Genomic DNA, 60,948 nt, shown 5'->3' with positions numbered 1-60,948 from the left:
TGGCTTTGGCCAATGGTGAGTCAGCAAGTGTGATGTGAGCAGAAGCTTGATAAGCACTTGCATACTGGGACTTGTTCCCTGGGAATGCTCACCATTGTGACACTCCCTCTCAGAACCCAGAAGCCACCAATTGTGAGGCACCCCACCTAGGAGAACTGAGGCCCCTGCTGAGAGCTTCCGGACAGTAGCCAACATCAGCCTGCCCGCCATGTGATGGACAAGCCATCTTCTTAGAGCGGACCCTCCGGTCTCACGGAGGCCAACCCAGCCGATGCCGTGAGGAGCAAACTTTCCTCGCCGAGCCCTGTCCGAGCTGACAAACCGTGAGCTGTCCTTCTGAGCCACTAGATTTGGCTCACCATGCAGCCACAGATAACGGAAACACTGTGTTCACTGCAAATTCTGTGTCTTGCTTTTGTTCACTGAATGATATATTTGATATCAATCTATTTCAGTATATACAGAGTGGCCTCATTCCTTTTTTAAGAGCTGGATAGTATTCCTTTGTATAGCTGTGCAACAATATAGTTAATTAGCCTCTTATTGATGGGCATTTATGTTTCCAGTTCTTTGCAGTATTTATAATATCTTTGTTGCAGGCTGCCTTTTTATGCATGAGCAAATTATTGAGTAAATTTATAGAGGTAGAGTCGCCGGCTCAAAGATATTTGGGCTTGTCATTGTCCTATGTATCGCCAAGTCGCTCTCATGAGAAGCTATGTCCCTACCAGCCCCAGGGACCGAGTGGACGGTGCCAGCCTGCGTGGTGAGAAGGGCGTGGGGCTACTGGAGTGTTGCATTCCTTCCTTACTATCGTTTCTGCATATATGAAAAGGCGTTTTTATTTCCTGTTTGATGGACTGCCTTTTGTTTCTGTTGGATGGTTGGCCTTTTTCTTAGACGGAGCTCTTTACATTTTAACAATTAATAATTAGTTCTTGCTTAATATGAAGCAACTCTTGCTCCTTCCATCCCTGCCCTGTTTCTCATTATCCTTTTCCTTGGATAGAGCCATATCTTCCCTTATTGTGGTTAGATTTATCAGTCTTCGATAACTTGGATTTTCTTGTTTTTCTGTTTCTTTTCTCATATTTAGACTTCCCCCTGCCTGAGACTGTAAAGGGTATTTTCCTGTGTTTTCTTGTATTATTACTATTTTGCTTTTTACATCTTCATCTCTGAGGTTTCAGAAATATCTCTTGGTATTATAGGCCCCAAATTCTATTTTTCCCAGTTATTCATTTAATACTGTTGTATGTCATTCTTATCATATGCTGCCTTTCTTGATTTGTACCACAGGTAATTTCAGTATGTTTATTGAATGCAGTAAACTCTTTTTTGAGTTGCTATCCTGTAAATTACTTAATTATTTCCTTTTTTCCCCCTCTATTATTTTAGGAAATATTACATTGTTTTCTAAAACAATTCTTTATAATTATTAATCCTAGACTAGCTTAGGATTTCCTTTGTGGTTATACAAATGCACATTTAAAGTCTGCTTTGAAAGGTATTTAAACTTTCAGGGCACCTGGGTGGCTCAGGTAGTTAAGCATCTGACTCTAGATTTGGGCTCAGGTGGTGATCTCTCTGTTCATGGGTTCCAGCCCCATGTCAGGCTCTGCATTGACAGTGTGGAGCCTGCTTGGGATCCTCTCTTTCCTTCTCCTTATGCCTCTCCCCAACTTGTGCTTTCTCTCTGTCTCAACATAAATAAACTTTTTTAAAAAAGGTATTTAAACTTTTATTTTGTTAAGGCTCTCAAAAAGCTAACATTGGAAATATAGGTGTTTCACACACAGGTTATGGAGAAGGTCAATCCATGTAATTGAGATTCATCTGAAGATCTAAGTAGGATTGCATAGACATGCTTTTTTTTTTTTAATCATGTACCGTATATAAAGGCCTATCCCCAAAGTCCTGTAGCATGTAATAGTACTGGTATAAAAACTGTATCTAATTAGGAGAGCGGTGAGACTGGGGCCTGTGAAAGGAGGATTTGATTTTGTTAATAGAAAAGCTGAAGTCACATCATTGTGAGAAGTCAGAAATTTTGTTCATACTCTGGTACATTAAGAAGATGGGTCCACGCAATTTGGTGGAACACTTGTAATTTAGGTAGTGACCACAGCTGTTCTGCACACCCAGGAGGGCAGTGACACTCAGCAGAGGCAGAGCCGAGAAGCCCCCCAGCCCTCCCGCTCCTGCCCTCCAGCTCCCGCCACTCGTGCCCCTTCCCCTGGCTTGAGGAGCACACCCGGACCTTTCTTCACAGGCATGCGGTCTGACCCCACAGGGCCTCAGAGGTCGGCATTGGGAACAGGTGCCCTACGGTTGTTAAATGTAACCCCTGCTAAGAGAATGACAGGGACACCCCTAGAAGGAGATAGAATTAAGGTCTTGTCTATTCTGTGTATGTGCACTGCAGCAGCACCCCCAGTGTTTGAGCTCAAAGGACCAAGCTCTGCAGGGAGATTTCAGGTACCAGCCAGAGGTGGGGGGGCTCTGCCGGGAGCCTGTGCCCTCCTGCTGCGGGCCGCTGTGCTGTGGGCCTCTGCTGTGGGCCGGCCACGCTCATTCAGCACACGCGAGCTGGGTCACACTCCCCTCCTTCCCTGTAGAAACCTCCACATCTTCAGTGTAAGGAAAACATTTCACTAAGGTGGGCAGTTGACTTCTAGGTTCACAGTCACAGAGTGTTCGAGCTAAAAGAAACCCATTGGAATCATTTCATTTGATAAATGTTTTTATATTTTTCTTTCCCTGCATTTCATGTTCTTATACTTTCAGGGTGTTTTGACACCAGTGGCCTTGTTTTCCATTTTCTCAGTGCTAGACAAGCTGGGATATTTTTAGCAAATATTAAGTTTAAAAAAAAATTTTTTTTTGAGAGAGTGTGCGCATGCTGCACACACACACACACACACACACACACACACACACACACGATTAAGAAGGGGAGGGGCAGAGAGAGAGGGAGAGAGGGAATCCCAACCAGGCTTCACACTGTCAGAGCAGAGCCCGACGCACAGCTAGATCTCAAGAACTGTGAGATCATGACCTAAGCCAAAATTAAGAGTCCGATGCTTAACTGACTCACCCACCCAGGCGCCCCACAAGTATTTAGTTTTAAGGCTAAAAAACGTTATTTCTTTCCTTTTAGATCCTGTCTAAACGTTCTTTGCCCTCCTGTGTCTGGGAACCAGCAATGAAGCAGAAGCAGAGTTTCGCCTTCGACAATGTTGGCTACGAGGGTGGTCTGGACAGCATGTGCCCTCCTCAGACGGCCACTGGCACCATCGGCATCTCGGGCATGACTTGCCAGTCGTGTGTAAAGTCTATCGAGGGCAGGATTTCGAATTTGAAAGGCGTCGTGAGCATTAAGGTTTCTTTGGAACAAGGCAGTGCGACCGTGAACTACGAGCCGTCAGTCCTGAGCCTGCCGCAGGTGTGCCGTCACATCGAGGACATGGGCTTTGAGGCCAGTGTCATGGAAGGAAAGGCCGCCTCCTGGCCCTCGAGATCCTCGTCTGCCCTGGAGGCCGTGGTCAAGCTTCGGGTGGAGGGCATGACCTGCCAGTCCTGTGTCAGCTCCATCGAGGGCAGGTTGGGGAAGCTGCAGGGGGTGGTGAGAGTCCGAGTGTCCCTAGGCACCCAGGAGGCAGTCATTACTTACCAGCCTTATCTCATTCAGCCTCAGGACCTCAGGGACCACGTAAACGACATGGGCTTTGAAGCTGTCATCAAGAACAGAGTGGTGCCCGTAAGCCTGGGACCAATTGATATTGGGCGGTTACAGAGGACCAACCCAAAGACACCTTTGACTTCTGGTAACCAGAATCTCAATAACTCTGAGACCTTGGGGCACCAAGGGGGCCATGTGGCCACTCTGCAGCTGAGAGTAGATGGAATGCACTGTAAATCCTGTGTCCTGAACATTGAGGAAAATATAGGCCAACTCCCAGGGGTTCAGAGTATTCACGTGTCCTTGGAGAGCAGAATTGCCCACGTACAGTTTGACCCTGCTCGTGTCACCCCAGGGGCCCTGCAGAGGGCCATCGAGGCGCTTCCTCCTGGGAACTTTAAAGTGTCTCTTCCCGACGGAGCAGCAGGCAGTGGGATGGATGACAGGCTTTCCCAGAGTCCCGCCCCTGCCCCCACCCCGGGAGCCCAGGTGCAGGGCGCAGGCAGCACCGCGGTGCTTGCCATCACCGGCATGACCTGTGCGTCCTGCGTCCAGTCCATCGAAGGCCTGCTCTCCCGCAGGGAGGGGGTGCGGCAAGTGTCAGTGTCTCTGGCTGAAGGGACTGGAGTGGTGCTCTATGATCCCTCGGTAACCAACCCAGAAGAACTCCAAGCTGCTGTTGAGGAAATGGGATTCGAGGCTTCAGTCATTTCCGGTATGTAGCTGGCCCACGTGACGCACACCGTGGGGTCTTCTTTCTCACTGCATCTTAAGACATTGTGACTGCAGCCACACTCACTGCTCACCTGCAAACAATGGTGACAACGTTCTGCAACTTCTTCTTGTGTGTTATGCGTGTCAGGCAAGAAGAAGTAGAATTTCTGGGTGTGTAGATTTTGCCTCTTGTGCAGCTTGGAATAAAATGCTAAGTTCTTTGGATTTTTCCGAAGAGAACTCTGATTCTGTGCTCTTTTTTAAAAAGAGCCCTGTGGGAACATGGGGAACATCAGGACCTTCTGTCTCCCAAAGAACCATCATCACAGTCTCTCTGACTTCTCTGCCAAACAAAAAAAATAAAGCCAGAACTTCAGTCTGACCTGGGTCCCATTCTGTTGAAAGTGGGACTTGAGGAAGGGATTCAGTGGTGGTTTCCATTGTCCTCCTTGATGGCTGTGGAGAGAGGGGTCTGTTTCTGTTTTGCATGCCGGGGTCTGACAGCGGTGGGCTGGTGAGCGACGATTGGACTGTTCTGAGGGCTTATGTTGTAGCCCAGTGTGAGGACAGGATGGGGACAGGACAGGGATGCTGGAGGCCGGGAGGCAGTGCACTGTGCTGGGGTCGCTGACAGGAGCCAGAGAGCATGAGGACTCAGGAAGGTGGAGAGACAGGCGGGACGGGGGGGGGGTGGCCTCTCTGAACAGTCCTGTGTGTCAGAAGAGCATGGACTTTACTGTAAAGGCCAGGGGTGTCAGCAGTGAATTCTTTTTTATTTAACTTTATTTACTTCTTTTGAGAGAGAGAGGGAGAGAGAGAGCAAGGGAGGGGAAGAGAGAAAGGGAGAGAGAATCCCAAGCAGGCCCTGGACTGACACTCAGGGCTCAATCTCACCTTGAGCTCATGACCTGCCAAAATCAAAAGTGGACATTTACCCAACTGAGCACTCGGGCGCCTGTCAGCAGTGGCTTGTGACTGGGGGAAGTGCAGGTGAGTTTGCACTGGAGCAGGCCAGTCGATGTGAGTGCAGTGTGGATGGAGGCCCGGAGGCCTTCCTTTATGAGGGCTGCAGAGCAAGAGATGGATCAGGACGACACTCGGCAGGTTGGGTCCAGCAGGCTTGGTCCTGAGGAGGGGTGTGACGGGGGCAGGGCGTGAAGGAAAGGGGTAGCCTGCGGGAAGCCCTAGGTGTGCGGTTGCTGGAGGACAGCTTGAACTCTGGGAGAGCAGGGCTGGAAATGCAGATTGCAGTGGCAGGAGCCAGGGGAGGTGACAAAAGACCAGGGAAAGTGAGCGTGGCCTGGGAAGGGCAGAGGGAGGATCGCGATGGCACAGGTATGGAAGGAAGGGGTATCCAGAGGAGGAAATTCTCAGACAGGGACGGCACCCTGGGAAGAAAGGAAGCCGTCTGAGGGGGCCTCAGGCTCCTTGTAACTAGGAGGTGAGGAGGGTCCGGTGGGTGGGGAGCCCAGCCACATGGTGGTGGGAGGCACAGGCCTCCAGGAGCTGAGCTAGGCCGTTTTGGAGAAGGTGATGGATGGGTGGGGGGTTCAGAGAGAGGCTGGAGATGAGGGAGAGCAGGACAGGCCACAGTCAGCTGTGCGGCAGCAAGGTTTTAATTGTTTAGATCCCAAGGTACCGGCCCTGCAGGGCAGTGCGAGTTGCAGGGTAGATGGGGAGAGCACAGCCCATCTGTCTGCACTGCAGACTGCGCTGTGGGGTGGGGCCAGCCTGGCACCGGGAGGGGTTCGTGGGCAAAGCCCCCCCTGGCCACATTCAGGGCCAGCTGGACGAGGGTTTCCCACGTGACTTTGCAGCGGCCACCAAGATAGAGTGTGTTTCCTTGGAACGTTCCCCTGTCAGTGGGGCTGGCCTCCCCCACACCCCTGAAGGCAGTGGGAAGCCATGTGGAAGGATTCAGCCCCGTTCTGCACTTTGTCTTTTGTACCACGTTTCAGGGAGGAGTTTGTTTTTAGACAAAAATCAATAAGGAAAACACAATGGAACAGTAAATCCTATAGTTAAATGGTGGGAAACATAGTACAGGGTCATCATCTGCTCTATTTGTATGAGGTTTCAAGTCTTTAAACAGTAGAGTCAGGTTGTTGGCAGTAGAAAGAAATTTGCATTGAGCTGCGTAATCCAGAAGAATTGGATCTGACTAAGTAAGCCTAGAAAGAAAAGAACAGTGATTTTTATTGGACAGAATTATGAGAATTATGTGTTTAGCCCAAGAGGTATTTAGTGTACCAGATTTAGCAAATAAAATATAGGATGCGTAGTTAAATTTGAATTTTGAATAAACAGTGAGTAATGTTTCAGTGTAAGTGTATCCCAGGCGATATTTGGAGCACACTTATACTAAGAAATTGTTTGTTTATCTGAAATTCAAATTTAGCCAGGCTTCTTGGATTTCACCTGACAGTCTTAATATAGGATAAACCATGAGTATGCTGGTAACTATAACCACTTAGATGCTAAAAAGACATTACGTGTGTTTGATCATTCTGGACTGACCAGGAAGAGGGGCTTCTTGAGCACAGTCTTCTAACCATACGATTTGTTTCTCTTTGGACTCAGCAGCACCCAGCACATAGTAGGTGTTTGTCAAGGAAGTGAAAGAGAAAGAGAGTAATGGGCTGTGATAAGCCGGGTTGTGGGATAGCTCAGTAATGGGATTTACTCAGACATGTTAGAGAGCTGAATAAACCAACAGGGAATGGGAAGGAGACCCAAGAGATGGCCGATAGCAGAAGCTGGCACCCCGGGTGGGAGGGTGGGAGGGAAGAGGACTCTCCAAGAGCCTGGGGGCCGAGGCTGCCTGGTGGGAGCCGGCACACCACTGGGGCTACTGAGGGAGACGCTGTGGCCAGGAGCTGGGCTCCCAGTAGATAGACAGGAAACACATTGGGTCCCCCATTTCTGTCCTCCTGTTTCCCACTTGTTACCTCCCATGCACCAGATTTAAGCAGAAACCAGTGGATGAGGGAGCCTGGGAAAAGTGGTGTGGCAGCGGTCAGCCCCCTTGGTCGTGGAGCAGGGAGAGGAAGGGGAATGATCAAGAGCACGTAGGCAAATGGCAGGCACTGAATTTCAGTCAGCTTATTTGACAGCTAAAAATACAAGTCACATCTGGTTTTTATCTGGAAATCAGCTCTGCATTTGTGCACTGGTTTGCATGGTAGATATTTCTTGAATGAATGAATGAATGAATGTACGGACAGATGATTGGAGATATGAATACAGTGTGAGGAAAAGTCATCTGTCACGTATGACACGTTCCCCTCAGCCTTGTAAGTGGATAATGTCACTTCTGGGGCACCCCAGCACATGTTGAGGGTCTTCTGGGAATTGTGCTGGCTGCCATGAGTGCTCAGAGGCCGTCTGGCACCTGCCCACATGCAGCTCACACTCTAACAAGGAAGCAGATCAGAGCCCCACCATCTGAGGCAGGTTGGAATATGCGCGACAAGGAAAGTGTAGGTAAAGCACTCTTGAGAGTCAAAAGCTTGAGGAGAAAATCCAGCACCTGGTTGTGGGGCTCCCAAAGACTGGATAGTAGAGGTGATATTGGAGCTGGGCCCGGGTAAGACTTCAGAATGGATGGGACCTCAGCAGGCCGAGGGGCAGGACCGCACAGCAGGTAAGACGGAGGAGACGTGAGCTCCAGCTTCTCTCCGGAGAAGTCTGCCTTGGGTGGAACTTGAACAGAAGTAATGGGAGATGAGGTCAGACAGGCCAGCACCCTGGGACAAGCCACCATCAGCTGTGCCCTGGGACCTAGAAGAGGCTCCGAACTAGTCTCTGCTTCCTGCCTTTCAGCCAGGCAGTCTGTTTCCTGCCCAGCATTCACAGTAATCCTGTATTCTGTTAATACTTCAAAGCCTTCCCATCTTAAGACTCAATCCTTAGGGTGACCTAGGAGCCTCCTCCTTTGACTCTCTACCTTTCTAACCCCTTTACAACCTGCATACCAGGCTTGTTCTCATCTCAGGGTCTTGTATTTGCTGTCCTTCTGTCTAGAATATTCTTACCCCAAAAGCCACATGGTGCACTTCATTTCCTATATAATCTTTTGGACTTTTCCTACACAGTGGTTTTGTAATCTCTTTCCGCCCGCGGTTTATCACGAGCATACTTATAGGTCTGTCCATATGTCTGCAGCACCATGCTCAGTGGCTGCAGAGCATTCCATCCGTATGGACACACCATGACTTAGCCAGGGTCCTACTGGCCTGTACCCATCTACTTCGTGCACATGTGATTGTAAATAAGACCCGATGGGCGTCTCTGAGGCTAAATTTTGTGCACTCACTTAGTCATTTCTTTATGGCAAATATCTGAAAGCACAATTGCTCGATCACAGAGTATAAACATTATTTCATTCCGTTACAAATATTTATTGTGCTTCTACTAAGTGCCAGGCAGTTAGAGGTACTATTTTTGATAATATTGTCAGGTAGACTTCCAGAAAGCTGAATCCATTTTCATGCTTACCCATAGTATTAGCATAGATAGATAAAGAACAATGACCCAATAGCATAATCTTGTTTGGGTTTTGTTAGTTTATTTCAGTTTTCTTTTTTTAAAAAATTTTTTTAACATTTATTTATTTTTGAGAGACAGATCATGAGCAGGAGAGGAGCAGAGAGAGAGACAAACAGAATTGGAAGCAGGCTCCAGGCTCTGAGCTAGCTGTCAGCACAGAGCCCAACGTGGAGCTCGAACTCACAAGCTGTGAGATCATGACCTGGGCCGAAGTCGGACGCTCAACTGACTGAGCCACCCAGGTGCCCCTATTTCAGTTTTCTTTAGCAATCTCCAAAAGCCCCAAGTTTAGTTGAATTAGATCTCCATGTTGAAGAATGGCAATTTGTAAATTATAAGTTAGTAAGGGGGGTATGAAATCCTCTAATAGTATAAGTATTAAAATTGTTGACCATAATATTTGAATAGACAGGCAGGTGAATCCAGAAAACAGGTGATGGACTGGGAAAATGAGGAGAGGTTGGACAGGTGTAGGAGGGTTCATGGGAATGAGAGGAGTTGATGGGTACGGGAGGGGTTGATGGGTACAGGCGGTGATGGGTGCAGTGGGGGGTGATGGGTATGGGGAGGACAGATAGATACAGGAGGGGTTGAATGGGTGTGGGAGGATTGATGGGTATAGGGGTGATGGGTGCAGGGGAGTATATGGGAAGGATTGATGGTTACAGGAGGGGTTGATGAGTGTGGGAGGGTTTGATGGGTGCAGGGGGTGATGGGTGTGGGGGGGTGTTGGTATGAGAAGATTGATGGATACGGTGCAGGAGGGGTTGATGGATAAAGGAGATAGAATGTTAAGAGGCTAAGGCTACAAACCAGCTTTTGTGAACTTGAGATCCGAAGGCCAAAGTCATTTTGAACAATGACCGAGTCCAGGAAAGTACACCTGTGCTAACGGATGAGGTGTGGTCTCTGCACTGGGGGGGGGGGGGGGGGGGGGGGGGGGGGGGGGGGGGGGGGGGGGGGGGGGGGGGGGGGGGGGGGGGGGGGGGGGGGGGGGGGGGGTAGAGAGGTCCTGTAAGGTCAGAGTAATGGAGGGTTTTCACTGAAGGTGCTGAAAGTATTGATCAACTGGACTCTTAGGATGAGTGGAAGTAGGTTGTAACACCTTGAAAAAAATGAGCAAAACATCCCAGGATGTGAGATTTATTTAGAAGGAAAACTGAAAAGTCATGGCCTATTGTCAGTACAGGTTAATGCCAACTTCTATCTTCTGCTGCTGTGGACTTTCAAATAGAGTTTACTTTTTAAATGAGGAACTTGTTTTTTGTATATACTCTTAAAGGTACTTTCTGTCATTGAAATTGTGACTTTCTGGAGTGATGACCATGTTCTGTATCTTGATCTGGGTGATTAGTTACATATGTGTGTACACATGTGGGGGGCAGAAAGGTGGCCCCCAACGATGTCTGCACCCTCATCCCCAGAACCCAGTGGGGCTGAGGATGGTCTTTTCGGTTTATGGAGCTGAATCAACTGGATATCCAGATGGAAAGAAATTAACCTTAACTCTTACCTCCTACCTACACAAAGTTAATTTGCAGGTATCATAAGCCAGATGTGGAAGTTCATTAAAATAATAGCTTCTAGAAAACAGCATGGACGTTTTCACTGTGTAGGTAGCACAAAACATACTGACCATGAAAGTTGGTTTAGTTGGTTGATAAGTTGGGCCTCATTAATATTCAGGACTTCTTTTTATCAAAAGAGACACCGTTAGATGAGAGCGCAGGTGCGGAACCCAGACCGGAAGCAGGAAGTTGTGGGTGTGGACCCATGACAAGGATTCATGTCCAGACAACATACAGGACTTAGGCAAACAACTCAGTAAAGGTGTTTGGGGTTGTTTGATTGTTGTAGGGAGGGAGTGAATCACTGCCAATCAGAATGTGACAGAGGTTAAAGGGACAGATTCTGGAAGTAAAGAAAGAAACCTGGTTTAGAGCTAGCTTCATTACTTACCACCTAAGGGATTTGGGGCACATTTTTAAGTTTCTTCTATCTAACTCAGGGGCACTTGGGTGTCTCTGTTGATTAAGCGTCCGACCTTGGCTCAGGTAATGATCTCACGGGTCATGGGTTTGAGCCCCATGTGGGGCTCTGTGCTGACAGCTTAGAGCCTGGAACCTGCTTCAGATTCTGTGTCTCCCCTTTCTCTGCTCACTCCCCACTCATGCTCTCTTTCTCTCTCTAAGATAAAGTTTAAAAAAAAATAAAATTTCTTCTAACTCAGTTCTTTGTAAAATGGAGTGACAGTCCTGTGTACCACAGCTGTTTTAAAGGACATGTGCTTTGCAGAGGGCCTGGAGAGTTATTGTTGTCACCATCTAATTAGAGCACTCATCCAACTGGAGCATTCCATTCTTGAGTATTGGCATCTTTTCATGTGTCCATGGCTGCGTGACTTTGTCTCTGGTGGTGGGGAAGCAGGGGACAGTGATGGAAATACCAACCTCCCTGTAGCTGTTTCAAGAACTTTCGATTGAATACTGTCAGACTCAAACCTCCTGTTCTACAAAAGGTTATTTGTTCTTTTAATCTGAATGATTTTTTTTCCCCATTTTATCCTAGAAAACTGGTACAGCAACCACGTCGGAAGCCACAGCGCAGGGAATTCCGCAGTGTGCAACACAGCCGGTGGGCCTGTGTCTGTGCAGGGAATGGCTCCCCGTGCCGGGGCGCTCCCTAAAAACCACAGCCCGGGCTGCTCGTCCAAGTCCCCGCAGGCCTCTGCGGCAGTGGCGTCACAGAAGTGCTTTTTACAGATCACAGGCATGACCTGTGCATCCTGCGTGTCCACCATAGAGAGAAACCTGCAGAAGGAGGCAGGTGAGCCACCTACACCCACACTGAACTGGGGAGGCTGCGTGCAGAATGCTCCCCGGTCACAACCCCGCTGACTCCGTTTGTCAGCAGCCCTGAGAATCTGGCAGCCAGTTCATTATGTGACAGTAGAGATGTTTGTCTAATGGTCTTGGGCAATTGGCAGTCTTCGCTTTAGGAAGTGTTCCGTTTGTTTAAGATACAATATCTCTGAGTAAGTTAGTGAGGGGCAGTCCAGTCTAAAGGTCGGGGACATACCATGGGTTGCTTCCTCAGTTAGCTTGTCCTAGTGGTGGGCTTTATCGCCACCCCGCCACCACCCCCCCCCACCCCCAGTCCCATCCATCAGCCTCCAGCTATCACATGAATATGTTGCCTGCCGTTTGTGGACAAGTTGCAGTTTTGAATATTCTGTCCTTCGTCCTTGTAAATCATAGAGTGTTGCTGAAGTGTCCAAGTTTTGTCTTCTGAGCTACATTTCCAACACTGTCTCTGAAACCTGGAAGTGCAACAAAATTCCTGTCCCGCTTTTGTTTGGAAAATAACCACGACGACCTAGCCACCAGAATCCCTTTCCGTCTTTCCATGTACCTCTCTTTCTCAGGCTCCTCGGCCGTCCGAGTCAGTCCCAAATTAGGATGATTTCCAGCCTCTTGTTCCCCATGTTTATCGTGGCTGGAGCTCTAGAAAGACTCTTGGCAAATGTAGGCATTCTAAGAGTTTCTTTGTCATCTGTGGGCTGGCTGTTCATAAAATATCCTATATCTCATGGTTTCCTCTGTTTCTTTTCCTGACTTGGATCCCTCATTTTTATTCCTCATGGCATCCTTTCTAAAGCACATTTCTTTCTTTTATGTGAATGATTCTTCTTCCCCCCACCTCAAACTCACAAATAATCTCACTGGATAAACAATGGCATTATGTCCCAGTAAATCCATCATATGTTGAAAATATTGTAAGTCAAAAATGCATTTAGGCCGGGGTGGCTCAGTCAGTCAAGTATCTGACTCTTGGTTTCAGCCCAGGTTCAAAGCCCCGTGTTGGGCTTTGTGTTGATAACATGGAGCCTACTTGGGATTCTCTCTCTGCCCCTCTCTCTTTGCCCCCCCACCCCAAATACATGAACATTAAAAATGCATTTAATACACCTAACCTACCAAGCGTCACCACCTGGCCGACTGCCCTGAAACGTGTCAGAATGTGTAAGCGTATCTGTCGCTCACTGTCAGGACGGCATAACTGACTCCCAGGCGCTCGGCCACGGCCCAGCACCGCCAGAGAGCATCGTTCAGCTCAGCGCCGGCCCCAGAAAAGATCCAAATCCCAAATTGGAAGTCTGGTTTCTATTGCATGGGTATCACTCTCGCACCATCATGAAGCTGGAAATTTTTAAGCCAAACAGGTATACGTTGGGGTGGTCTGCGGTCTGTGGAATTTCTCTTCCACTTCTGAATGGGATCAGAGCCTGAAAAAGAGTAAGGAAAACTGCTTTTGGAAGAATTTTTTCTTCCTGTGTATGAAAAGTGTCTGAGGGAAAAAGTACACCTTTTGTGTGACAGTAGTTGTGAGCTGCAGACTGTATCCCTTGCTGTGAGGTGTGGACACTGTCTGTGTCTCCTCCAGCCTGACTCAAAGCCACCCCCCGCCCCCACACCCGGGGCCAGCCACACACACATTACCTGGGAGCCAGCTGGACCTACGGAGCCTCAGAACACTCCAGACTGACTGAACCGGAATCTGGAGGACCTTTAATAAGGGCCTCGGGTGATTTGTCTGCCTATCAAAGTGTGAGGAGCATTGTTCTAGAACAGTGGTTCTCACACTTGGCGGGTACGTTAAAGTCACCTGCGGAGCTTTAAAAAAAGATGCCTGGTACCCACCCCATGGGGTCCTGAGTTTGGGGCCAGGCGAGGTGCTTGTTAAAAGCCCAAGTGAGCCTAATGTGCAGTCAACTTTCAGAACTAACCTTCTAGAGGCTTCTGGGAGCAGACAAGTTTCTTTGTTAGGTTGTGTTGAATGTATCATCCCAGAGGCCCTGCCTGAAGTGTCGTAACTGTGGCCCGACGGTTCCAGGTATCCTCTCGGTGCTGGTCGCCTTGATGGCCGGAAAGGCAGAGGTGAAGTACAATCCGGAAGTGATCCAGCCACTGGAGATAGCTCAGCTCATCCAGGACTTGGGCTTTGAGGCTGCGGTGATGGAAGACTACACAGGTTCAGACGGTGACCTCGAGCTGATCGTAAGTGTAGCGGCCAGGTGGGAGCTGGGGCAGGAGGGCTGCAGGCCTCTGATGGGGGCCAGGAAACTTCTTCCATTCTGCACATATCCTGTGTGTTGTTGGAGTTTCATTCTCCTTTGAATCCAACAACAATGACCCATTCATTTTGTGAAGGAATGTCAATTATGTCACAGGGTCACAGGGGTGCATCCCCCTGGGTGCATTCAAGGTGTGAAGAGGAGGAGGAGGTGCGTGGGTGGCGGGAGTGTAGGAGGAAGAGGAATTAAATGGCACCGCCTGGAGCTCGGTTTTGAGGGAGTTGACTATGACCACATTCCATGAGACCCAAAGGGAAGCTAGAGTGCAGAGGTGCGGCGAGGCCAGAGGAGGTGAGTTGGTGTGGTAGCCGGTGCCACCCGGACCGCTAAGCGGGGGAGGGCTGGATCGTAGGCACAGGGGTGTCTAGAGGGTGATTGGTGACCAGCGTCCTAAAGCACACAGCCCAAGATGAATGCCAAGGACGGTTGCTGTTCCGTGGTGGGCGGCGAGCGGGTGGCACGGGGCCTCATTTTTTCTGCCTGTCCACTGTCACCTGCACGTGACAGCAAACCATTGAAATATTAGGTACAAATTATCTAGTATTTCCAGTCTGCTGTGTTCGCGAGCACTTCTGGACCAAGCTCTGTAAATAAGAGGAGACTGGGAAGAATGTGTTTTACAGAAGTGACAGGATCTTGCTTCCTTACTGTGTTCAGTCACTGCCGTGAGTGGGAAGTAAATGTTTAAAGAAAGAGTACTAAGGACACAAGTGGCACTTTGAGCTCTTGATAAGTGACATTCTGTGTAGAGCAAACCCTTTGCTCTGGACAGGCCTCCCAGTGTGAGGTCTGGTGGCACCACCTGCTCTCCGGGAGACAGCTCTCCGTCACACCCGCAGCAGGAGCAGGAGCCTCACTGCAGACCCTCTGCCCCCAGGGATGCCTCCGCTGTGCTCAGACTACTGTGGAAAATCCAGATCACAAATATTATTGGGAAATATAAAAAAATAAAAAAAATTTTAATGTTTATTTTTGAGACAGAGACAGAACATGAGCACGGGAGGGGCAGAGAGAGAGGGAGACACAGAATCCGAAGCAGGCTCCAGGCTCTGAGCTGTCAGCACAGAGCCCGACGAGGGGCTGGAACCCCCAGACCAGGAGATCATGACCTGAGCCGAAGTCAGACACCTACCCTGACCAAGCTACCCAGGTGCCCCAGAAAAAACATTTTTTGAACAATGGTTTTTATTTTAAACTCAGCAGTTATCAGTTATCTTGTTATTACATGTTCAGACACTATATGTGGACATTTTATGTCTGTATTTAATTAGTATTCTGGGAAACGCTGATCACTCAGAAGAGTGACCGGTCTGGCTTACCTGACACAGGTAATGGCAGGGATACAGGGATGGCATGAATCGCTTCATGCCGTGAAGACACGCCCTGTGCAGCGTGGCAGTAGTGCATCGCTGTCAGAGCTGGAAGTGAAGTGCCGGCCTATTGTCATTTGCTCAGTGGCTGGCTACGTCTCTTGTCCCCGAGCCAGGGAAGAACTACTGTTGATAGGCCCGCAGCCCCTGGGGGGCGTTCCGGAACGGGTGAGCGTCCTGCACACAGGTCTGGAGGTGGGAGCCCAGGGCCTCCCGAAGGGTGCTGTGGAAGGAGGCCGTGCTCGTGGCTGCCTGCTAGCCCGGCTGCCCGCGTGCCTTCGACGGGATCCTCCCGACCTGAGGAGTATTTTTGTCCTCCTGTGCGGCAGATCACGGGCATGACCTGCGCGTCCTGTGTTCACAACATAGAGTCCAAACTCACGAGGACGAACGGCATCACCTACGCCTCTGTGGCCCTTGCCACCAGCAAAGCCCACGTGAAGTTCGATCCTGAAATGATCGGTCCGCGGGATATTGTCAGAATTATCGAGGTGAGTCGTTCATTAGAAAACATTATACAAACTAGCGTCGTGTGTCAACTGGTACTTCAGTTAAAAAAAATATACCTTCCTTTTTAAAAACAGTGATTTATAATCGCTGTAGGAAAATGAGAAAATACAAAAAAAAATTAAAAAGGAAAACAGTCACCTAACTGATCCTTCAACTTTTCTCATGGAAATCAAGGTGAATCATTTTAAAATAAACTGTGAAATTAACTAAGTATCAGACCATCTGAGGGTGAAAATCAGTGAATGGGTAAGAAAAAGGATATTATTGTTTTAATTGCAAATATTCCCAGAGAAACATCAGTATCAGCAGGTTACCTGGCCCATGGGGTTTAGTTACCTCACTGTAATTGTAAAGTGTTATTTATGTCTGGACCAAACATCTATAGATTGAAGGGTTGATGGAAACGACAGGAATTATTCTGTGTTTTACCACTATGCCAGGCCTGCCTGATAATGAAGGATTTGGTCATTTCTCTTTTTGGAAAATTGCTTAGTTTTCATGCACTCCCTACTTCTGTTCCCTCCCTGGCCTTGTCCACAGACACTCTGTTTCCTTTTTAAGGCCTCTATTATACCACACCGTGAGCCAGTGAGCATTAGTGCTGATCTGAATGGGTTAAAACAGTCAAAACTGAACGAGATTAACTCCTAATAATGGATGGCCAGGGTAAAGGAAGGTCAGCAGGAAGTACTAACGCAAGGAAGCATCTTGTGTCCGGCTTGATGTTGTCTTTCATTTTCTCTTCACTGTGCGTGTATTAAGGGAGATGTCTGTTCTGGGGCTCAGCAGGGCTCTTTGATAGTGCGCTATTTATGCTGCTGCTAATAATTCTGTCTTAGAAGCGACAACACAGCTTCCTAATCAGATGGGAAAGATCCCCAGACAGGCTAGGTGACTTTGCTCACTGGTACCCAGCTAGATGTGCAGGATGGCCCTCAGCCCCAGATCTTGTAGTTCCAAGCTCAGCGGCCTTCCGAGTCAGGCCACACCACACGTCCTGTAGAGCAGCAGTGGTGTGGCATTGATGAGGCAAAGAGGTCAGGCTCGGGCGCTGACAGGTGGGACAGTCCCAGCGGTGCTTTGAGCACATCGCAGTTCCCCTTCTCACTCTTCATGCCTGTCCTGGCCCCCGTCCTGCCCGAGCTCAGTGGGTGCCGCCTTGGTCCGTATTGGAGGAATATTGCCAACGTCTGGCCTCCGTTCTTGCATCTCTGATGCATGTTTTCCTACTGTAATTAGGCTGGTATTCATTGTAAGAAGATTTGTCTTTAGATGGTCCTAGGCGCTCTTTCTCCAACCAGAACTTTTAACTTTTGGGTTAAATCCCAACATGAGAGTCCCAGGCTCCTCTTTATATTGTGCTGACTGATGGGACATTTCCTGGCAGCTTCTCCTGTGTGATTTCATAAAGGGGTCAGATCAAATAAGGAAGACAGGGTCAGGGATTGAGGTGGCGCAAGAAAGCTGGAGTTACTCCCTGGAAAGAACCGGCCAATTGCGGGACAGCCCCCATCTGGCTTCAGAGTCGCCGCAGCGAGCGGGTGTGGAGACGGCCAGGGTCTGCTCAGCGGGAGGAGGCCTGGCTGGGAGTCTGGAGACCTGAGCACCGAGCACTTGGCCTCGCTCTTCCACCAGCACGATGGCTCTGGACAGGGTCTCTAAGCTCTGACCTTCAGTTTCCCCACACAGGGAATGACAGCACCTGACCACTCGATGTCTGGGGTTCCTCATGCAGCAGTTCTGGGTGTCTGATTCAGCACTGATCCACCTCGGGGCATGCCGAAGTCTCCCCCAGAATCTGCTGCCTTTGCCCACAGAAGGAGCAGGAGTCCCGTTTGAGGCCTGCTCCTTGGGGATGGTTCAGTCTGTGGACATAGACGGTGCTGGACCCCTGACAGGATTTGTAGTGTGATTTGGGAACAGAAGTCATGAACAGAAAGACCAATCCAGTCTTTTGAGCGATTTTCGATTAACTTTCTAATTTCAAAAGATGGAAGATGCTTTCTACCAACGCATGTTTTAACCAAGTACCTTCCTCCCTGTTTCTCACTTCTCTTTTTTTAATAACAAGGAAATCGGCTTTCATGCTTCCCCGGCCCAGAGAAACCCCAACGCGCATCACTTGGACCACAAGGTGGAAATAAAGCAGTAGGTAGAAAAGATCCGCTGAGCCCTTGTCTAAGTGTCCCTCCCTTCCCCTCCTCCTCCTCCTCCCCCCACCCCTCCCCAGCAGGGCCTGACTGCCTCATTCTGTGCCTACGGTGGGTGTCCCTGCCCGCCTGGCTTCCCACGGCGCCGTCCATGTGGACTAGTTGCCTTACTACCCTTGTGACGCTAACCCTCTGGAGGAGCACTGTCCGACAGACCTTCTTGCCACTGTAGAAATGTTCTCTGCCCGCACTGCCCAGCCTGGGAGCCGCCCGCTACTGAGCTGTTCATGTGACTAAGGAACTGAGTTTTTAATTTCGTTTGATCTTAACTGATTTTAGTTTAGACAGCCACTCACGGCTGGTGGCTAACAGACGGGACAGCACTTAAGTTGGGATGGGAGGAAGAGGGTGTGGATTTTTTCCTTTTACCACACAGTATTTTAAGACTTTATTTGAGTGGGGTCTGAGGGCAGGAAGCATGTCACTGGAAAGAAAATGTCCTGGGAAGGAGGCCTGAGTTTATTCGTTGATGCAGATGTGCACTTACTCATTCAACAAACACAGGCGCACTGTCGTGTGCAGGGCGCTATGCCAGGTGCTGGGGATGAGTGGGATACCGTCACAACTGCGCTAGGAAAGAGTGGGCGGGCAGTGGAGCAGGTGGGTTAAGGGGGTCTAGGAAGCCAACCAGCAGGGAAACGCATGATCTGAGCCTCAAACAACGAGTAGAAGTTTGCCAGGGGGTAGGGGTGGGGGTTGAGGTGAGCATCCTCAAGGGCATGGAGGCAGGGGGCCCTCAGGACTCCTGTCATTTGCTCGGTTGACAGGCCCGGGGGAGGCCAGTGGCCAGGGTAACTCACGGGGCCCTGGTGGCCCTCTGACTTCAATGCTGCAGACAGGTCCTCTGCCGGCCAGGCTCGGCGTGTGTCAGAGCTTTCACAGCAGCCAGTGGGAGTGTCAGGGATGCCGACGCTGACAGGAGACCAGAGCCGTCACTGTCGTGCTCATCAACATGGCTTTACAGTTCTCACTGACTCTTTTTAAAATTTTAAAAAATATTTATTTTAAAAGAGACAGAGACTGAGCATGAGCAGAGAGGGGCAGAGAGAGAGGGAGACACAGGATCTGAAGCAGGCTCCAGGCTCTGAGCTGTCTGCACAGAACCAGATGTGGGACTCAAACCTACTAACCACAAGATCATGACCTGAAATGAAGTTGGACGCTTAACCGACTGAGCCACCCAGGCGCCCCAGTCACTGACTCTATTTTAAGTAATAGTTTAAAGATCAAATGTATAAGTACATTCATACTAATAAAATTTTGCTTTTATCTGTTTTTTTTTACTTGGGAATCTGTATAAGAGTTTATTTTGAAAAAAGAGCAGTAGACAGCCTTATGGACTGAGGGTGTTCAACTGGTTTGGGGCTAGATTCTCAGTTCTGGGCCTCTGTTGCCCCCCGCCCCCCGAGATTAGAGGCAACAGGTCAGCCAGGGGCAGGCAGAGGCTGTCTATATCCTTGGAACAGCCCTGCGAAGTGTAAATGTTTTGATGTTCTCTCAGATGGCAGGTAGCAGGGAGAGAACCTTCCCTTCATTTCATACCCTTGCTTGTCTGTCCCAGATGTGTGCCAAAGGCAAGTCTGACACTGCGTCCCCAGGAGGAGACCAGCTGACAGGAGATGCCTAATAGGCTGGTGTTGCTGCGTTGCTTTGCAGGTGGAAGAAGTCTTTTCTGTGCAGCCTGGTATTTGGCATCCCCGTTATGGGTTTAATGATCTACATGCTGGTGCCCAGCAGCGAGCCACACGAGACTATGGTCCTGGACCACAACATCATTCCAGGACTGTCCATTCTAAATCTCATCTTCTTTATCCTGTGTACCTTTGTCCAGGTGCGTATCTGCCCTCCCCACCTCTCTGTGGCCAGCAGAGTCTCTGCCCTGTCATGCCAGGCACAGGCCGGCATGACTTGGCTTATGGGGCACTTTATCACAGCTGTCATGCAGGGGCTGCTGCTTTGCTTTAGGACAAGGGGGGGGGGCACTGAAAGGACCTGGTTTCACGGTCACTTTCACAGTGTAGTTGTAGGCGACCAGACTGTCCCTGGAATAGCGAGCACCTTGCTGCAGAGATTGGCAAAGCAGCGTGTCTCTTGTTTATTGTTTCGTTTACACTGCCTTTGTCAGAAGCAGCGGCTCCTGTCCCGAATGAGCTGGGGTTCTGAGGAAATACAATTTGTTTTTTAAAAAATTTTATGTTTATTTATTTTTGAGGGACAGAGAGAGACAGAGCATGTAGGGGAGGGGTGCAGAGAGAGGGAGACACAGAATCCAAAGCAGGCGCCAGGCTCTGAGCTGTAGGCACAGAGCCCAATGCGGGCACAAACTGCGAGATCATGTCCTGGGCTGAAGTTGGATGCTCCATGGACTGAGCCACCAAGGCGCCCCACTGAGGAAATTATAATTTAGAAGAGATGCGCCTCAGGAAGCTTCTACTCTAGGGGAGATATTAAGGAGCTGGCCGTGTTTCTGGTGGGAAGTGTGCCCTCTTATCGGTTTTAGAATATAAAATAAAACTCCTGATGTAACATGGGAATGTCTAGTTTAAGACTATCTGAGGGCAATTATTTGTCAGCTGAATTTGCTTTTTCCTGTACTTTCTTTTTAATTACGAATGTAATGTATATTTATTATAGATGACCCAAACCATACTGAAATAGAAGAAGCAATGGGGAAGATATTCTTTCGCTAGAAGAATATCTAGCAATATCCTATGCCTCCAGCCCAGTTCTGTTCCCCAGGGTTACCTTAGTATTATTGCTGGTTGGGCGTGTGCATTTACAGATCTTCATCTGTGTAGAAAACTACTCATTTGCATGTATGTGTATATGTGTGTACACGTTCATATAATATAGACACACAGACTTTATATGTTTTAACTGAAATAAGATCATACTAGATGAACTAATTTATCACTGGCTTTTTCACTTCACCATGTCTTATGGACCTCTTTCCTGCAAGTGGTTTACAGACCTAGCACTTTCTCTTTCGGGACTGCATAGCATTGTCCTTGTTATAAATGAACCATGATTGATGTCACCATTGCCACCCTTTTCTGTTGATGGATGTTCACATGCTCTAGGTTTGAAAGGTCCCCCATGACCTTGACCCTCCGTTCCCGTGGCCAGTAGTCTTATGAATTGGGAAATACTTTGCCTATATATCACTTGCAGAACGGAAAGTGACGTCCAAGCACTTGCAGCCCTGAGGGGCCTCGGGGTCTCTGGTTGCTCTGACTGCACACCTGTTCATACACGGTTGCTGTCCCCTGTGTTTCAGCTCCTTGGCGGCTGGTACTTTTACGTCCAGGCCTACAGGTCTCTGCGGCATGGGGCGGCCAACATGGACGTGCTCATCGTGCTGGCCACGAGCATCGCCTACACCTACTCAGTTGTCATCCTGGTGGTGGCTGTGGCCGAGAAGGCGGAGAGGAGCCCCGTGACCTTCTTCGACACCCCTCCCATGCTCTTTGTGTTCATTGCCCTGGGCCGGTGGCTGGAGCACGTGGCGAAGGTAACTGCAGCTTCGGGCGAAGAAAAGAACTGTGTCTTCAGTAACACAAATCTTAACTTCGTGTGAATGCCTTGTTTAGAATTACTAATTATACACAGTCTGGCAAAAGACTTAAAGAAATGTGAAACCTGCATATAATTACGTGTTCTGATCGCTAATCTCCAAATTGATTGCTACTTCTGAAATCCCAGCTAATCTGGTTAATTATTGAAACCTTTATTCAGGTGCACTGTGTAATGAAGAGAACTCTGGATTTCCGGCCTTCACTTAGACCGCCTCTTCTACATAACTGAATATTTGCCTCATTAGGCTAGAAAGCCATGTTTGTATCTTAGGGTCAGGCCATTTTTAATAACCAGATTTTAATGTATTCTATAAAAGAGTAGGACTCAGGCCCTAAAAGAAATTAGATTGAACCTAAAAAAAAAAAAAGGCAGTTAGTGGGCAGACTGGTCCTGTCCTTTCAGCCAAAATGTAACTCATGGAACTTGGTGGCATTGCACCTTCAGTGTGGCGACGCCGTGGCTGCGTGTCAACCGCAGTGACATTGTCCAGGAGGAGCCTCTCAGTGTGCGCTGCGACCATCTTTCAAGGGTCGGCCTCTTGCTGAAGGGGTTTTCTCTCACACCAGCCCAGGGAGTGTTGGTCTGGGTGTGCACGGGTCAGCTCACGATAGCGCTCGTTTTCTATTCTGGCTGTTTCCTAGAGTAAAACCTCAGAAGCCCTTGCCAAGCTCATGTCTCTCCAAGCCACAGAAGCCACCGTCGTGACCCTTAGTGAGGACAACTTGATCATCAGGTCAGTTGTCTTCATGCATAGTTTTTGACCAATTTATATCAGACTGTGTAAGACACCTCACACACCCATTGCATTTGTGACGTTACACTAGGCATTTGTGGGGGCCAGCAAAGACTGGTGTGGTCAGATCCAGCCTTTTGAGCCAGGCATTTATAGACTAGGAAACACACAAGAATTCGAGGTGGTGTGGTATGCTGAATGACAAATGAGAGGGATAGGTGATTAGCGTTCCTGCACTTGAGAAGAGGAAAGCTAGGGGTGGTCAGAGAGAGCCTCACAGAGCATGGACCACATGTTGGGCCTTCCTTGCAAGATCTGGAGGATTTACAAGGCTGAGAGATGAGATTCAACTTGCCAAGGAATGCAAATGGGAGACATATTTTTCTTCTTCATACAGTTAGCAGATACTAAAAGTAATAACGGTTATTATCATTATTGCTGGAACTTATATAGCATTTACTACCTGTCAGACACTTTTAACCTCTTTGTATTAAATATAAATTTTAAAAATACTATAGGAGGAGGGGACTATTATTACCTTTATTTTGCACATGAGGAAAGTGAAGTTCAAAAAGGCTACATAAGTGGCTCAAAGTCACACAGGTATTACGTAGTGGAATTGATTATCACCCAGGCTCTTGGTTCCAGAGTCCATATTCTTAACCCTTACACATACTGGCTTTTAAGGCATATTTATTTATTAAAACAATTTTTTTATGTTTGTTTATTTTAGAGTGAGAAGGAGCATGAGTGGGGGAGGGGCAGAGAGAGGGAGACACAGAATCTGAAGCAGGTTCCAGGCTCTGAGCTGTCAGCACAGAGCCCGACATGGGGCTCTAACTCAAGAACCATGAGATCATGACCTGAGCTGAAGTCGGATGCTTAACCGACTGAGCCACTCAGGCACCCAGGCATTGCCTTTCTGTATAACGTGAAGCCTACCAGTGCTGTGGCCCCCGAGTCAGCCTCCACCTTTGGTGGGTCTTGCCACGTTCAGGCCTCTGCCGGTGTAAGCAGATCTCTGGCAGCTTCAGAAGGACCCTGGAGTTTTCTGCCTTGGCTCTCTCCTTTCCGCGAGGCTCAGGCCTGTCCCTCCCTCTGTGCCTCTGCCAGAAATGCCTGTCCTTTCAGTCTATCCCAAGTCTTGGGGGACAGGAGAGTCTGTGATTGACTTGGCACGTGGGTGCCTCTGGGAACCCCAGTTACTGCCCCTTCTGTTGCCACCACACCTGCTCAGGCCACCACTGTGTCCCCTGCAGCATGCTTTTCACTGGCCCCCTGCTTCCAGCCTTGGCTCTTTATCTAAATCTTTTCCGACATCCAAACCAGTTGATCTGATCATTTTCCTCTGTTGCGTTTCCCTGCCATCCAAGGATGAAGTTTGTGAGTGCACACGTGAGACTCGGTGTCTGCCCAGTGTGCTACCATCCCTCCACCTGGTGGCTCCCAGAAAGGGGCTCTTGGGTCTCCCCCAACACCTTTCTTCTCCCCTTCGCCTGGCTGCTTGTCCTTCAGGGCCCACTTTGGGGGTCACATCCCCCCAGAAGCCTTTCCTGTCCTCAGGCCTCCTTGGCACTTCGTGTTCCCACTCACCTTGGGACACCCATGTGGCAGGCGCTCAGATACTTGTTGGGTGGATGAAATGACTGTGGAGTGTTAAAGAAACCACACCGTGTTTGTGCTTGACGTTAAGAGGTCTACAAGACCTGGTCCCCAGGCTCCCGCATTGAAGAATCCTGGTAGAGTGGGGAAAATGGTTACAGATCTTATCTAGGCTTGTGGCTGTTCGCTTCTGAAATTTTCTTTGTTTTTGTACTTTGTGAAAGAGGAGGAGAGAGAGGAAAGAGGAGACAGGTGAGGTAGACAGACTTCTGGCAGAAACTCTTGAAGCAGAAGAAATGCTGGGGAAAACCCTGTCTTTCCATTGAATGTATTCCCGCAAGTTGGCATCTGGGGTGGTGGGGGGACACAGGCTTCTGAAGAAGAAATGCCCAGAAGGCGCTGTTCACCTTAAATCAAGCTGTTTAGGCTTAGAAAGGTACAGTCAATTCAGATCAAAGGGGCAATTCACAGTCAGATTAAGCGAAGCTTCCAAAGCTTGTTAGGTTACAGTGAGGGAGAAGGTTCTGGCATTTGCTCTGATGCCCCTTCACAAGTGAGCAGGCACTCCTTCTCCTGACCCAGGCCTCTGAGTGGAGACTTTGTATGACAAGAAACTGCTCCAGGTCATGTGGGCAGGCCTGGAAGGGCAGGGCCTGGGTGTGCCCATCACTGGAAGACTTGAAGAAGCAGCAGAGAACATTCTCAGATTGGGGAGAAGCCTCCTTGGCTCGGTTCGTTTGCCTCCCTGCTTGCCCAGCCCCCAAACAGGTCGTAGCTACTCCCAGCACTCGAGACTTCAGGGTGCCACTTCCCGTCCTTTTAAGGGGCTCTCCCTTTCCTGCTCCGTTTATTGTATTGTGGCCATTATTGAAATTACATATTCCGCGCTGCCTGTAGCTTCTGGGCTGTAAACCTCCTGAGAGGAAGGCTCGCATTGTCCTGTTCGTACCCAAGCCCAGCACAGTGCCTGCTACACAGAAGCCCGTCCGCAGTGAAAACGTCCATTAGGCGATACGATAAAAGTCACGGGCATTCACCGGGCGCTCACTGTACGTCAGGCACCGTGCTGAGTACTTCACAGGCATCGTCTCAGTTAATCCTGGGACAAAATCACCATTATAGAAAGGAGGACGCTGTGGCTTTGTCCCCGGACTTGACCCAGATGGTGCCACTGCCCTGTGACCCCCCAGTGCCTGAGCGAGGACTCTGAGCTCCCAGGGTCAGGGCCGTGTCTGCTTTAGCTCACGGCTGTGTCCCCAGCACCTGTGCACACGGTGGCACATGTGGCACTTGGTCTCGGGGCACTAAGCGCTTATTGCGTCCGGCTCTTGTGGGGAGCCAGACCTGCGGGGACAGACAGACTCTTGAATCCTCATTTTGCAGACGGTGCTCCTGCACAAGTTTTTAAAAAGAGAATATTGATGTCAATCAATGCTCAGCATCTCTGGCTGCACATTTTGGTTCTGAGGTTTTACATGTACACATAGCGGCGCTTAAAGAAGTGGGCGTGTAGGTTCAACTTTGTGCCTTTCTAAGACATCATCAGGTTTTTGCACAAATGGGAATGAATATCACCTACCTCGTATACTTTTGGGAAGATTCCGTGAGGAAAACAAATAAAAATCGAGCCTAGTACGTGCCCTCAGTAAATGTTTTACCTTCTCACATTGATAAGGCAGCTCATTGGACATCCTTCTCTCTGATACTTGCAGTGTAGCCCTTACAGAATGAAAGAAGTGTGTAAAATAACCCCGGAGCCCACTTAGCTGACTTTGTCAGCGTTTGGTCACGAGGCACAGTTCTCAACAGTCAACGCTTGAACAGTGGTGGGGGTTCCAGTATAACTTCTGATTTCCCCCAAAACCAATCAGCCACTGTTGACTAGAAGCCTTACTGATAATACAGTCAATAACACTTACTTTGCATGTTGTTACATACTCTATTCCTATAATCAAGTAAGCCAGAGAAAAGGAAATATTAAGAAAATCGGAAGGAAGAGAAAATCTATTTATAGGACTCTATTGTATGTATTGAAAACCTGCGTATATGTGGACCCACGTGGTTCAGACCCGTGCTGTACACAGTGGCATGGGTGTGCCCCTGTGGCGGTGCTCCGGCGTCCTTCCTGCGCTCTCCCTGCGCTCTGTCCCTGTCCCTGCCCTTCCCTCCTCTCCCCTGTCATGTGTCTCTGTCTGTCAGGGGGCCGGCATCCAGTCCACACACACCTGTGACCCACTCCCTCTTCTGCAAAATTTTTTATGGAAGCTTCTTGAGCTTCGGGCTGTCGCCTTGCTGCACACTCTCTCTGCCCATCCCACGGGGCTGCTGCCTCCATCAGTTGCTGAAATGGCTTTTTCCTTACACATCAATTCATTTCCATTGCCCCTATCCAACCACTGCTGATTTTAATGCCTCTCACCAGCATTTTCCCTGCCCCCGAGTCTCTCCATTTGAAACTTCTTGTTGGTTTTCTTTTTTATGGAAGTGTGACTTACCTTCACGGAAGTAGACAAATCCGAAGTGCAGAGTATGATGAAGTTTGTACCTCTAGCTCTGCCCTCTTCTCTCAGCTCGAGTCATATTTTCTGCTCCCGACTTGATATCCTACATGGAACTCAAATAGGCACCCCAGACTCGACATGTCAAAACGAAGGTCTTGATTTTATCTCTTCTCTGTCCCTCCTTCAGCAGCTTCTGCACACTTGTCTCCATCTCAGTAACAGGATTTCAAGCTCCTCTTTGATCCTTTTCTTTATGCATGTAGCATTTCTGCATGTGTTGCTGATGTATGCCCTGGAAATATCCTGGGTGTTCACTCCATCTCTGGCCCACACCACTGTCAGCTTCCGTCATCATCACTGCCACTCTGTGCCCATGTGGCAGCCGGAGAAATGACTTGAAAATGTGAATCAGATTATGTCACTTTGCAGTAAAACCCTTAATGTCCGAAGCCCATACTCTGCTCTGCAAGAACAGGATCCGGGACTCTGCCTGCTTCCCTCACTTCCTGTTTTTCAAAGGCACCCTTCCTTCCTGCCTTAGGGCCTTTGCATTAGCTGCGGTTTGCCCCTTGAACTTCCTCTCCCCTGTATGTTGGCCCCTCTTGTCATCCGCCTCACAGTGAACCCCCTCCAAAAAAGCCCTTGAGTCACATTATTTGCATCATAACCCTTGTTTAATACCCGAGACTGTCTTGTTTGTTGTCTGTTTCTTCTGCAGAGTTGGTCTCCATGAGGGTAGGGACTTTGCTGTCTTGCTCACAGCTATATTTCCAGCGTCTAGTATAACACGAGTCACTTAGTAGCTGCACGATAAATACTGACTCCATCTGTAAATGAACATAAAATGAACTCTGCTGCTCAGTGTAAAAGCAAAGAGTGTTACCAGTGCATCGCTTTGTCTAGAACCCGACCTGGGTGGCAGACCAGCAGGGCTGAGCTCCAGTTAATTGCGGTGTGCGTGACCTTAGTGGTATTTGTTTCAGAGAGGAGCAAGTACCCATGGAGCTGGTGCAGCGGGGCGACATCATCAAGGTCGTGCCCGGGGGAAAGTTCCCGGTGGATGGGAAAGTCCTGGAAGGCAATACCATGGCCGACGAGTCCCTCATCACAGGTCAGGCGGCTCACTTCATGTTCCCTTTGGGCGGGAATCACAGCAGTTGCCAGGTCACATGACTGCTGAATGGTGCTGAATGCGTGATTGTCGGTCTTTTTACTCCGCCCCTAGGAGAAGCCATGCCCGTCACTAAGAAACCCGGAAGCACAGTGATTGCTGGGTCTATAAATGCACATGGCTCTGTGCTCATTAATGCCACCCACGTGGGCAATGACACCACTTTGGCTCAGATTGTGAAATTAGTAGAAGAGGCTCAGATGTCAAAGGTAATGAAATTTTTTTAAAAATAGTATGCCTTCAGCTTCCTCACTTTAGGAATTACTCCAAGAGTTTCATAGGACCCGGCAGAGTTTGCTGGGCAGAGATCGTTTAATTAGTGTAGTTAGTGAGGGGGCTCAGAACCCCACTTCTTGCCCATGCTTGTGGTGTTTTATTTCTTTGTGGATTGTAATTTCCCATGGTCTTGGTATCTTGTTTTCATAGGCACCCATTCAGCAACTGGCTGACCGATTTAGTGGATATTTTGTCCCATTTATCATCATCATTTCAACGCTGACGTTGGTGGTATGGATTATAATCGGTTTTATCGATTTTGGTGTTGTTCAGAAATACTTTCCTGTAAGTTGAAAGTTTTGGGCAGTATGGTTGCTGTGTTTTAAATAATCTCTTGCCGTTAATCCTATTCTCTCATATTGGAGATTCATTGGGCTTTAATTACCCATTACATTTATTGGTTTGCTTTGCTTACTTAAGGCAGCTAAGTCTTAGCCAGAGTAGGATGATCAGTCACTGTTTCTGCATGTTTTTTAAAAGACACCGTAGGCTTTCTAGTTAGATGATTACACAGATACCAGTTGGCTCTCGGTTGTAAGGCTTAAAACATTTACATTTTGTGATCCTGGCCATTCCTGGGGTTATAAGGTGAATATCATAAGTCACTTCACAACTTTGAGGGCATGATAGATAATATTATTTAACAGCTTTTAAGAAAAATATGTTGTTTACTCTCTATGTCCATCAATACCATCTTTCACCTTGTGGTATCCCAAGCAATACAAAAGCTTCCTAATAATTAAATATTTATTAAACATAATGTGAGACCATGGAATATACTTTCTTGAGTTAAAAAGTAGATAAGGAATATAATCTTAGGAACTACAGTTATATCAAACTTCCCCAAAGGGCAGAAGATAAGATAAAAAAAAAAAAAAGCTTTTCTGACTGAGAAATAAGGACTGCAGTGATTCTCAGTTGGGAATAATTTTGTTGCCCCAGAGACATTTGGCAATGGAGTCATTTTTGGTTGTCCTGACTGTGAGGGAACACTACTGACATCTGGCGGGTAGAGACCAGGGATGCTGCCAGACGGCCTACCCTGCAGAGCATAGTACCCCCCCCCCCCCCCCGCCCAGCAACAAAGAATCACGTGACCCCAAATGTCAGTGGTGCTGAGATTCAGAAACCTTGATGTATATCAGCAGTGAATGGCCCACACAGAGTAGCATTTGATAACTGCCTGGTGAGTGGAGCAGTGTTTTACACTCAGTCACATCTAATGCGTATTTCACCGTAGGGCCGTAATATAAGAAACATGGAAGAGAACTTTTTCTTATAAAGAAATATCTACCCATAATTAAAAGCATAGCTTATATTCTTGGGGTGCATGTCATTTCCTAAGATGTCACTTTCTCTCTCCAATTTCCTATCTTAAAATGAAAACTGTCCATGTTAAACTCTTCCTGACATCTAAGGAGACCTCAGTGCTTTTAAGAGTCACCCGTGACTATATGCCTAGAATTTGCCAAGGGCTGTTATGGCGCCTGACTGCCCCAAATGTCCCGCCTTTGCGGGAGAGCAGCTCCTTGGCACGTGGCTATGGGAAAAGTCATTCCTAAACAAGTTGGCATATGTGGCTTTCTGCTGGTGCCTGCCTTTCCATCTCACTTTGGCTTCTTTTGTTTTTATCTGCAATATCAGGGCGGATGCTGGCAAATGAGGTACTGCATGTTCCTTTAAGATATAATCACCCTGCTGTGTGATAGTCACTTGTAGGGAGATGTTCATGTCACCTTCTCGAAGCCCACCCAGTCCCGTCGGAATGCCCAGTGTTATTTTGACAAGAATTACTGTTTATTTTTAATCACAACATCTCTAAAAATCACATTATGTCTTAAATACCATGTCCTTCTAAGTACAACTGTTTCTAATCAAAGTAAAACGACCCTTTAGTAAAACACCTTGCCTTAGGATTCTGTCTTTCAAAATCAAGGAATAAAGTACAGATGGAAGCTAAAGAGTTTGTGGTCTGTAACCTTGATCTAGAAAGCATACTGTAATTAAAGTGAATATAATGTCTCCTGATGGCACCTCAGAGACACCCGCCATTTAAAAAATAAACCAAGATAAATCAAGATGTCAGAAAGCAAAGAGTAATAACCATGTATGTCTCTAGGTAACTCAAAAAGAGACCCATATTTTATTTGTTTTGAGTTTACCAAGAAACCAACAGTGGAAAAATAGAAGCAAATGAAGGTGGCTCCAAATCCCATCCCCAGGTGTAACAGCTTTTTGCACCCTGGTGAACATCTTTCCAGTGCTGCTGAAGGACTCTGTAGAGATATGGGCAGATAATGTCACACTAATTCAATCACAGTACATGCCATTTTGTGCTTGCTTTTTTTTTTTAATCCAGCAGCGTCACTGATCTCTTCCATGTCAGCAAGTATAGATGTGCATCATGATTTCAACAAATGCGTAATATTTCATTATGCATACCATACCCACCATTATATTTTGATGCCTACAATTTAATTAACTGATTCCCTATGGGTTGTCCCTAGTTTTTTGCCATTATGAAAACACTGACAATTTTTTAGATGCCTCTCCTATGCCTGCTATTGTACAATGTATATTTATATGTTTGTGTGTATTTATAGATATATTATGTCATTTAATCCTTACAACAACAAGTTAGGCATTCTTGGTATTATTGCCTCCATTTTGTGTGTGAGGGAGCTGAGACCCAGAGGAGTTAAATTAGTGTCAGGGCCAGGAAATGGACATACAGAGTCTGATTCTAGAGTCCGCGCTCCTTCCTCTAGCGCAGTTTCATACACCCTCTTCTCTCGTCACACCTCTCTGAGAGGAAACCCTGCAGGATCAGGCTGGAAACTGGGACCGGGAACAGTGAGGTGAGCCCTGTGATAACACAACACGGAGGCAGAGTGGAATACACCACGTTTCCCAAACCCCCGCTCATCACGCTCAGGTCCCACTGCTTGACAGAAATGTTCTGATGTGATTCTAAGTTTGGGGGCCTCCTCATCTAACCCTCAACCTGCCCGAATCTGTCTTTCAGACCCCCAACAAGCATATCTCGCAGACAGAGGTGGTCATCCGCTTCGCGTTCCAGACATCCATCACGGTGCTCTGCATCGCCTGCCCCTGCTCCCTGGGCTTGGCCACGCCCACAGCCGTCATGGTGGGCACCGGGGTGGCCGCCCAGAACGGCATCCTCATCAAGGGAGGCAAGCCTCTGGAGATGGCCCACAAGGTTGGCCTCGCGCCCCTGCCTGTCCTTTGGGTCTCAGCTGGAATGATTTTGTAGCTGTGGCTGTGTGATTTTTTTTTTTTTTGAAACTTAGAGAGTCCTCATGAAAACAGTACCTGTTTCAACTCTGTATGAAAAGAAAACCCTGGAAGAGGCTTGAGGAGGGTGCACTGTTAATTAAGTAAAACAGAAAGCCAGGACTGACTGGGAATGGTAGCACCAAGAGCTAAGAGTTGTAGGATTAAATAACCGGGGGAGCCCAGACCCGTGGGGACCATGCACCAAGTGGGACAGGGGGAGAAAGTGGCTCTGGAGGTTACTGTTACTGTGGCCAAGGCCCCCCCCCCCCCCCGGGCTGCAGCGTGAGTGCCTTATTTTCAGTGGGCTGCAGAGACACTGTGCGCTGGGAGGCGGGTACACCCCACGTTCCCTGACCCGGGTCTGCAGGATGTCACTGCCCAGAAGAGGTGCCATGCCGTCTCCTGTCACATTGGGGTGGCAGTTTCTGGCTCAACCTGGCAAAGGCTAAGCCAGGGTGCAGATCATTTCAGCTGGCCTGAGAGGGGGACAGAGTCTTTGTCATGGGAGCGCATGCATCTGGCATTGGTCGTGGAGGACTGAGTTAATGGAGTCATGAAGGGGTGTTATCCACTCGAGCTTAGTTGAGTGGAGTTCTGCCTCAAGCTTGTGTGGACTCTTGAGGTCCCCTCCATCTGTGTATGTGGTCACCAAGACGTGGTTGTTTTGGCAGATAAAGACTGTGATGTTTGACAAAACCGGCACCATTACCCACGGGGTCCCCAAAGTCATGAGGGTCCTCCTGCTCGTGGACGTGGCCACGCTGCCCCTCAGGAAGGTTCTTGCTGTGGTGGGCACTGCGGAGGCCAGCAGCGAGCACCCCCTGGGCGTGGCAGTCACCAAGTACTGTAAAGAGGTATGTAGACCCGAGCATTGCTCACCATCCCCCCCCCCGCCGCCCCTGCTGTCACCGGCTGGGCTAGGAGCCTCCAAGGGCCCTTCCTCCTCACAGGCCTCTCCTCAGCCTCAATAACCTGAGTCAGCTGCCTTGCAGGAGGCCTTGGCTTGTGGGGTCTGGAAACCCCTCAGCAGCCCCCTGTGGAGCGGGTGGAGATTCGGCTCCCAGTGCCAGTCCCTCATCCCGCTTCCAGATCATCACAAAAGCAGTGCGGCATGAACACTCATTTGCTGAGCACGCGCTGAGCTTCTGTGCTCTGGGAGCTGGTGGCCGGGTGGGAGGGACAGGTGGTATATCAGTTCAGCCCTTTATGAGCACTTAGGGCCAGAGGGCTACAAAACCAAATGGGGGTGGGGGTGAGGCGAGGGGAGAGCCCCTCAGCTGGGGACGGGGAAGTGGAGAGGAACCAGCAGCAGTGAGCCAACCGCCCCCTGGATTCTTGGGGATTAATGGGGGACCAGTCATGCTTCGACCTCTCTAGAGGAAAGGTCTGGTGTGGTTTCCCCTTTTCAGTCCAAACTAGAGGCAGCAGCATGTGCCAGAATATTGCCCTGAAAATTTGTAAATGGTCTGGGCAAATAGGATTATTTGAATAGGATTATGTGACTGTAGAAATGTGGTGTGGATGCCATGGGGAAAAACAGACAACTCCAACTGGATAGGGAATCTTCCAGAAATCTCCTTTGGTGTTTTGTGTAGGGTCCTTCAGACCACCATGTCCCCCTCTCTCCTGATGCTTCCAGACAACTGTGCTCTCGCATCCCTCCTTTGCTGTGTAATTAACCCAGATGAAACAGCTCCCGAGTCCTTTGTCCTGCCACTGTCCTCGTCCCTTAAGGTTCCTAAAGGGACAGTAGCCTCATGACGTGATTTGCAACATAAAAATAATTCTTGCTCCCCCACCTCCTTTCATCCGAGGCATTGGCTGTGAACTGCTCTTATCCCCTCCAGTCTGCACCTTGCCCAGTGTCACGAGGCATCAGTGTAATAATCATAACGTCTGTGACGGATAAGAGAAGGGATTGCTGAGCTCCTCGTCCATCTCCTCCCCTTCCCGATCCTGCTTTCCTCTCCATCGCCCACCCGCTGGCGCCGCACTCTCCTGCCCCTGCTCCCATGTCTATCCTGCCTCGTCACTTCCCCTGCCTCCCTGCCTTCACAGGAACTGGGAACAGAGACCTTGGGGTACTGCACAGACTTCCAGGCGGTGCCAGGCTGTGGGATCGGCTGCAAAGTCAGAGGTGTGGAGGGCATCCTGGCCCATGGTGGGCACCAGCAGGGCAAGCAGGCTGCTCTCTCGAATGGCGTCAGTGGTGTTCCTGAGGAGACAGGTACCCTGGCCCTCATCTCTCTGCCCGGCCTGCAGGGGTGGGGCCCCGCTGGGTCAGGAGGCCTGCTGGGTCAGGAGACCACAGGTGGCCTGCTACGGATGAGGGTGGCTCATGGCTGGGACGCCGCATGCCCACTTCCCCCAGGAAAGCCGGTGGTCTCTCTGTTGTGTTCTCTGATGCATCTGAGTCTTGACACTATTGCAGATGGAAGTAGTATATGCTACAGAAATTCATAGAGGGGTGTTTCAGCGACCCATAATCTCGAGTCTCTTCTTTTTCATCCCAAGTAAGTCTTCTCCTGAGCTACAAAGTGGACTGATGGGAATTCTGCTTTTGCCCTTGCCGTGTCCCTCTCATGCAGTGGAGCTCTGATGGGCCATGTTGTGTTTGAAGAGAAGGCAGAGGGGAATGGTCTGCCCAAGCCAAGAAGGGTACTGCTTGGAGGGACAGCTGCCTTTGAATAGCAACTTTTCTGATTCTCAGGATAGCTCGCTAGCCACCAGCGGCAGAGCCTAGAAACCCTCCAACCCAAAAAACCCGTGTCTAGTATTTTCTCTTACGTGCATTGTTAGTGCAGTCTTGCTTTGGAATGTATATTTTTAGAAGCCATCTGCCACCTTCTAGCAATTTAGAACCCCACGATGACCCTTCCATTTAGCTTCGGGGACTGGTCTGTGTGGTGACGCCAAAGTTGGTGGCACACATAGTTAAAAGGTGACAGGGATGGGGCACCTGGGTGGCTCAGTAGGTTAAGCATCTGACTTCAGTTCAGGTCATGATCCTATACTTAGTGAGTTCAAGCCCCGCATCAGGCTCACTGCTGTCTGCACACCTGCTTCAGATCCTCTGTACCTCTCTCCTCCTCCCCGGTGTGTGTGTGCCTGCACGTGTGCATGTACGTTTGCATGCGCACTCTCTCGAAAATAAATAAACATTAAAAAAGAGGTGGGGGACACCTGGGTGGCTCGGTCGGTTGGGCATCTGACTTCAGCTCAGGTTATGACCTCGAGGTTCATGAGTTCAAGCCCCACGTCAAGCTCTATGCTTGACAGTTCAGAGCCTGGAGGCTGCTTCAGATTGTCTCTCTCAATAAATAAATATTTAAAAAAATTTTTAAGTGAATCTTTACAAAAGGTTACCCAGCCTTTTTTTTTTTTTGGACATTTATTTATTTTTGAAAAACAGAGAGAGACAGATCAGGAGCAGTGGAGGGGCAGAGAGAGAGGGAGACACAGAATCAGAAGCAGGCTCCAGGCTCTGAGCTGTCAGCACAGAGCCCGAAGCGAGGCTCAAACCCACGAACTGTGAGATCGTGACCTGAGCTGAAGTCGGACGCTCAACCGACTGAGCCACCCAGGCACCCCTCACCCAGCCTTTTAGAAGGAATGGCTTTAAGACATGTCCTAGAGGTAGACGAGTTATTTGCTGATGCACTTTGGGTCATCTGCACCACGCTGCACCTGCTGCCTCTAATCTCTGCAGAAAAGCACCAGCAGATACCTCCTAAAGGCAAATAAGTACACTACCTCATGTTTAATGTGTTCATAACATGTTCACACATACTGCGTGTATCTTTTAACGCCCCATTTTAGTTCACACTCTCACGTTCCACACATTGATTACTCTTTTTCCCCTGGTCCTTTACGGATGGTGTTATGAGAGGTGCTTACTAGGTACAGTTTTTCAGGGCAGTTCAAAGGGCATTTTGCTGCTCAAAGGATTCCCTGGTTTTAGTCCCTTCTCACAGTAAAACTGGACTGTCTGAAAATAACCACAAACTCTTTTGAACAGATGCAACCCCCCAGACCTTTTCTGTGCTGATTGGGAACCGCGAGTGGATGAGGCGCAACGGCCTGACCATTTCCAGCGACATCAGTGACACCATGACAGATCACGAGATGAAAGGCCAGACAGCCATCCTGGTGGCCATTGACGGTATTGCTCCCAGCCCTCGCTTTCTGCTCTCAGAAACCAAGTTTCTTAGGGATAGCTGGCAAAATAGACTTTCTAGTTTTTTTTAAATATATTTTCCTGTCTATTAACTTAAATTCTATAGCCCAAATGGTTGCCTTGCCAGTTTTCCCCTTCATTCTCAGTCTGGAGGCCTCTCTCGCTGTGTCCTTCCCCGCATACCCAGAGTGAGGTGGCGTCGGCCTCCACAGTCTAATAGTCTACACTGCCCTCTCCCTCATTGTCTGCGTCTGTCCCGGCCAGCCGCTCAGCCCCCCACCTCCCCCATCACTGCAGACACCACAGTGGCTCGCTGACCAAGACGTGTAGCCATGGGGTGCCCTTCAGTAACAACCCACTGCCCCGCTCCACAGAGCCCCCAAGGTTGCACGTGTCTTGGCACTCAGGTTGTGTCCAGGGCTTCATACCTCCGTGGATTGGAGTCTTCCTTTGTTAATGTTTGTTTCTAAGAGAAGAAAAACTGTATGCAAATTAGCAACATTAATTTTTCTTATTTTTATGGCTTCAACCAAATATGTCCTCTTTCACTCTTTTTTCTGGCTCGCACCACCAGGCCCTTTCCAAGTCCTTATAAGCCTGTAGTCCCCTCAGCCCCTCTGATCAGCATCCGCTCGGCTGAAGGAGCTGCGCCCTCCGTCACTCCAGTCACCCACATCTCAGTCCCCAAAAGCCTTCCCGCCTCAGGATCTTAAGATCCACTCAAAACAAAACAAATAGAAAAGTTATACAGAAATGCTCTCTGTAGGAAGGAAGAGAAAGAGGAAGGACTGATTTTCTGTTTGGACATTCATCACTTTTAAGGAGCCTTTATTGTACTCATTCTAATTCTCCAAAAACAATAGCTAACATGTGTTGCATCCTTATGAGCCAGACACTCTGCAGAGTAATAGGTGTTCCTTGCAGAATATCTGGAAAATTCTGAGAGCTACAGAGAAGAAAATGCCTTATCCCAGCCTTCAGAGAGCCGCTGTTGGCATTTCACATTCCTTCCAGACTTGTGTATGCATCTGTAAATGCAGGTCATTCTTTAAAACGCAAAATCAAAGCCACATTATGTTTTGTACTTTGCGATTTGTTTTTCTGCATGTGATGTTACATTATGGAAACTGTTGCCAGTAGGGTAGCCTCCTTTCTTTCCGCCTCTGGCCCTCGGGCCGCCAAGTGCCCGCCATTAAGGACTCATCGCGCATGCGTGTCCCCTGCAGGCGTGCTCTGTGGGATGATCGCCATCGCAGACGCGGTCAAGCAGGAGGCGGCCTTGGCCGTGCACACGCTGAAGAGCATGGGTGTGGACGTGGTTCTGATCACCGGGGACAACCGGAAGACGGCCAGAGCCATTGCCACCCAGGTGGGGGCTGGGGACCAGGGCTGGGGATCTTCCCCCATGAACATTGACTTGATGCTCGCTGGAGCAGCATGAGGAAGAAAAGTACGCGACCCTGCGCCTGTGGCTCCACCTTGCTTCTGGTGTTTCCCGTGCTGGGTGCGGGCCTGCCTGTGCTCATGCTCTGGCCCCGCCCCAGCCGCGCAGCATCCCACCGGAGGCCACTGTGCTGCCTTTGCACAAAGCAGTTCCAGTGTTCTCTTCTTCTGTATTTCCAGTGGGGGGAAAAGATCATGGTTTGAGAGTTGAAATATACCACTTTCTAGATTTTGTGTTAAGGGAATATTTTGTCAGCTCAGCTCGCTCGCTCTCTCTCTTTAATGTTTATTTATTTTTGAGCGAGCAAGCAAGAGAGAGAGAGAGAGAGAGAGAGAGAGAGAGTGAGAGAGAGCTAGCGAGCATGAGTGGGGGAGGGACAGAGAGAAAGAGAGAGACAGAATCCAAAGCAGGCTCCAGGCTCCGAGCTGTCAGCACAGAGTCCCACATGGGGCTTGAACCCAAGGACTACGAGATTGTGACCTGGTTCACTGTCTTGGGGGAAGGGTGGACCAGTGACCAGGGTTGAACTGAGTGCCCAGTTCTCCAACAGAAGAGTAGATGGGACATGTGGGAACCATCACATCACCCCCGCCTGGTAGGGGCTGGAGACCCTTTCCCAGGGAAGAAGTGCTTGAGGTGGAAGTAGTCAGATGAAGAGAAGGGGAGGGATGGAGAAAGGGGAGCTGACGGAGCCAGGCAGAGCGGACAGCCTGAGCTCCCCAGCAGCAGGCTGGAGAGCTGCCCAGAGCTGAACTGGACAGAACCAGGCTGGGCCTGCTGGGCCACAGGCAGGAGGCCAGGGATGTGCAGTGGCCAGTTCTAGGGGGACCTTGGGAGTCAGACTATGGAATGTGGGTGTCATTCTGAGAGAAGTGGGAGCCCCTGGAGGTCTTTAAGCAGGAAAGCAGCATGACCAGCTGACTACTGCTTCTGGAAGACCACGATAGGCATAGGGGGCGGGCAGGGAGATCTGCAGGGTCCTAAGCCACCGTGGAAGGCGAGGGGCACCAGGATGGGCCTGCATGCCCTGGGATCTGCAGGGTTTGGTGACTGATGCTGTTGACTGGGCCTGGAGGCTGAAGGGACTCTGCTACTGTTCACTGTCCCTTGCCAGCACCAGGTGTTGTTGTGCATTCATTTCTTGACTTCTCTTTTCCTTTCCCTTTAGGTTGGCATCAACAAAGTCTTTGCAGAGGTGCTGCCTTCTCACAAAGTGGCCAAGGTCCAGGAGCTCCAGAATGAAGGGAAGAAAGTCGCCATGGTGGGAGACGGGGTCAATGACTCGCCAGCCTTGGCCCGGGCCGACGTGGGCATTGCCATTGGGACAGGCACCGATGTCGCCATTGAGGCTGCCGACGTTGTCCTCATCAGAGTGAGCTTGGCTCTGCCTTCTCCCACCATGTTGTCCAGGCTATCGGAGCAGTGAGGGCCATGGGACGGGGCTCCTGACTGACCACTTGTTCCTCCCGCAGAACGACTTGCTCGATGTGGTGGCCAGCATCCACCTCTCCAAGAGGACCGTCTGGAGAATACGACTCAATCTGGTGCTGGCGTTGATTTATAACCTGATCGGGATACCCATCGCAGCAGGTAGGGTGGCTCCCACCTGTTTGCTGACCTTTAACTCCCGCTCCTTCGCCAGCAGGCTTCTGTCTGCCTGCTGGGTCCCTGCCAGCCAAGTGGGGAGCCCACCTCACTGGCTGCCAGTGCGTTTAAGGAGTGTGGTTTTGTTATGTTCTCTGCTTTGTAAGTCTTTGAAGGTCAATGAAAGCTGCAGAGAGGGTCCCTGCTCCCTTGGAGCTCCTCCCGAAGCCTGTGAGACCGTCCCAGGAAGCCCAGTCCCCTTGATGGGCCCCCTGCCCAGCTCCGAGACTGCCCATTTCAGAGGCATGCTGGCACGGGGCCATGACATGGCAGCAGCGGCTTTTGAGTCACCCCAGGAAGGAGAATGTCACAGGGGCAGCCCAAAGCAGGGCCTGTCTCCTCTGGGCTGTGGCATGAGTGTCGTCATTCCTTTGGCCAGGGGTCTTCATGCCTGTTGGCATTGTGCTACAGCCGTGGATGGGCTCAGCGGCCATGGCGGCCTCCTCGGTGTCTGTGGTTCTCTCGTCGCTGCAGCTCAAGTGGTGAGTCCCTGCAGGCAGGAGCCTGCGCCACAGGCCATGCCCACTCGGCCTTCTCCCCCCGCCCAGCCACCCCTTTCCCTCTGCCTCCTGGGCTAGCAGTGGGTATGTGCAAGTACCCAGCACACCTGCGGCAAAGACAGAAAGGGGGGTGGGGCCGTGCGTGTGTGTGTGTGCACACGCGCGCAATGACTTCATCAGCACCACGAGTGAGGAGCTCAGCACCTCACAGCCATCACATGCTCATCTGTTGTGGCTAGTCAGCTCAAGAGTCGTTCGTGTAAGTGTCACATAGATGTGGGATCCTTGTGCGCTATCATTTTTCCTTTTTTGAAAAAGATACTTACTCATGCTTTCATTTAACAGAAGTTAATGGCAGCCTACTATATGCCAGGCGTTTAGATAGGCAGTTTCTAAATCAGGTGAACTTTACCTGAATCCTAGGAGCTCAGTACCTTCCCCTTTAAAATCCATGAGGTTTTGATCCTGTATGTTATTGAAAGACTTTGGGGAGAAGGCACAAAGATGCCTGTGTCCACAATGTCTCAAATGCTCTCGGATCCTTGCTTTGCAGCTACAAGAAGCCCGACCTGCAGAGGTATGAGGCCCAGGCCCAGGGCCGCATGAAGCCCCTGACCGCGTCCCAGGTCAGTGTGCACATTGGCATGGATGACCGACGATGGGACTCGCCGAGGGCCACGCCCTGGGACCAGGTCAGCTACATCAGCCAGGTGTCTCTGTCCTCACTGAAGTCGGACAGGCTGTCTCGGCACAGTGCTGGGGCTGACGACAGCGGGGACAAATGGTCCCTGCTCCTGAGTGACCGAGATGAGGAGCAGTGCATCTGAAAGCTCCAGGCGGGGACAGTCCCAGGGCTCGGTCTCCTGGCTGAATAGCCGGCCCGGCTTTCCTGGTGGACGAGGCGCAGGCCAGTCAAGTGCGGCACCAGCAGCAAGATGGACGAAGCTCCTGTCCGGTCTCGGGACTTCCACGCCCTGAACATTCCTGGGCGTCTCTCCTAGCACGTGCTGCCTCCCAGTGCAGCCCTTGGGTAGGCCCACCCTGCCTGGATCCCACTGGCACAGCAGCCGGGCATCCTGGCTGGACCCTGCCATTGTCACTGGCTTGTCGGGAACTTGGCTGGACTCTAGCACAGGCAGGGACAGCCAGCCCTCCGCACAGAACTCTGCTTTCGTGTTTGGGATGACCACTTGTAAAATGAGGAACATCTCATCAGGACTAAAACCTTCACTGGGCCTTTCCTTAAAACTCATGAGAAGCCTTGGTGTTGGGTTCTTTTGGACAACACCCACACGCATCGAGTATCTATCTGAGACCGCAGTTTACCTCAAATGTACCCCATTGATTTCTGCTGGCACAGTCTCTTCCTTTTCTATTCCTAACATGGGACGTGCCCCACCCCCTGTCACCCAGCCCTGCCTGCTCTCTGAGGGCAGCACTGACGCCGTAACGGTCCCTGCTGCTGCTCTAGGGCACTGCTGTCAGAATCTGTGCACTCACACACCTGGCCGGAGAGTCCACTGTGCCTGTCTTCAGCTTGAGGAGAGTTTTTCTTACTTAATGTGCCACATGGCCACGGAGTCCTGGTCGTGTGCTCAGCGGCCATGGAGGCCTCCTCTCTGTCTGTGGTTCTCGCGTCACTGCAGCTCAAGTGGGGAGTCCCTTGCGGCGGGAGCATGCCCCATGGGCAGCCTTCACCCCCACAGAATGGCCTCTGCTGTGGATCTTTGCTGCTGCACTGGAGTGAGGGTCTCAGAGCCTGAGACCTGAGAAATTCTGCTCGCTCTGGGGTCCAGGTACTGGGGGCCCTGGGAGGCATGTGGTGCTTGAAATCGGTGTCCATGGGAGGTGCGTGTGCTCACAGGAACCTCCTTGCAGGCCCCCAGGAGCATCCCATTCCATGGTCTGCCGTGTGACTGTCGCCTCATGGAATTCAATTCAGAATTCCTGGCAGGGGTGTGTGCCCCCAGTGGTGTGCAAGTCCAAGGCAACAGTGATACCCAAACCAGAGGAAATCAGTTATTCTCCAAGAGCTCCTACTTCTGCACAGGGTCAGTACCTTAGGAAAGGAGTCACCACAACTTCCCCGAGGGAACGTCTTTCACCCTTTCAGCGGCTCTTTGTGGTTGTAGGACCTCAGAGGGGCAGGAATAGGGCCAGTTTTAGACTCTTACATCAGTGGTAGTTGGCAGAACGACATGGGAGTAGATGAATAGAATGAAAATAAATTTTAAGGTATAGCCCTTATCACATACAGAGAATAATTTTATTTATTGAGAATCAGTTATTTTTCAGGGACAATGTAAGCACTTTCTATAGGTTACCTCTGATCCTCCCAATATACCAGCAAAGTAAATACCATTGGCCACATTTTATAGGGGGGGAAGTAGGCTCAGAGAGGCTACGTATCTTGCCCAGGATCACACAGCCAGCACACTTGCCAAAATGGGGATCCAGATCCATCTCTCTTGGCTCTGAAGTCTTTTCTTTGCTGCTGCCACCTGAGTATCAGTTGGGTAAGAATCGCCGGGAGAAGGCCCTTGCTCTTAGAACAAAGGTTGCAGGCGATGCACTCATTGTTATCGACTTGGGATGAAATTGGACCTCAGGGTCAACTTACCTTCCCCTTGGGTGGTTTGTTTCCATTTTTGCATATACTTCCATTTTGTTTGGGTCTTGCCCTCTAAAACCCAGGGGCAGGGTTCTGTAGTGTCTGTACTGTTTTTGGTCTTCCTCTCCTTCCAGGCCCCTTCCCGTTCTGTCCTTTCTTTATTCCTGGCTGTGCTTGGGAGTGTTTCTTGTTTTCTTAACTAGGTTAATCATTGTCTAAAGAATCTAACTGTATTGATTTTTCAAAGGCTTTTAGGACCATAAACATCATGTGTATATATATATAAGGCCATGAAAATATTTATATAATTGCACAAAATGTAATGTTTAGGTGTTCAAGGGATAAGAATTTTTTTGTGTGTCAGAGAAGAGCAGTTCCTATTTCAAAAACTTTCCAAGCTGTATTAGAATAAAGATTATTTTTATTCATCTAAAAGTCTGCCTCTTGCTGGCTCTGCATGTGTGAGAAGCGTAATCGAGGCCAGTGCCAGGATAGGGTTTTAAACAGGGGAGGCTGTGGGGGCGGCCAGACCCTCTGATCTGCCACCCTGGCACCATGTGAGCCCGTCTCCTGGATGCAGGGCATGCCTCGGTGGTGTGTGGGGGAAACACTGGAGGGCAGCCCGTCCAGATATGTCACCAGGCCAGACCCAGGCCTGGATCTGCTCCATTAGAGGCACTTCTCTCATTGAGAGTAACTGTCAACAAAATGCTGCATCAAACTCACGTGTTTGACTCTGGAGGGATATGCTTTGGGTCCCTTGGCCCTAAAGGAGTAGGGCAGGGGGAGTAGAGGAAGAGTCTGGATGCAGGGGCTCTGTGGGCATCTTTGGGTGGCAAGTGGGCCCTATGTGAACTCCAGCTGAGGCCGAGGTGACAGAGCAATTTATCATCCAAACCAGGACACTTACAAGAGTGAAAGGAGGCGCTATTAATACTTGGCCAGACCAGCCGGCCTGAAGTGACACTAGCCAGCAAACTGGGACACATGGTCACCTTCCTAAAAAGGGATATAGGCCTCATGAAGTCACTGACACAAACTGTGTCACTTCAGAATTCTGCCCTCATTGCAGATTCTGTGGACGTGTTGGTCACATATCCTTTGTCCAGTTTGAGAGTTTTCCCTCTGTCATACCCTGAGACCAGTGCTTCTCTGTAGAATCATGAAGGTGATCATTTCTGTGGCCCAGTATGACCACGTCGAGAACCAGTCATGGGGGTGTGGCACTTGCCGGTGCCCCCGCGTACCATGTCGGACTCCAGGCCAGGCACCCTTGACTATTTTTCTGGAAGCCTAGGTGTGAGGATTTCATTGTATGCATGTCCCCTTGTGGGAAGAGAGGATTGATACCACTTTAGGAAGGGATTCCATTTCTTTAAAAAATAGATCCTTCTAACACATGAGCAAATTTCCCTGAAACGATTTCACACGCACCAGAATGAATCACAGCATCTATCCATTTCTGATAAGTTTTCAGCCTTTCAGACCTTCATGAAGGCTTGTGACGGGGTCACCATATAAGTAAATAGTAATTGTGGGATTTTTTTTTTTGTAAAAATGGTACTGGGAAATTGACATGTCAAAAGGTAGATACTAAAGGTGTTCTGCTAGTTGACTAAGAAACCAAGATTGGGGTGCCTGGGTGGCTCAGTCGGTTATGTGTCTGACTCTAGATTTTGGCTCAGGTTATGTTCTCACACTTCATGAGTTCAAGCCCCACATCAGGCTCTGCACTGACAACATGGAGTCTGCTTGGGATTTTTCCTCTCCCCCTCTCTCTGCTCCTCTCCAGCTCAAGCGCATGCTCTTTCTCAAAATAAATTTTTTTAAAGTTTAGAAACCAAGATTAATAAAAGTGGCCTTTATTTTAAGAAAATCCACCACAGACCAAAACCAGCCTATCAAATAGGTTAATTAGAAAAAGATTATTTGAATTAGAGGTTTTTTGTTTTGCTTTAAAAAATCCATGACAGGGGCACCTGGGTGGCTCAGTTGGTTGAGCACCCGGCTTTGGCTCAGGTCATGATCTCATGGGTCATGGGTTCAAGCCCCGCATCAGGCTCTGTGCTGACAGCCTGCTTCAGATTCTGTGTTGTCTCCCTCTTTCTCTGACCCTCCCCTGCTTGCACTGTCTCTCTGTGTCTCTCAGAAATAAAGACAACATTTTTTTAAAAAACATCCATGTCAATATTTCAATAGGTAAATTTCCTAATGCATATTAAGTTATCCTTAAGTTAGAAAAGTTTTATTTTGCATACAACTTTTTCTTAACTGCATCTTTAAAAACAAGCACATACAAAGGAATGCATATGCAGAGAAATGCTTTCAGCAAGCATTCACGCTGACTCAGTTTCCCTTTGCAGATGACGGGTATGTGGGAGCGCTGAGCTGGTGTGGAACGCACTGTGGAGCTGGTGGGACTGAAAGCACTCTGCTTTCTGTGTTCTCACACTCAGCTCGGGTAGGGACACACACACCACTGTCTACTTATCTGCTGTTTTCCTTTGTGTGAAGACAATGACAACGGTTGAAATTACAGGATTGAGTATGAGAGTGTTAAATAGTGCCGCGAAGTCCCAGAGTCTCTTTTATTCTATTCAAAAAGACGAATGAACACACGTGAAATCATCCAAGGGCTGAGATGAAAACAAGGATTGATGGAAATGTAACATTTATTCCTATGAAGAGGAAATAGCTATTACTTCTTTTTTACTTCATATAAACATGGTAATCGCTTATAGCAAACTGTAAGCATATAGAAATCTATAAACTGGGAGGGGGGATAGCACCCAAAAGGAAACCCCATGAACATAATTATGTGGCAGGTGTCCTTTGTGGGAGGACTGCATGGAGACACTGAGGGAGCAAAGCCTGTCTGTCCCCTGGGGCCCAGCATCCTGATCTAGTGGAGGGAGAGGTTCTGTAACGGGCCGGGGCTGGAGCCATTATGAACCGACAGGTCCCCAGGTCCCCGTGACAATGTTCAAACATTGGAGGTGAGGCCAACGGCTGTGTGCTGGGGCCACTGTGGGCTCTGTCTCTCTCCTGCTTACCCTGTCCTCACAATGACAGTAAGAGCAATGGGCATCAGTCAGTCTCGTTTCCACAAATGGGGGTGACCAAGCTCAGGGGGGTCCAGCTGACTGTCCAGAAGACAAATCCGGGAAGGGTGTTTGAGCCCACCCACCTCCCTGCAAAGGTGGTGCCCAGTGATCTCTGCAGGGAAAGCTGGGCCTCCCTGGCACCCCTGGACCCTGTCACATACTTGGGGTAAGAGATGTGTCCTTTCAAAGGACTGTGTGGTTTATCTCAAGAGCCACCAGGTGTCTCTCCGACCAAAACAACCTAGTCTGCAGCAGGATCCCAAATTCTCTTGATTTTTTTTAAAGCATCTGGAAATTCAAATAAACCTCATCATAATCAAAATGGGAGCTGGGGCAGAAGGCGAGGCTGGAGTCTGGCTGTGGCAAGGGGGCGCCTCTGAGTTACGATGTATTTATGTCTGTGCTGGCAGCCCTGTGCGGCGTCTGTGGTTGGGATCACTCACAGTGAATTTCTCTATCACCATGTGCTTCTGAGCTTCATGCTATCTATTTCCAAGCTAAGATTTTTTTTAAAGCATGAACATTAAAAAGAAAAATTTTTTTAAGTTCATGGTGATTTTCAGTGACCCTTAGCCCTAAGTTCTGAGACTCCTGAGTTTGCCTTGAGTTTATAGGACTCCACCCCATGCCCCTGGGCAGAGTGTGTTCCCTGCAGTGTCCAAACGGCCCCCTTGGGGGTCAGTTGATCCTCAGTAGGGCTTACCTGCTGCAGACCTCTATTTCCTCTTCTGTTTGGCAAGGAGCCCCGTCCTCTTTCCGTGGATAAGGGGCAGGTTACAGAAACCCCCACACAAATGCAGGGTGGCCAATGGTCTCAGGGACCTCAACAGGCAATGCCAGTGTACCAGTCTTCTTTAGATCTTCCTACCTTGTCGCAGTTGAAAAACTAACAAGGGATGACCTGGGGCCTCGGCATTCTTATCTGCGCAAAATGGGCGGAATTAGAGTTTCCCCCTCCCAGGATCGTGTGAGGACACAAGGAAGTAATCTGAGGAGAGCACATCCTCAGCACGCAGCACATGTTAGCTGCCGTCACTGCTGTCACGAGTGATGGTGGTATCGTCTGGGGTGAAAATAACTCAGCCCTTCCGCACAAGCAGGTAAAAACCATCCTGTGTGTGCCCTTGCTGGGCCGGAGGAAGGCCCTTACGGGTCTGCTTCTCAGACTTCATGGGTCGTGTGGCTTGCCTTAAGAAAATTTTAATGTTTATTTTAGAGAGAGAGAGAGAGAGAGAGAGAGAGAGAGAGCGCGTACACACACAAACGGGACGGGCAGAGGGAGAGGGAGACACAGAATCCAAACCAGGCTCCAGGCTCTGAGCTGTCAGCACACAGCCCGATATGGGGCTCGAACGCATGAAAGGAGCACCGTTATCCAGATGCTGGGCGCCAGGCTGGGCTCCCACGTCTCGATCCCCGGTGGTTCTAGAGACTGAGGCTCCACCATGGCGGGTCCTGTGTTCTAGGAAGAACACGGCAGAGGGAAGCCATACAGTGAAGAGAGGGTAAAAGCATCACTTTAGACCTGAGTTCAAAGCCTGATTCTACCCCATGAGAAGGTCGCTCTGCCTTCTGAGCTTCCGAATCCATGTAGAAGAGATGAACCCCTACCTCACCGGCTCGTGTGGCCTAAGTAGAATTGTGGACGGAAGTCTCTACTGATGGCTTGAATGATGCATGGTGGGAGTTAGAGAAACAAGGAAGCAAAGGGTGCTGGTGAGCAAGAGCTGTGAGAAAAGAAAGTGGCCTCCTTGTACCGGGTCCTCTCAGCCTGGTGGAGAAGACAACCTGTCTGCATCCTATTTAGGACTTGGAGCATTTTTACCAGTGTCTTTTGATGTCTTTCTTTTCTCTCCAGGACAGAATTACATCACCTCGGGCATGGTTTCCTAACGAATGTACTGATATTTGATTAAATAGAACAATAGCTGTTTCTGATGACGCAGCTTTGGTGGCTAATACACCCCAGGCAGAGGTGTGGCCCCTCTGTCACAGAAGTAAAGCCATGACGTCATGTGGATTTAGTCACAGGATAACTGGCCTTTAATGGTTTGCTGCAGGGTGGGGGCAGAGAGAGGATCTTGTTTTCTGGAAGAATATACATGTTTTATAAACGTCTGTTTTCTCCTTCCTGTTAAATGGTCAGAATTACAGCTTAACTCCATCTGAGTTAGAATCCAGCTAAATCTTGGAATTTATTACTTCGAGGATTCTAAAAGAAGCTTATACTGCCAGTCCCTGCGTTAGGGATACTTAAGTTTGGTTCTCATGGAGTGTCTGGTAAAGTGTGAAAAATACTAAACACCTTAGGATGAGGGCTTTGTTTTCCATGTAAAACTCCACCCGTTTTTAGGTGATGTTTCGTGGATGTGTGGTTTTCACGATCAGTTCTCATTGCTGTCCTGTCCATCTGAAGGACATTCAGTGGAAGTGACTTGATCCTCCTCCTCTTGCCTCCCCAGCATGGGCGTGCACACACACACACACACACACACACACACACACACAGCCCTCTGGGCAGAATTCCTCTCACAGGATGTTGACGACCCTGGACAGCCCGCCTCCCCTTCCAAGAACTGTTAAGGAAAGTGAAAGTTGGGGGAAGAGAGTCCAACAGCATCTTGCATGGCTCCAATCTCCCGATGGTCACCGTGGGCGGCCCCGGGCATGGGCAATGAAAGGCAGGGGATGCAACAGACTTGTCCATATAGGGTCACAAGCTGAGGAAGCTGTGACTTCCAGACTCAGCTGAATAGGAAGTTCCTCCTCTACCCTGCCTACCCCTGAGCCTGGAGTGGGACTGATGTTCCTTCATTTATGAAGTTCAAAGGATGCTTCCTCCCGAAGCAGGCACAAAGCAGATACACGGCTGGAAATATGGCTCGAATGGATACATGCGGGCTAGAGTGCACCTTCAGAAGGAGATACACCTGCCATGAAAACTGAAGAGCCTCCTGGCAACTCAGATCTGTGGGAGGATGGGCTGAGGGCCTGGGGGGGGTAGGGGGCCTTTCATCTCCCCTCCTCTCCCCCTTCCCCTTCCCCTTTCCCCCTTTTCCTCTTCTTTCTTTTCTCCCCTCCCTCCCTTCTTTCCATCCTCCTCTTATTCTTTCTTTCTCTCTTTCTTTCTTTCTTTTGCTGTTCTTTTCTTTTTTAACAAGCTGCATGGGAGTAGTTTGTGTCACAGGATTCTTTCAAGTCCTAGTCCTCAGTCCTCAAGCCCAGTGACAGAGCAGACCCCCCCTCAAGAGGCGCGCCCCTGGGGAGCAGCCTGCATAGACCCCAGAGATAAGGCACTCTGGCTAATGCCTTTCCAAAACCTCAGTGTGCATCTGGCACCGCTGATTCTGTTTTGGTTTCTTCTGACATTGACAAGCCACCAAATCCACTGCTTCCGCAGCTTGTCATGGCCGTGTCAGGTCCACAAAGCCAGCTCCTCTTTGGCCCATTTGTGTCTGATTTCTTGAGACATTTATCAGATAGTTTGGATGCTAGGCCTCTACAAGAGGTAAGGAGGCCTGCGTCACAGCCCAGATTTCAGAGTCTAAAACCAGAGTGGGTTTGTGGAGTGTGGCCCTTTATTTTTGCTGGCATAGGTGAACTGCAATGCTGAATTCCCAGGGGCCCATCCGGACTTGCCCACACAGAGGCTTGTCCAAGAAGGCCACAGAGTCAGCTCCACATGACGTGACATACCACCACCTGCATCTAGTCAAGGCTTCAGACAGCCCCCTCATCCCTCCCACGCCCACACTGTGGTAGACAGGACAGCGGCGTCATCTCACACGGGACTTGGTGTGTGTGATGGAGTGGACAATCTTGAGATGGGGAGAGAGTCCTGGATTACCCACATGGGCCAGGATCCACGAGGGTCCTCACAAACGTGACAGAAGGTCAAGGTCAGAGAAGGACATGTGGGGACAGAAGCAGAGGTTGGGGTGATGTGCTCAAAGCTGGAGGATGGGGTCTCCAACCAAGGAATGAAGGTGGCTTCCAGAAGCTGGGAAAGGCAGGGACGTGGACTCTTCCCTTGAGCCTCCAGAAGGACCCACCCCTGCCAATGTCCTGATCTTAGCCCATAAAACCCATTTTGGGCTTCTGACCTCCAGGACTGCAAGATAATAAATTTGTGTCTTAAGTGCTGATAATAAATTTGAGCCGTGACGTTTGTGATCATTTGATTCAGCAGCCATGGGAAACAAAGCCACCCCACTAAGGTCGCCGAAGTCCCCTGAGCCAACCAGTGCAGCAGTCACAGCCTAAGCCTCCCCCAGACCCACCCAAGCTTCTCCAGAGAAGCTCCAGAAGCCAGGTGGGTTTGGGAAACCCTGGTGTATAAACAGGACTCCTTAATGGAGATGAGCTTTCAGGAACTCTAGTCTGTTTGTCTGTCTGTCTAAAAAAGGAAAAGGCACGTGCAGAGGTTCTCCTGATGCAATAACTGTGGAAGGATTTCAAGTGATAACTTGGGTGGGGGGGGTCTGTGTGATGTGTTATCCACGTCTCCCCAGCCCATCTGTCTCCACCCCATGCCCCTGCCCCCCGTGTACAGAGGCCTGTGGTGCCCGGAGAGACGTGGGAGGGAGGACCTGGAGAAGGAAGTCAGAAGTCTTACTTTTATAGGTTGGACTTGCGTGCACCTTTCCCAACACACACACACACACACACCACCCCACAGTCCCCCACCCTGGCCAGGGGGAGGGATGATGGCATGGAAGTGTGAATGAGAAGAAGGCTCACCTTAGGTTGAATTCCTAAGAAAATGCTTTGGACTCTGCCCCTGCCCACCAACACTACCCCTCCTGGCTGAGTTGGAGAGAGGGAAGGGGAGGGGGCATATATGTGTGGGAGGAAATGCTTGTGCCCCTTTAATTCTGATGGCTCAGGAGTAGAGCACCCCATCCCGCTTCAGGCTGCATTTTGGGCGGTGGCTGGGGGCTCGCAGAGCTCCCCTCACGTAGGGGCTAGAGGAAGACAGGTGCTGCCTGGCTGTCAATCAGGTGGGCCTGTGGTGGCACTTCTGAGGCACAGGCCACCTGGCGTGCCTTAGAGAGGGACAGCCCAGGACAGTCTCACCTGGGAGGATTCCCTCGCCCACACGCAGCTGGAAGGAGACTCCAGGGAACTGCTGGGAACGGACACCGGGGACTGAGGAACAGGCCTGCCAGGCTCGGGAGCAGAGGGTCACGGAAGGCTCCCGAGTTCCTCTGTGGAATGACTGACATGTAATTTCTAGCCTGGTGGAATTGGCAGTTGCAAAAGCAATTACCTGGCAGACCCACGGTTATGGACTGAGAGGAAACTGCTAGTATACCTGAATGCCTACTCCACCAGCTACTGAAGGAGAAACCCAGGCTCGTCCCCCATCCCCTGATATGAGCCTTTAGCTCTCACAGTGGCTGCAGATACTTGGCAGCCCGAGGATCTGTGGTCACGTCTCCGTCCTCAGGTCAAAAGTCTGAGTGCCGAACAGGATGGACACTCCTGACAGTTCCCTCTCTGCCCAGCTCCTCGAGGCTTGCACATATCAGAAGCCAAACCGAGCAAGGTTAAGCCATGGGGGGATTTACCACTGGGATGTAGGAGTGTGGTGGGAACGCAGTCGAGCCTCAGGTATATCTGGGGCTGGGAATCCGAAGGCCACCTGGAACCCATTCCTTCATACAACAAATACTGACGAGGCACCTTTCCCAATTGTAGGCGTTGGGTCTACAGCAGGGGAATGAAACAGACAAGGTACATGCCCTTCAGAAGCCGAAATTCTGTTGCAACAGAGAAAGGCGGCAATAAACAAACAGATGACATCATCTCTGCTAGTGGGAAGTGTTGCAGAGACACTGTGGCAGGACAGTGAGGTCAAGGTCAGGATAGAGGGGTCGAGGCCATGGGGCTGAGGGGTGGGCATGGGGTATTTTAGCTCAGCCACGGGAGAGATGTCCCTGCAAAGGAGTCAGTCGAAAGAGGCAGCCCTTTGAGTGTGAAGGACTGAAGGGGACCCAGCTGGGAGGGTGCCCGGAAAGTGCCAGAGAGTAAGAGGGAGCATGGTTGGAAGGATGGGGCCAGGTCTCAAAGGGGCGTGCCAGCCAGAGCAAGAAGTTGACCTTTCTTTTTTTTTTTTTTTTTAATGTCTTTATTTTATTTTGAGACTGAGACAGAGCTTGAGGGGTGAAGGGGCAGAGAGAGAGAGGGAGACACAAAATCTGAAGCAGGCTCCAGGTTCTGAGCTGTCAGCACAAAGCCCGACGCGGGGCTCAAACCCACGAACTATGAGATCATAACCTGAGCCAAAACCGGACGCTTAACCGACTAAGCCATCCAGGTGCCCCATAAAGCTGACTTTTCGTTCCGAGGCTGATGAAAGACATCAGAGGGTTTGGAGGAGACGAGTGACATGATTTCATTTTTCTTTTTAAAAGATCAATCCAGCCGCTGTGGGGGGAGGGAATTGCAGCCAGGACACTGCCTGAGAGCAGCAGGCAGGATGCCGCCTTATTGTGGGCAGAGATGAAGAAAGGAGAGTTCCATGGCTTGTGCCTAAGCCTGGCTTTAGCCAAGATGGCATTCCCTGGAGCAGGCGGGATGGGGCTCCTGTCCTCATTCCTGTCCTCAATCCTTGCCTCCTGTCCTGCATCTCCTCTCTTCCTTCAAAGGGCTTCCCCTGCCCCTGGTCTGACAGCATGGCTGCCCCAGTGTGTGGTCCTGGGTCCAGCCTTATGGAGGGACTAATCCTTCTCCTTCAGCCCCATCTGCTCTGAGGTCCTCAGGCCTGTCCCTGGCTTCCCCTGGTGCACCGTGTTCAAGATCTCCCCTTGGGCCAGTTCTGTCCCTGCCCCGGCTGCCCAGACCTCTCGTGGGTCCGATGCTCTAGGCTCCACTTGTCCAGGAGACAACCTGCACCCCACCACCTAGCAGAGCTCTGAAGAACCCCAAGACCAAATCCATCCTGGGTACCCCCCCAACTGCCAGCCGGTCAATAATCTAGCTCTAGTGACCCTCAAAGTGACCCCCTTCCCTCCTGAGGCCTTAGCCCAGACCACCCTCAGAGTTCACCTGAGCTGTGCCTGGCACAGAAGTTAAGCACATGTTTGCTGAATTCCCATGAAATCTTGTCTTTATCTGTCTACCCTTGGCTGCCTGAAGACAATGTAGCTGCCCTTATTCCGAAAAACTACACGGAAAGGTCTATACCTGGCTTTTATCAGGAGCCCAAGGCCTGCAAAATACAAGCAGTGACTCTCATTTTTCTACTGAGATGTAAAACCCACGCTGAGAGTGTGCTCTTTGATCCCGGGCATATAAATCACTATTACAGTGACTCTTGGCCTCCTCACTACCCACTTCAAACCTGAATTTCCACAAAATAATGCCATTGACTGCCTTGTCCTTTGATCTTGACCTTGGTGGTGGGAAGTTCTATGACTTTCCTCCCTCCTTCCCTTCCTCTCTTCATGTTAATCCACTATGAGTTAGGTATGATGTGATAATAACAGGGAGATGAAATGAATGTATTCTCCTTGGGTCAAGTGGGCGAAACAGAAAGCAAACCAGCCAGAAAAGTGCTGAGGGCCGCCGGGAGGTGATCTGCTGCATAAGGAGTGTGGCATGCTCGTGACTGCATGAGCGGGGAGATAGTCATTACGGCACTGTTTGTATGGGGAACAGCGAAGGTGTCCATCAAGAGGGAAATGGGTAGACAGCTTGGGGCGTGTGTCCTAGAACAAGATGAACACACCAAATCTGCATGTATCCACATGGAGAACTCTCAAAAGCACAATATTCGGTGAAAAAAGTTGCAAATGGAAAAATACAGAGAAATTTCTTTGTGTAAATTTTTAAAAGAAAATAGTTCCATATGTAGTAGACACAGGCTTTTGTAGTTCAAGTATAAACGTGGAGTGGAAATATACGCTGAGTTCAGAACAGCGGATTCCCTTCAGGAGAGAAGGCAGAGAAAGGGGCCTGGGAGTGTCTGGGAGGTCTTTAGGCCCTCCAGCTATATTTGTAACATGTTCTCTCCAAAAATATGAAGCAAAAATGTCAACACTGGTCAAATCTGGTTGTGGGTACGTTGGTTTTATTTTATTATTCTATTTATATATATTTAAAATATGAATAATTTTTTCATATGTTTATTTTTTAGAGAAAGCAAGAGCAGAGGAGGGGTGGAGGGTGGGGGTGGTACACAGAGGATCCAAAGCAGGCTCTGCACTGAGAACAGAGACCCCAATGTGGGGCTTGAACTCATGAACCATGAGATCATGATCTGAGCCGAATTCTAACAAACACTTAACCAACCGAGCCACCCAGGCATCCCAAAAATATAAATAAATTAAAAAATACATGTGGGTCTGGAGTTGGTGGGGAGGCCGGGCCCAAAGCTGCAGGGGAGGGCAACATCCTCACCAAAAGCTCGGGTAGAGCGCAGGGTAGATGTGCTTGCCCAGACACCGCGCCTTGATTCGCTACTCCGATGGGAGCAAAGACCTCGGGAAACGCTTATGTTTAAGGGAGGATGTGGTGGTAAAACAGATAGAGATAGGACTCGGAAGAGCCAGGAGGGCTCACAGCCACGAGGGATGTGTGACAAGGAGGTTCAGGAAAAACACATTTTTTTCCAGCTGCTCAGTAAATAGAAACACAGAGAAGAGCACAGTGAGTTTCTGTGCACCTGCCCTTAACCTCCCCTTGAATTAAATAATTGGCAGGATTTTGCCAAAATTGCTTCATCTCTTCCCCCGCTTCCTTCCTTTTTTGAGTTACTGATGTAGTTTAACTTTTTTTTTAAGTTTATTGATTTATTTTGAGAGAGACAGAGACTGTGCAAGTCGGGGAGGGGCAAAGAGTCCGATAGGGGCTCAAACTTACGAAACCGAGAGATCATGACATGAGCTGAAACCAAGAGTCAGATGCTCAACCGACTGAGCCACCCCTGAGCCCCAAGTTGCTGAAGTAGTTTAAAGCAAATCTTAGACATCATGTCTTTCTACCCCTACATACTGCTATATGCATTTCTAAAATATTCGACATGGAGAGAGATTTTTAAGGAGAGAAACATCGGTAGCATTAAGTGTTGTAAGGGACTTGAGAGAGAAGAGGACTAAGGGGCTTTCACCAAAGTTGTGGATTCCAGGAGAAGCACATCTGGGGCTGTGGTGGTGGGAGGAGGGGTTGGCCCCAGAGGCAGGGCTGGGATTGGAGGTAGAAGGTAGTGAAGGCTGCCAGCTACAAGAAATGCAGCTCATCATTTCGAGAAGCGTGATGGCAAAAAGGAAGCCAAAGGGAACAGCATGTGAAGGCGGCAGGAAGAAAGTACTTCCGGGATGGGGAGACATCAGTATCTAGGGGCTCGGAGGACAGATATGAAAAAGGAAGTAAAATTGATAGAGCAAATTTCAAGAGCAGAGGTGAACGAGACAGAGTACAGTGGGGTTAGTGTGTCCATAACCAGGAATGAATCACTCAAAAAGATCCGGGGGTGGGAAGAAAGGGTGTTGACAATCTTTGAGGACACTGAGTCTGCTGTTTGGGACAGGGGGGTTTGAAATTCCCCTGCGGGCAAAGGGACCAGGGGTCACAACAGGATGGTGCTAATATTGTGATTTACTGAGCACCTGCTGCAAGTCAGGCACGTTCATGAATCTCATTCAATCCTCACACACTTTACAGCTCGGGAAAGTGGACCCCAAGATGGTAAGAACTTGCACACACACTTCATAAATCACAGAACTTCTCTGACCCCAGGGCTCCTCTCACGGCCCCGAGGGCCTGTTGTCCATAAACTGCGGGACTCCCCAGAGGCATGGCTCAGCCTGTAGGAAACAGCCAGCTGGAGGGGCTCAGGTATGTAAAGTGCAGAGATGGTAGAAGACTGCAGATTCAGAACTTTGGGCTCTTCTGTCTTTGCTCTTGACCTAATTCCGTTCCAGTGTCTCCCTCTCTTCCCTCCCCATTGAGCATCTTCTCTGGGGCATGCAGCACTGTCTGGGTGCCCCCACCCCCGGGCTTAGTTAACCTTGCTCTTCTACCCTGCAGGCTCACCATCCCCACTGGCTTGTCACCTTTCGTTTAGAAAGATGATGCCCGTTGACATCGCTGACCATTGGAAAGCCATTTAGAAAAGGAAGGAAAGACTTCTCTGTCGAGCCCCATTGTGATCTTCGCCCCTTTCGGAGATACGTTACAAACCAAACAGGTATAACGTGGGGCCGGGAGGTGCGTGGGCTCTGATCCACAAAGTACATCCTCCTCTGCAGGAAAAGTCTTTGCCCAGCCAATAGGAGGGCAGCAGAGCCTCACCCACAGGTGAGTGTTCAGTGGGGGCCTTGCTCGTGCTCCTCAAAGCAGTGGAGTAGACCGAGCACTGGATTTGGATGCAGACCTGAATTCAAATCACTCCAGAGATCACGTCAATGTTCTGGAACCTGAGGATAAAGAGAGAATGCTGCGTACCAAGGCTCGGGGGCAGAGGAACGAAGGGAGGGGAACAGGGTATGAATGGTCAATCAATGCTTGCTGATTGATTAATTGGAGTGGACAGTGTATATCTGGTATGATCTTGAGAAGCAAATCACCAAGGTGAAGAAGAAATTCCACGTGGGTGACTTAAACGCTCCAATTTATTTGTTTGTTTGTTTTTAAAGTTTATTACTTTGAGAGAGGCGAGACAGTGTGAGTGGGAGAGGGACAGAGAGAGAGGGAGAGAGAGAATCAAAGCGGGCTCTGCACTACCATCCTCAAAGCTGTGAGACCAAACCAAGTCAGACACTTAACCGACTGAACTACCCAGTTGCCCTTTAAATACTCAGATTTAAAGATTCCTTGGGTAACTGGCCTGAGGTGACCTCGAGGGACTCTTGGCCGAATGTCCTCCAGGGAGCCAGGCCCGCCTAGGAGACACTTCTGGGATGAGGGGCTGGCCTTTTTCCTGCTCTGAAGTCCGCAAGTGCCAGAAACAAGTTGGAGCCTGGCTGCATGTGACTTTTTCCTCCAGCCTAAAATGCAGAGGAGAAAATGAGTTTTCAACAGGGGAAGAACTTATTGAAAATAGAGATCACTAACTGAGTCTTAAACACGTCAGTCACCATGATATGTGTGAAGAAAGCCTTTCTGTGTCTATTCTGCTCAATTCTCCCGCGGCCCCGTGTAAAATACTGCTGTTTTCACGGTTTTGCAGAGGGGAATGGAGACAAGACCAGAGAGGCCGTTCTCCGTGCGCTAACGGAGCTTCAGTTCAAGGCCCCGCTGGCGCACAGGCCCCGGCCAGCCCTGGAAGGGGCCCCGCGTCGTGTTCCCATGGTCCTGTGTTTTGGAAGTTTTGCAAAGTAAATTATTTTAGTTGCAATTGATTAGGGCTGATCTCTCTTTCCACGTGATGTCCCCTCTAGCACACGTTTCCTTGTGTCCAGTGGCACTGGATGATCACAGTAAATTTGGGGGTGAGGGGATGTCCCGTTCAGCGTACACTGAGTTTGAGCAGAGTTGGATAAACTTGTGTGATGTGCAGTCACTTCCGTGTATGGTTCAAGCTAGCTCCTTGTGTGGACGGCTCCAAGGGCTACTCCCCTGTCCACCTTTCTGACTCACCCAGTGTCATGCGGTACAGGTGTTGGAGCATATGTGGAGGCATGTGCCTGTTGGTGGGGGCGCAGGTCTGGAGGCATGAAACCACTCTGGGGAGTTCTCCCAATGATAGGACGTGTAAATTGCTAGCAGGGAGGCAGATTCTTGTGGATAGAAGCTCTCTCTTGTCAGGAATGTACTTGATAGTGCAGTTTATACAATTATAAATGCATCATACATCACTTCCTGTTTTTGATGGCATTCACAAGAAATAAATAGAATTAATCACAGTTGCTGTGTTTTTACAGCACAAATCAATAGTAATAGCGTATATAGTGAATATGACTCTTGTAAAGTTGCATCTTCATGAATTCCAGCTGTCAATGATGAAAACATTTCCATCAACCATACTGGAAGAAAGGTTGAATTATCTTTTATAACATTGTTGTCATATGAAGAGGTGATCAGAACCCTCAAGTAGAGGATGAGAGTATTATATAAGGGTGATAATTTATTTTTCTGGATTGTTCTGGATTGGTGTTTGGGGCATTTAACACAAATGGCTATTCTCGTATCATATCTTTTTAATGTTTTTTATTTATTTTTGAGAGACAGAGATAGCACGAGCAGGGGAGGGTCAGAGAGAGAGGGAGACACAGAATCCGAAGCAGGCTCCAGGCTCTGAGCTAGCTGTCAGCACAGAGCCCAACACGGGGCTCGAACCCACAAACCGTGAGATCATGACCTGAGCCGAAGCCGGACGCTTAACTGACTGAGCCACCCAGGTGCCCCTCTTGTGTCATATTTTTAATATTTATAATTTGTTTACATTATAAATTGTTACTTTCATACCTAATTCTGTATGTGTAATTTTACTGCCCTTCTTTCCTCTTTTAAAAAAATGTTTAATTCACATTTTATTATTATTTTTTAAAATAGGCTTCATGCCCAGCATGGAGCCCAGTGTGGGGCTTGAACTCACGACGCTGAGATCAAAACCTGAGCTGAGATCAAGAATCAGACACCTAACTGACTGAGCCACGCAGGAACCCCAAGCTCTTTTCCTTAAAGAGAACATGCCCAATCACATAAACTTTAGGCCACACAAGACTTGGATCTATCCCTAATAAGGCCATTAAGTCACAGGCTGAAGTCATAGCCACTAAGTGGCCCAAACAGGATTCAAATCGAGAGTCCAAGTGCTAGCCTCACGGTACGTCTCAGACTACAACATGCACCGGTTCCCCTGGGCTCTTGTTAAAATCAGATTCTGACTCAGTAGATGTAGGCTGGAGCCCGGTGGCATTTCCACTGTTCTCTGGGCAGCACCCTCAGGACCCAGGGTCTCTAAGCTCACACACGGTTTGGCCAGCTCTCAAGCGGTGTGATTAGGTCACTAGAACTGCTTCCTTAGCAAGAGCTCACCTGACTTCCTCATTAACAACCCCCTTCCCCTCCCTCCAACCCGGGAGGCCTGTATGGTGCAAAGAAGCTGCTTGCATACCACTTTCCACTACCTAACTTCCCTCTTACACATTCATGGAGCGCCTATGGCTGGCCCAGTAGTTTCTGTTGACCACACTATTACTCCCAAGTGCTCGGCCCCAGGGGGAGTGCTCCTGTCTTGTGGATGAGGACCCTGCAGTCCAGGGAGGTCACGGAACTTGCCTGCAAGGGCAGGGTCAGTGGTTGAACTCATGTCTCCAGCCCTTCCTCGCCTGGCTGCAGGTGGCTAAGTGGGGAATCCAGAAGTCAGCCTGTGTTTCCAGGGAGCATTTCCCTGCCCAGACCCTCATGTCAGGTGAGAGCCACTTGCATCTCTCCTCTCTCCAGGTGTCCTCTGCCTTGGGATGGGCCTTAGATGTTCCTTGTCCATTACATGGGCTCTCTGCGACCCACCTCAGAGAATTTTATGGGGTTTGAAAGAGGCATTACCTGACAAGGTATGTGACACTACTCATGCTCGCCTGGAGCCCCCTTGGAAGTGGTCACTGTTGTCCCCGGGATGAGCTGACCTTGGCAATCAAGCGGGTAATCCTCGCAACTTGTACCCCGGGCTTGCTTTCTTCCTGATGTGTGTTAAGAAGAGACTGTGTAAAAATGCAAGGATATTTGGAAACATCTCAGTCCCTGCAGGGTGCTGAGCAGAGGAGGGCTTGATGGCAGCCACTTGCTCCCTGGTGGATGTCAGGTTTACCTGTCTGTCTCTCCCAGTGTGTGTGCAGACCTGGAGCAGGCTGACAGCCTCTGGCCTTCTCTTCCTGTCTTGGTCCTCCCAGACACACCCACACCCCAGCCACGCTGCTCAATTACCGCAGGCCCTCCTGAGGACACCATGCTGCAGTGATGTTATTTGTCATCTTCAGAACATGTGGTGCAATGTTATTTTCAGAGACTTCCAACACTTGCCCTATAGATACATTTTCCAGGAGAAAATGCCAACAGTTGGGGACAGGCTGCGTTCTCTGGCCATTGCCGATCCTCTGGAGGCTTCTGTTCATTAGCATCCCCCCCGCCTCCAAAGGATGTGCCCCGTGATGGCTGCAGACTCGGGATGGTCCTGCCTTAGGCTCTGTAGCCGGGAAGGTCAACTCCCACATCCGCAAGCAGCCTGGCCTGGATTGGGGTTATTTTAAGCTGTTCCTGCAATGCAGCTGCAAACCCAGAGAAAGAGGAATGCAGGTCCTGCTCACCAGGGAGCAGTTCACTAGGCACATGCTGTCACTGGCCTGGAGAGTAGGCAGACAATATAATTACAGTCATTCCAAGAGATGCATTCTGCTGAATTGCCCTAGGGCCACCCCTCCTATTTCTTTGGTACCAGTACAATTTTTTTTTTCAAACCCTTTGGTAAATTTCAAAATGTCACAGGTAAAAGTGAACCTCTTCACTTAGCTTCTTGGTTATTTGTTTAGGATTTTATGTATCTCATTGGATTTTTTTTTTTTTTTTTTTTTTTTTTTTTTTTTTTTTGGCAAATGGATTGAGGCCCCTGGCCCTGCCTTTTGGGGAAAGAGGGGGTTCCAAGAGCGGAGCAGGGAGGTGACCTCAGCTGTACTCTGAGTGGAACTTTAGCTTAGGGACAACAGCAGGGTAGACCAAGCCCTGGGGATGCAATTTGCTTTCCCCTCTGGTTGGTAATTTGGTGTCTGAATCAACAGGCTTTGTGCCAAGAAAGAGGAAAAGAAGTTATGGAATGTCTTTCCTTGGAAAGCTTTGTCTAATGGATGCCTGTTAGTACCGGATGCCAGACAGCACTCTGGGCTCAGGGGGTGAATCTCAGAACGCGGAAGTCCTTTCTCCTAATCATTTCCATCAGTGTACTTTATAGATTCCAAAGTATTTCTTCTGCTTCATCTGTTCATGTATTCATTCATCTGTCCAGTGAGCATTTATTACATGTGAATGGATTTATCACAGGTGCCAGGATGGCTCTGAGCCCTGGGAATTCTGTCCCTGCCCCTCAGCTGCTTACAATCTAATGTGAAAGGCAAACACACAGAAAGCGTAATCAATGCTGCTCTCGGTAGAAGCCTAGGGTCTGGGGGTGCATGGGGTGGCACCTACTCAGTGTGGGGGTGCAGATGAGGCTCCCTGGAAGGGACCTGGATAAACAACTTGGGGGGGGGCTAGAGAGAAACTTTGGGGAAATAACAAAGATATTTAAAGGGAGATTTTTTAAAGTGTGGCTATGGGGTGCCTGGGCAGCTCAGTCAGTTAAGCAACTGACTTCAGCTGAGGTCATGATCTTGCAGTTCATAAGTTCAAGCCCTGCATCAGGCCCTGTGCTGACAGCTCAGAGCCTGGAGCCTGCTTTGGATTCTGTGTCTCCCTCTCTCTCTGTCCCTCCCCACCTCTCAAAAATAAACAAACATTAAAGAAAAGTTTTTTTAAATTAAAAAAAAGTGTGGTCAAATGATGAACCATGGAAACCCTCTCTCCAGTCCCCCCACAGAGACCCCTCTCTGTGGACACGCGGTGGCTGGGGCCTCTGTCCAGACGGTGCACAGGAGGTGCTGATCTTGCTGCAAGAAGGGCGTGAGTGACACCTGAGGCTGCCGCTCCCACGTAAGATAGACAATGCCGCTTGCAGAGCAGTCACAGCAGCCACATGAAGATAAAGCATGCAGACAGGTCACAGGAGCTCTGCGGCCCTTGCATTTATTCAGTCATTTCACATTAACTGAATACCTGTTATGTGCACTGTGCTAGGCGCCCAGAGTACAAGCGGTGAACACCACTGGATCGGACCCTGATGTAATATGGGGGGAGGTTAGCAATCGACAGACGATTACATCTATGATCTGCCAGATGGGGATGAAGACAAAGGAAGGAAAGGAGACAGTGTAGGGCTGAAGTGGGGATGGGGAGAATACCCGCAGGTGACATTTGAGCAAACACTCAAGGGAGTAAACCTTGTGGATACCTAAAGTAAGTGGGTCCCAGGCAGAGGAAGTGCTAATGCAGAAGCCGCAGCAGCAGAGGGAGGCAAGGAGGCCCGGGAGTGTGGTGGGAGGGGAGGGGGGGGAAGGGGCACCAGGAGGGGGTTGCCTCAGAGACTCTGCATCTGAGCAAAGTGAGGGGC

General features: G+C 49.6%; 1 protein-coding gene across 1 annotated transcript; it reads left to right on the top strand.

Annotated features, from left to right (window-relative positions):
• Positions 1 to 365: 365 nt before the first annotated feature.
• ATP7B (ATPase copper transporting beta) lies at positions 366 to 42,135 on the top strand. The gene is made up of 21 exons (XM_029936821.1): positions 366 to 766; positions 3,161 to 4,397; positions 11,513 to 11,770; positions 13,838 to 14,001; positions 15,778 to 15,939; positions 18,030 to 18,106; positions 19,825 to 19,999; positions 21,446 to 21,679; positions 22,386 to 22,477; positions 27,564 to 27,691; positions 27,806 to 27,960; positions 28,178 to 28,312; positions 31,053 to 31,247; positions 31,996 to 32,178; positions 33,383 to 33,551; positions 35,343 to 35,486; positions 36,728 to 36,870; positions 38,114 to 38,317; positions 38,418 to 38,535; positions 38,969 to 39,071; positions 39,643 to 42,135. Exons 1-21 carry the CDS (start codon positions 719 to 721, stop codon positions 39,914 to 39,916), a joined length of 4,398 nt encoding a protein of 1,465 aa, XP_029792681.1. The 5' UTR covers positions 366 to 718; the 3' UTR covers positions 39,917 to 42,135.
• The last annotated feature ends 18,813 nt before the right edge of the window (positions 42,136 to 60,948 follow it).

The sequence above is a fragment of the Suricata suricatta genome, chromosome 4 (genome assembly GCF_006229205.1).
Source record: "Suricata suricatta isolate VVHF042 chromosome 4, meerkat_22Aug2017_6uvM2_HiC, whole genome shotgun sequence".
Lineage (NCBI taxonomy): Eukaryota > Metazoa > Chordata > Mammalia > Carnivora > Herpestidae > Suricata > Suricata suricatta.
The sequence above is the reverse complement of the archived record's forward strand: the minus strand, read 5'-3'. Positions and strand labels throughout refer to the sequence as shown.

Bases quoted from the DNA above. Each gene is read 5' to 3' on its own strand.
- ATP7B (XM_029936821.1), top strand. From the start codon at position 719: ATGTCCCTACCAGCCCCAGGGACCGAGTGGACGGTGCCAGCCTGCGTG. The intron at 31,248-31,995 runs GTTGGCCTCGCG...TTGTTTTGGCAG, and splicing joins CTCTGGAGATGGCCCACAAG to ATAAAGACTGTGATGTTTGA. The intron at 35,487-36,727 runs GTATTGCTCCCA...TGTCCCCTGCAG, and splicing joins CATCCTGGTGGCCATTGACG to GCGTGCTCTGTGGGATGATC.